Source organism: Microtus pennsylvanicus, chromosome 1 (assembly GCF_037038515.1).
Source record: "Microtus pennsylvanicus isolate mMicPen1 chromosome 1, mMicPen1.hap1, whole genome shotgun sequence".
Lineage (NCBI taxonomy): Eukaryota > Metazoa > Chordata > Mammalia > Rodentia > Cricetidae > Microtus > Microtus pennsylvanicus.
Window position 1 is genome coordinate 204951605 of NC_134579.1, and position 72089 is coordinate 205023693.

The window sequence follows — 72089 nt, forward strand, 5'->3', positions numbered from 1 at the left end:
GGCCCTGTGGCTGGTCCTCCCTCCCAGCAGATCGCGGTCCTCCTTGCACACAGGCGCAGGGAGCGTTCTCGTGAAGGGAGGGGTGAGGGCACTGTGGTCCTGGGCTCCCACTCCTGCTGTCCCTTCCCCTCACTCACCCGCAGCTGCACCCTTGGGGACCGTGGGCAACAGAATCAGGAAAGACAGAGACCGAATAAAGCCGTGCTTTCAGCAACTCGTGTCTTCAGCTCGTTCTCCGACAAAAGTTATGCAGATATTTACCCACCCCTCCCCTGCGGTGAGGTTTCCACGCCCACAGCAACAAAGTGTCTTTTGGCCCTTCCAGTAAGTGGTACTGTAGCTTTAACAGTTTCCCTTGCTTCTCTAGATTCACACTCTCTCTGTCTCTCTCTAGACCATTCCTCTGGGTTCCCTGGGACCTCTAGTCTGCTCTTCCTCATTTCCTCTTTCTCAAGTTTCTCCGCAATTCCAGACTCATTTGCCCCTCCGGGTTCCTTGCCCATCACCCCCTCAAAGTCTTTGCACCCCAAGTTCCTGTCTCCCTGCTTCTCAAGGTGGCCCCTACTCCTACCCTTCTAGTCACTCTCCCTTCCCCCTCCATTTCCTTCCTTACACTCTCTCCCTGTTGGAGACAGTAGCTGTCTTGTGGGGAAGGAAGTCTGAGCTTTCCTCCTTACCTCTGTGACACTGGCAACTAAGACCTTCAGGAGAGTTCTGCAGTTAAAAAACTTCTCCCAATTAAAAGCAGCTTCTGGGGTTTGGAGAGAGGACCCAGAGGGTGAGAACACCAGCTGCTGTTTGGGGACCCAGGCTGGATCCCCAGCATTCACACAGCAGCTCACAGCCTGGGGAACTGGGGTTCCAGGGGATCCTACAAGGGCACTGCACACACATGAGCCAGAGAGGCACGCACACACATAAAGCGCTCATACACATGAGATAAAAATGATTATCCCCCATGTTTTAGAAGTGGCTTTTATATATAAAAAGTCCAGAACTTTGGTAGAAAAATTTTGAATTTCCTGTCACCTTCTTTTAGTGTTTTTTTTTTTTTGTGCAGGTGAACCCTTTGCTCCTATGCTTGTAAAGGTGTGTGTGTGTGTGTGTGTGTGTGTGTGTGTGTGTGGTAGTAGTAGTAGTAGCTACTGTAAATACAAGATTGACCTTGGCTGTGAATTCACAGGTTCCATCCATCTTACTTTAGGACAATGTCTTTCACTGGCCTAAGCTCTCTGAGTTGGCTATGGTGTCTGGTCATTGAATCCCAGAAAGCTCACATCTCCCCAGACCTTATCTAAAATAGCTTTGAATTCATTCATTCATTCATTCATTCATTCATTCATAAAAGTTAAATACAGCTATCTAATAGGAAGTAAGTGTGGGGAGAAACCAGGAAATAAAAGAAAATTCAGGAGATGGGAGAGGGGGTATAAGGCAGAGATGAAGAAGGGCAGCAGAACATGAATATATGAAAAGGGAATGGGAGTTACTGGGAGAGGAGGGTGCAGTAGGGCAGGGGTGGGGGAGGCTGTAGTGGTATCTGTAGTGCACTGTGTGTTTTTATGTCAGTGTTGCTCCCTGCTGTGTTTATCTATAGTAAGCACTGTAAGTTAAAACACAGAGGAAAAAACTGTAAGGGGATTTGACAGTGGTTAACCATTATTGGCCTGACTGGCTTAGCAGATAGGGAGAAAGGTTCAGATGCTCTGTGTCTATGGGAGTGTTTCCAGAGTGGACAGTGAATCACAGCAAGACCCTCCATCAGCAGGGGTGACCCAGCCCAGGTCAGCACAAAGCGGAAGTGTCTCTATTACTGCTACAACCACGGGTATTCTTAGTGACAAAGCCATGGAATCTATAGCTGCAGCTGCTAGCTTTCACTGTCAGATTTCAACTGCTGGGGCACCCAGCCTGCTGGACTGAACATTACTGAGTTCTCTGACTCTCCAATGTCCCCAGGACAATCTGTCAACCTGAAGTGCCATCAAGGAAATGGCTTGGAGTTCATGGCAGTGTCTAATTGGAGAAGCACCTTTCTTGGGCAGGAGCCAGCCTGACCCACGTGCAGCAAGGAAAATAGATTCCATTTCATTGTGCCCCCTGGCATGGTCCTGCGGCCTGGGAGAGAGCAGCCTGTGGTCCTAGGCTATCAGAAGGCCCATCAGACCTCAGGAAGACATGGTGAGGTGAGCTCTTTCCCACTAGGTTATTATGTGAATGATGACAGTCAGACAAGATGTCCAGAAGTGAGACAAATCCAGAAGGGACATGGTGGTCATACATGTTGAGATCTGACTAACAGGGAGAGACAAGGACTGACAGAATATCTCCAGTTGCCCTGATGGTTTTAGAAATCTTATCCTAGAAGTGAAGGAGGTTTCCCCTCTTTCTTAGCAAGCATCTCTGACTCAGGAGCTTCCTCATTCCCAGGGACTGCAGGGCACAATGAGCACAAACACCAGGAACTCCCCCTTGTCATCTCCAGCTGACCCAGGAGGCACAGGCAGCACAGGGCCATTCCTGGTTGTTTAGCTCACAGCTTTGGCATCACTTGGAGGGAGTGCTCAGGGAAATGGGGCCAGTACCGGGAAACAGGATGCTACCTAATCTGGGGTCAGATGAGTACAGAGGCCAAATGTGGTCTCCAGTTGTCCCCTAATCCCTTGAGCTGCTTCCATGCTGAAGCTGGGACAGAGTGTTTGATGTAGATAGGGAGTGACTTGCCAAACTGTAAATATTGTTATGTGCTCTGTAAATAAAAGCTATGCAATGCCTGCTGAAATGAACCCCATTATCTGCTACTGTCTGCCCAGGAGTTAGCCTAGGGGGGCCTGGAAGGCTAGGGCAGAAGCTTGCTTATGCCCCACTGGGAGCATTGTATGTGTTTAAACTTTGTCCAGTATCCTCTACTTTAGGTTCTATGGGTGAGAGTGTATGGATTTCCTGGGTGTGTCTTCAGGCAAGGGCATGCAGTGCCAGCTGTTTGAGGAGGTGATAATCCTTTTCCTGGATGGGAGGGTGGGAGAAGAGGATGTAAGGATGGTGAACTGGGTGCTGGTTCAGTGTATGAAGTAGTCAGTGAAGTTGTGTGTGGTGACCTCTGCCCACACCTCTGAGAAGGCTGATGGAGGGAACTGGAGCAAGCTGGCAACCTGGTTTATACAGTGAGAAAAATGAGGAGAAGGAGGAGGGAACTGGGGTGGTGTGACTCCTGTCCCTGGGACAGCTATGGTTTTAGAGATTCAGTGACTTCTGGTGAGCCACAGAGAACTTCCTTTTCCTCTACTGCGGTCTCGTCATCCTGTTGTATTTGTTCAGAAACTTCTCAGCTTTCTGAAAGCCTCTGAGAGAAAGAGTGTGGGGTGAAGTAGAGAGCAAACCCCAGGGTCTAGACTGTATGGTTATCCAGAAGGAGCCTGAGGGGATGGGAGATGGGGGTTGAGACCCAGGATCATCAGCTCAGATAGGAGCACCCTTCCTCCCTGATGCTGTGCCCCTCTCTCCCCTCAAGTCCTGTTGTTGAATCCATCAAACTCATGGGAGCTTAAGCCAGTGGGAACAGAGCCAGGGTGCAATTAATGAGCTTGGTCGCTGTGGCCAAGGCCATGGATTCTCTTCTCTAAACCCATCCTCAGATGTGAAGGGCAGTGTAGTAGACGCCAGCTTCCTGCTGATGACATTCATGAAAATTTCAGAATCAGAGCTGTGACTAAAGGCAATTTGGGGTTTGTCTGTCATACCTCTTCTCTTTTTTCTTAGAGGTTTTGTGGTTACATCAGCTTCTAGAAGAGTCTAAGGAAGCTCAGGTCCTTTCTCTGACACAGACTACGACCCTTAGGGAGAAGCTGAGCAGTCTGGGCTGCAGGGTTCTGGTGTCCCCAGGCCTCTCACTCCATGTGGTCCCTTTCCACACAAATCCAGTGCAGCACTGGAGAACCAAGGCAGCTGAAGCGAACACAGACAGGAATAATGGGCTAATATAAGATGTAAGAAAGAGTTAATAAGAACCCTGAATTAATAGGCAAATCAGTTTATAATTAATGTAGCCCTCTGTGTATTTATTTGGGGCTAAACGGCTGTGGGACTGCATGGAACAGATACCCCAGTCAACACCTCAATGCTCTATTCTCTCCTCTTAAGACATCCTTACCCTCTCTTGACCTTGGGCAGAATGTGCTACTGGCTCCTGGACTGTTCTTTACCTTACCTTCATCCCTATCTTGATCCCCTGTCTAGGGCCTTACCCTGTTAACTCTCTCCTCTTTCTCGAACCTCAGCTCCACCACACCTCCCAATGCCTTAGATTCCTTCTTCTCCTCCCCCTTCCCTTGCTACACTTTCTACTCCAACCACAACAACACCCTTTTCAGCATCTAATGTGATGATCATGTGGTTTTACACTTCAATTTGTTTATATGGTGGATTACATTGACAGATTTTTTTGTATGTTGAACCAACCTTGCATCTTCGGGCTGAAGCCTACTTAATCAGGATGAATTATTATTTTTCATGTGTTCTTGGATTTAGTTTGCCAGTATTTTATTGAGTATTTTTGTGTCAACATTCATGAGGGAGAGTGGTCTGTAATTTTCTTTGTTGCATTTTTGTGTGGTTTGGGTATGAGGGTAATTGTGGGCTCATAAAAAGAATTTGGCATTGTTCCTTATGTTTCTATTGTGTGGAACAATTTAAGGAGTGTTGGTATTAGTTCTTCTTTGAAATTCTGATAGGATTCTGTGCTGAAACCAGCTGTCCCTGGGCTTTTGTTGTTGTTGGGAGGTATTTTAACAACTTCTTCTATTTCCTTAGGGGTTATAGGTCTATTTAAATTGTCTGTCTGTCTTGACTTAATTTTGATATGTGGTACCTATCAAAAAAATGTCTGTTTCTTTCACCAGCTGTTTTTATGGAAGCAGGAACAGTGAATTATGAAGGTAATTTAAAGAAAACATCCCTGACTCCCAAACAAGTACCAATTAAAAATAAAAATAATGATAATAATATTATGTGATGATGATAAATGTCTGAGAAAGAATTATCTATAATAGATGAAGGCTGAAGTCACAAAAAAAATCCCATGCCAGTTCAGAATTATGAATAATAAAGGGTTGTTTATCTAGGGAAGACTTACAGATCACTGCCCTAGATAACAGTTCTCTGCATGAATAGGAACAGAGTCTAACAACCTGAAGTCAGAACTGGAAGCAAGAGAGAGAGAACAGGCTTTATAGCTGCATTTATAGTATAAGAGACCATGCTCAAGTGGGCTAGTATCTTAAATACTATTGGCTGAAGGAGCAGAATGTGCTCCCATAGCACCTCCCCCTTTTGTTTAAATAAGAGAGTTCCAAACCCAATACAAAACTATATATGCCAGGAACAGATATCAAGTATAAGATTAGAATTATAACCAGCATAAACAATATTAGCCTAGCAACATATGCAAAAATGTTTTAATAAACAGCCTATCCAAAGGAGTCTAAATCTTGTATTGGAAATGGCTTGGCTAGATCATAAGAACTTGGTAACTATGACTATCTAATCTTCAACCCATCCAAGTCTCTGGATTTTTTAATTTTCCTGGTGAGACATGACCTCCACAGTGACTAGGAATGACTGAACTGCTTTTGGCTTGGGGGCCTGTAAGAGGCCCCTCAAGGAGTTTCCTGATGGTATCAGGTTTCCTTGTCTGTCTTTTGTTGATCTACATTCATTGGTCCAATGTCAGCCTTTGCCATACTTTCTATATATACCTGAAGACCGATTCCTCCTAATTTTGCCATTCTCAGAGGAGATAGGAATTCCTTGTCTACAATCCCTTCTCAGATGTCTTATTTACCACAATTAAAACATTTGGCATTTTGATGTCTCCTCATTCCTTTGGAAAATGCTTCTCCTACCCAAATTCATTATTATAGTCAAATGTCCCAATGTTCATTGTATGGAGGATCCATTCATCCATAGATGCTGATCTAACCTTTAAAGGCCCAAGTATCTTTTTGCATTCTATGTTGGCATTTTTGAAAGCCAGAAATTCAATAAGTACTCATCGAGCTTCTTGGCCTGTTACTTCTATTTATACAGCCTTAGTTAATTTTTATAAAAAGTCAGTAAAGAGTTCTCTCTGGCCCAGTTTAACTCTGGTATATGATTCAATTCATTTCTCTGATTCTTTAATCCTGTCCCAAGCATTTAAGGTTGCTTTGTGACATAGGGACAAGATTTATTCATCATAAAGGGCTTAATCCTGTGGGTCAGCATAAATACCTTCACTAAGAATTTGATCTTGAGAAGTCATAAAGCCTTTTTCTTTTCCCTGTTGTTCCAAAATTTTGGCTTCATCTCTAAAATAACATCTAAATATCAGTGCCAGCCCATCATCCAGGACTGCTGAAACTAACTAAATCCAGTCATGTGTTGTGCTTTGATGCTAGAAGTCCAAGTCCTTATCATCTCCCTAACAAATGTGGAATGTAAGCTGTAAGTTACAACATCTTGCTTAATTTCTTTTAGATCATTCATTCCTAGAGATATCCATATACCTTCTTTGGATTCTTTCAGGCCTTTAGAACTTGATATTTTGTCAGAATAGATTACAGGGTAGGAAGCTAAAACCCTGGGTAAGTCATCTCTGACAGCTACTGGCGATGTTGAATCCTGTCTTTGTGCCTTATTTCCCTGTTCATCAGCTCCAATAATTTCCTCAATTATTTCAAATCTTTTTACTATTGTCTTTTGTAAAGCCTGAATCTCCTAACTTGTATATATTTCTAGTGATTTTATTGAGGCACCTAGCCTTTGGTCCTCATTCTGGACGTGTGATTCCAAGGTCTGAAGTTTCTCCTTTAAAGACAACATCTCATCCTTTGACATTACTTGGAGAGCATGCAGGTTGCCATCCTGGAGAGAAACTCTCTCTACTAACTTATCATAACTTTTTTGATTGTCAAGTTCAACAGTATGAATTTTTTCAGATAATTGCTCAGTACCCTTAGATATGGATTCAGTTTTGTCTATCAAATTAGTGTTACCCTTTTTAATAGTATTAATTTTTTTCAGGTAATTTTTGATTTTTGATGGTATTGATCCTGTCAACTAGGTGTTCATTATTAATCTGTAAAGACTGTATCATTCCTAAAAGTGCCACATTCTTTCTTAATGGTAGAATATGAAGGAAGAAACTGAGTTCTAATACCCAATAAATTAAAGTATCACCATAACCAAATAAGCCTCTTATAATATAATCCATAGTATTAGCAAAAAAGTTACTAAAAGTTTCAATACCAACATAGTCTGCCATATTGATTTATTAATTTCCTGTTATATGATCTGGTAAAATGTAATCTTTATTGTCCAGCAGATGTCATGGTTGCAGAGTTGTGGTGGTGACAGGAATGGTCCTGAGCTGCTTTAATTTTCTGCCTTGGTACGGTTAAATACTGAGAAATATGCTTTGCTTGACAAATTAAAAACAAATCAATTCCATACATGGAGCAAGAAACCCAGAACTCATGGGCAGGGAGCAGAAACTGGAAGCTGCACAAGTCACCATGTGGTGAGGAACTTCATCAGAAAACCATGTCAGGGAACACAGCAGTCGTGTGTATACTTGGGCACTGTGGCAGAGGTTCTACAAAAAAACCACTTAGGTAAAAACAAGCCAAGCAGGTAGGATTGGGAGAATTTCTGGGCCATGGACTGGCTAGGCCTTTAGGTTGTCCACCTGATAGGTGTGGAGTCCAAATCCACATGGGCACCAGATGAAGATGGACACTTAAAAAAAATCTCACACTAGCTCAGAATTGAGAATAAAAGACAGTTATTTATTTAGGGGTAGACTCACAAATCAGAATCCTCTGTTTGAATGGAGATAAGAAACTGAATCCTACAGCTGGAAAAGAGGCCAGATGCATGCTTTCCATTGGCATAAATATTATAAGAGGCCGCACCCCAGTGGTGGGTAACTACTGGTTGTAGGATGTCCTACAGCACATTCTTGTGGTATTTGGTGAGTTAGTACAGTTGACTTTGGTTTCTGCCCATCAGTGACAACACAGAAAAAGGAGTGTGGTCACACAGATAATTAAATCCCACTCAACTGTCAATAATACATCCTCTTAAATAGAAATCACCACCTTTCCAATTACATCTAACATGGCGGGAACTACGGGAGGCTGAGTGCAGTGGGCAGTCCTATCTGTGAGCAAATATCTCTTACAAACTATTCATAAGTGCTTAGCAGATACAAGGCAAGAGTCTCTCTCCAAGCATGGCAGGAAGTCATGCATGTAAGGGATTAGGAAGCTTGTTTCATTCAGTTGTTGGCTACTCTTGGTATCTGAGCCGAAGCTATGTATTGGGCTGGCAGATAGACTACCAACAGACTTCAATTTGGGGTCTGGGAATACGGCTCAGTTGGTATAGGACTTGCTATGCAAGCATGAGAACCTCATTTCAATTCCCAAAGCCCAGGCAAAAGCTGGTCGTGGGTGGGTGTGACTGTAATTTCAGGGGTCCAGGAGGTACAAGCAGGAGAATCAGTGGAGCCTAAGGGCTGCAGACCCAGCTCCAGGTCAGTAAGAGACCTTGTCACATGGGCAGTAGGGTGGATTTCTTTTGTCAACTCTGTTGTGTTTATGGGGGCATACAAAATACACAGATGCATAACACACACACACACACACACACACACACACACACTAAAGCTGAAGAAATCAGACTGCAATCAAAGATTGCTCTAACAATTTCTGTTTATCCTGGTGTAGGGTATACACAGCAGGTAATAGATACCTTCTATGACATTAAGGAACTTAATGTCATCCTCAGAAAGCAAAGAGATATTAATCAATGTCTTGAGGGAACCTTTTCTTAGGTTATGAGGAGGCAACACCCCATTACAGTTTTCCTTGAGTCATATTTGCATCCTTGGTTGCTGAATTCTCTGTCACCTCTGGGGAATTTTACTGTTTTAAACCTCCTGTGATTGCATACTTATGCTGACACTTCTGACCTCCTGCACCTCAACAATAGTCATATCCTACATTACTGTGGAGTGAGGGTTCAAGGATAAGAAGATACATTCATTATTCAAGTGGATAGAGAAGCTCTGTGGTGAACAGTGGCATGGGTCTGTCCATTGTGTCCACTCTTCTACATCCTTACCAGACTAATACTACCAAAGACAGGAGTGAGAGCCCAGGCTGCTCTTTAACATCTTGGGTACCAAAGTTCTCCATAATCATGCCAAAATAAAGACTAGGAAGCTGACTCCCACGATGATACTCATTGCAATACATGGAGACTGGGTGGTAGAAGAAAGTGAGGTGGCAGATGGAAGCTGGGTGGTATCTAGGGTCTTTGATGTTGAGCCCATAAAAACATTAGAAAAATTATGGACAAAGCTGAAAACACACCTCTAGGAGCTACTTCTTTCTCTAGGCAGCCCTAGGGACTCCTGCATGATATCTATTTTACCAGATCTTACAATGAGAGAGGACAAGGATGTGTGTGTAAGATGTCCTTACAGAGTTTATTTCATTACCAAAGAAAGCAAATAGCTATCAAACAATGTGATGTATTTATTGTGGGTAGAACTTTCTGAATGTAAGGTCAGTTGCTGATGTTTAATTGTGCCAGAGAAAGATCGTGAAGTCTTTCAATTGATGTGGAGCTAATAGAAGGACAGCTATAAGTAAGGAAGAAAGGGTTAACATTTATAGGGATGCCTACAGACTTGGGGATCATTATCAGGCCATGTAGTCTCTGGCCATTGGTTAATCAGAAATGACAAACATTGGCAGGTGAGATGGGGGCAAGAGATCCCTGTGGTCATAACTGACTCCCCAGGCAGGAAGAAGATCAAGAAATGACTTAGTCTATCAAATCTTCCATTGTTCACACATGCTGATGTCTACTTAGGGAAGTCAACAAAATTATCAAGAGAATTGTGATACCTTTCCCACCCTGTGGAGGTTTCCTTGTGATAACCCACCTAAGTTCTTACTTGACATTTCCTTCCAGTGCTTTAAGAATTCCTTTAGACAAGTGCTACAGTGACCTAATGCCTTTCCATGAAGGCCCATCTCTAAGTGTCCTCCCACCCTCTAATGCTGTAGGCAAAGGTTGGTAACCAAGCCCATTTAACACTCAGGTGTTTGGGGAACATTTTAATAGTAAACTTAAAAAAATGCAATTTTCTGGTAATTTGACTAGAAACAAATGTGTACCAATATGTTTCTGTAAGATGATAAAGTCCTGCAGGCAGTGTGGTTTATAATCAATGATGGGCTGCAACACATAATTGTGATCCCAGGAGACTATGTTTGAAGGGACACTTGGGACCTCAAGTCCTTCCTTTCTCTCACTTTGCTTTCCAGATATCTTAAGGGGAGCAGCTTGACTCCATGACAAACAGTGTCATCTAGGGGCCAAACATGCAACCACTGAAATCATGAGATAAAGTAAATCTCCCCCCAACACACAAGCTGTTATTTCCATGTGTATTCTGTCACAGTGATAGGAAGCCAACACAACCTCTTCCTGTAAAATCATAGAAACCATGTCTGAACATTGCTAGTTGTTTGCCCTGTATTGACGAACAGACTTAGAAGCACATGGATAGATATAGTATGTGGTCATATATTACTTGAAACAGAGATTTTAAAATGTGTTTGTTTATGGCTTTATGGAATAACTTATTTGTAAATCCCTCAAACAGCTATAGAACAATTTCTGTTGCTTGCTGTCTTCCAATGTAGAAAACAAGTACTATTAAATTGCACTCTTGAAAAAAAAAAGAATTCCTTTAGGTAGTGTGGGGAATCTTACATAGAGAGAGTTGGTAGATGTGCTAGTTTCTGTTACTCTTTCATTTATCTATGATACCTCTGGTTTCATCATGTATCACTCCCCAAGTCTTGTTCTTTGGATTAAAATAGAATACTGTCCATCCATGGTGAACTTCCAGGAGGCATATGTGAGTTGTCCTTGTTTATATTAAGATTCCATGGTGACCTGGAAGGTATGATGACCTGGAAATGACACACAAAACCATTATCTTCTACCCTTTGTGGACCCTCCAAGGTCAAGCCTTTCTCTACACACTTATGAGCCTGGATTCCTTCCTCCCTGGCTTCCTATTTCTTACCCGTAGTGTACTTAGTACTTCTACGTTGTAGAATATTCAGTTGTTTTATACAAATCCTCCACAGTCCAATTCCCACAAATTCTCTGCCCTGATTCTTCTTTCCATACCTCTTCCTTCCTTCCTTCCTTCCTTCCTTTCTTTCTTTCTTTCTTTCTTTCTTTCTTTCTTTCTTTCTTTCTTTCTCTTTTTTCTTCTTTCTTCCTTTCTTATTTTTTTTGCTTCTTTTTTTAATTTATTTATTTATTAAGGATTTCTGCCTCCTCCCCGCAACCGCTTCCCATTTCCCTCCCCCTCCCCCGATCAAGTCCCCCTCCCTCATCTGCTCGAAGAGCAATCAGGGTTCCCTGACCTGTGGGAAGCCCAAGGACTGCCCACCTCTGTCGAAGTCTCATAAGGTGAGCATCCAAACTACCTAGGCTCCCACAAAGCCAGTACGTGCAGTAGGATCAAAAAACCCACTGCGATTGTTCTTGAGATCTCAGTATTCCTCATTGTCCGCTATGTTCAGCTAGTCCGGGTTTATCCCATGCTTTTTTAGACCTAGGCCAGCTGGCCTTGGTGAGTTCCCGATAGAACATCCCCATTGTCTCAGTGTGCGGGTGCACCCCTCGCGGTCCTGAGTTCCTTGCTCGTGCTTCGTCTCATTCTGCTCCTGATTTGGACCTTGAGATTTCTGTCCGGTGCTCCCATGTGGGTCTCTGTCTCTGTCTCCTTTCATCGCCTGATGAAGGTTAATATTCATGGGGATGCCTATGTGTTTGTCTTTGGATTCACCTTCTTATTTAGCTTCTCTAGGAACATGAATTATAAGCTCAATGTCCTTTATTTATGGCTAGAAACCAAATATGAGTGAGTACATCCCATGTTCCTCACTTCCTTTCTTATTTTTATTTTTTGGTTTGTTTTAATTTTTTGAGACAGGGTCTATCAGTGTAACCCTGCCTGTCCTATAACCTTCTGTGTAGACCCGACTGGTCTGAATTTCAGAGATCTGCCTGTCTCTGGCTCTGGAGTATTGGAATTAAAGGCATGTGCCACCACCACTCAACATGTCCTTCTTGTTTCTTACTGAAAACCTCTATCTGTATATCCTGCCTTATTCTTACCCATGGTCTTGTCTGTCTCTTGTTCCATGTTAAGTATCTGCTTCCTCATATCTTCTCCAATGTCTTTCTGATGTTGGGTGAAATCTTTACATGCTTTGGTGTTATATATCACCTTTCCAAGGTCACCCAAAGGCATGAATTTACTGTTATTATACTAAATGATAGGTTCTCTATTCACTGAGCACTGCCCTTCAAATCAAGGTGTGGAACGAACCTTGATAGTGAAGTTGAAACAAATATAGTGTGTATCTGTGAGAAAAAAACACAAGCTGGTAAGGTCCAAAAAGAGAGAGCAGAGGATCGGAGGACTCATGTTCTGTAAACCTAGACTCTTGCGTGGGTACACTGGTTGGGAACAATAGATCCTGAGTTCTGGATAACCTTCAGCTGTGTTAGCCTGGCAAGATTATCTGGTGCTACCATGGATCCCTTGGATGCTCACAGTGTCACCAAGAGGACCTGCCTGACAAACCCTTGAAGTGTCTTTGCCTAATAAATACCTAGGTAGAAAATAAACCAAATAGTATCTGTGCTGATGAGGATTCAAATCTGGTGGATGAGAGAATGCCTTTTACAGAAAGAAAGAGGTATCAAGGATGCATGGTAAATTCATCACAGGTCCTAAGTGTTCAGAAGAGGCTTCCTGGGGAAAGGCTGCAAATCACCTAGATGGAGAGAGGCTGCCATAGTCACATTACCTGGTACCTATCTTGATGCCTTTGATATGAACCCTGGATTTTTAGGGTCCTTTCTAGTTCAATCACAGCTTTAAGAGTTATTCATGTGGCTATAGCCTATAGGAACTCACAATTTCCCTGTCCTGCCTAGCCAAATCTAAGAATAATAGGAGTAGAGGAAGGAAAATTCCAACTCAAAGAATCAGAACATATTTCCAACAAAATCATAGAAGAAAGCTTTCCTAACTTAAAGAAGGAGATGCCTATATAGGTACAAGAAGTATACAGAACACCAAATAGAGTGTGGTGTGGGAGGTTCTTCTGTTCATGTCTTGCTTTCATTGGTTAATGAGTAAAGAAACTGCTTTGGGTCTGATAGGGCAGAACTTAGGTAGGTGGAGAAGACAGAAATGAATTCTGGGAAGAAGAGCAGAGTGAGAGATGCCATGGATCTCCTGCCTGAGACAGATGCTCAGCCAAAGTGATTATATAAACATAGATATATAAACATCGATAGAATTTTATGGAGCACCATATTTTATTTCCACTGCTTTGCTCAGCTCCACTCTTGTAATAGACATTACAAGATATCCTGGAACTGAAGTTAAATCATTCATCTGGCTTTGCAGCCACTTCCTTTAGAATGGTCCAGCACTGACTCTTCTGTACGCTATGTGTGGTAGTTGAGGTCTGTGGTGGTTTTGATTTTACTCTTTCTGAGTGTTAGAATCTTGCCGGTAAGCCACAGTCATGTGGCGATACACAGATTAATTAAAATGGGTTAAATTAAGATGTAAGAATTAGCCAATAAGAAACTAGAGCTAATGGGCCAATCAGTGTTTTAATGAATACAGAGTCTGTATGGTTATTTCGAATGTAAGTTAGTCAGGCGGCCAAGACAAACTAAGGGCCCTCCCCGCCACCGCTCCTTGTAACAAGAGTAGACCAGAAAAGAAAGTCCCCCTTACATATGAAAATCAAAACACTAAACTTACAGAACAGAGAAAGAATGTTAAAACCTGCAAGGGAAAAAGACCAATTAACATATAAAGGCAAACTTATTAGAATTACACCTGGCTTCACAATGGAGACCCTAAAAGCCAAAAGAGTCTAGATAGATGTGCTGCAGACTCTAAGAGACCACAGATGCCAGCCCAGATTACTATACCCAATAAAATTTTTAATCATCATAGACAGATAAAATAAGACACTCCACGATAAATTTAAACAATATCTATTTACCAATCTAGCACATCTGAAGATACTAGATGGAAAACTCTAACCCAAGGAAGTTAACTATAACAATGAGAAAGCATAGGAAATAAATAATGCCACACCAGAAATCCAAAAGAAGGAATACACACACACACACACACATCACTGCCACCACTATTACTACCAGCACCACAACTAATAACAACAACAAAATAACAGGAATCAACAATCATAGGTAACTAATATCTCCAATACCAAAGATGTCAATTCCCCAATTAAAAGCCACAAATTAATTTAATGGATGTGAAAACAGGATTCATCCTTCTGCTTACCCAAGAAATATATGTCAACATCAAGCAAAGACCTTAACTCAGGGTAAATGGTTGGAAAAGATATTCTAAGAAAATGAACTTAAAATGTTAGGTGGTATAGCTATTTTAATATCTAACAAAATAGATTTCAAACCAAAACTAATTAAAAGAGATAGACACTAAATTATTATCAAAGGAAAAATCTACTAAGATAACATTTCAATTCTTAACATCTACCCCCCAAACATAAAGGCACTCAAGTTTGTAAAAGATATACTACTACAGTTTAAATCACAAATTGACCTTCACACACTGAGGAGACTCCAATACCACACTCTTACTAATGGACAGACAAAAACTAAACATAGAGATGTTGGAGCTAACAGACGCTATCAAACAAATGGACCTACCAGAAATTACAGAACATTTCATTCTAACACAAAGGAATAAACCTTCTTTACTGCACCTCTTAAAATTTTTACCAAAATTGACCATGTACTCAGATACAAATCAAATCTCAAAAGATGTAAGAAAATTGAAATAACTCCCGCATCCTATCAGAACACCACAGATTAAAGCTAGTTATCATCAAAAACAGAAACAAGAAAAAACTTGGAAACCCAGTTACAAAACCAAACTGCTCTCTACTGAATGAAAAATGGGCCAAGACAGAAATAAGAAAGAATTTAAAGACTTCCTAAAATCACACCCAAATGTACAGGACAAAATAAAAGCACTGCTAAGAGAAAAGTTCATAGCACTAAAGGCCTACATAAAGAAAGTGTGGAGATCCCAAAACAGCAACTTAATGGTACACTGGAAATCTCTAGAACAAAAAGAAGCAAATGCACCCAAGAAGAGTAGGCTGCAAGAAACAGTCAAACTGTGGCTGCAATCAATAAAGTAAAAACAAAGAGAACAATATAAAGAATCAATGAAAGAAAGAGTTGACTCTTTGAGAAAATCAACAAGATAGACAAACCTTATACAACTAATGAAAATTTAGACAAGGAATTTCCAAATTAAGAAAATTAGAAATGAAAAGGAGGACATAGCAACAGACACCAAAAAATCCAGAAAATGATAAGGCATACTTTAAAAAACTGTGCTCCACCAAGTTGGAAAATCTAAAAGAGTGGTACCTTCTCTATAGGTACCACTTACCAAAGTTAAATCAAGATCACAAAAACAATTTAAATAGATCTACAACCCCTCGTGAAATAGAAATAATCACTAAAAGTCTCCCAAACAGACAAGCAAAAATGTCCATGGCCATATTATTTTAGCTCAGAATTCTCCCAGACTTTTCAAGAAGGGTTAGAGCAATAATCTTCAAATTATTCCACAAAATAGAAACAAAAGGATCATTGCCCACTTTATTTTATTCTGATACTCAAACCACATAAAGACCCAGCAAAGAAAATCACAGACCAATGCCCCTTATGAACATAGATGCAAAAATACCCAATAAAATATCTGCAAACTGAATTTAAGAACCCAATAAAAATATCATCAACCACAATCAAGTAGGCTTCATCCTAGAGATGCAGGAATGGTTCAATATACAAAAATAAACAAACGCAATCCACTGTATAAACAAAGTGAAATAAAATGTCATGTAATTGATCATCTCATTAGATGTAGGAAAAGCCTTTGACAAAATCCAGCACCCCTTCATGATAAGTCCTGGACAGTTTAGAAATATAAGGGAGTTAGCTAAACATAATAATAGCAATATATGGCATACCTATTGCCAGCATCAAATTAAATAGAGAGGAACTCAAAGCAATTCCCCTAAAATCAGAAACAAGATAAGGCTGTTCGCTCACTAAATACCTAGTCAATATAGTACTCGAAGTCTTAGCTAGAACAATAGGACAATCAAAGGAGATCAATGGGATACAAATTGGAAAAGAAGAAGTCAAAGTATCATTATTTGCAGATGATGTGATATTATACATAAGTGACCCTAAAAGTTCTATCAGAGAATTCATACAGTTGATAAACACTTTCAGCAAAGTAGCTGGACACAAAATTAACTCACAAAAATCAGTAAACCTCTTAAATAAAAATGACAAACAGACTCAGAAAGAACGCAATGAAACAACAGGTTTCACAAAGCCTCAAATAATATAATCCTAGTTAACTCTAATAAAGCAAATGAAAGACTGAAGCAAGAAGAACAGGGACTACATGGGTCTTCAGGTCTGCATCAGGTCACTATAGCTTTTAGCTTAGCATTTTTATGGGAATCCGGACTGTGAGAATGAGTGGGTCTCTGACTTTTGTACCTGCCCTTAAAACTCTTTTCCTCCTGTTGAATTGCTGTGTCCAACTTCACTGTGATGGTTTTTGCTTCATCTTTTATATTGTATTTTGTCATGTTTAACTGTTATCTCTTAGAAGCCTGTTCTTTTGGGTAGTAGGGGAGGAACTAGGAGAGGTAGAGAGAGGAGAACCTAAAATCAGAGGAAAGTGTATGAGAAAAGAATCTATTTTCAATATGAGGGAAAAAGAAGAAAACACTTTAAAGGGGATGTTAAACCTCTTTGCTAAGCTTCTCTGTGCTGCTTGCCTTCTATACTAGTACCTGGCTATCTCTCTAATAATCGTTGTGTGACAAGAATTTTCCAGGGGAGATCACATATGCACACAAGTGTGTGAGCACGCACAGACACACACACATACACACACTTGCCTGTTGTTCCATTGATCCATGACAATCTATACTACCGAAGCATCTATGCTTAGTTAAGGGATTGTGTATGAAAGTTCCTAATCGGAGAATCATGATATGGACCCTTAGGATCAGAAGCAAACTCATGACACAGGACAGCAGAGGAACATGTATCTTCTTTTATTTTAATATTTGAAATTGGTGTACATGTCTGTATGTCTGTGTGTGAGTATGCCCCCATGCATGTGGGCACCCGCTGAGGTCAGAGCCTCATTACTCTTAGAGATAGAGTTGTAGGCAGTTGTGTTTTTGCTGCCCAGGGTGCTGGGAACTCTGTGTCCATGGAAGAGCAGCAAGAACTCTTGACCACTGATCCAACTCCTGTTCCTAGCATGCAACATCCAAAGTGGCTCTTGGCATTGTAATGAACCCTGGGACACGATTATGAGAAATCAGTGACCACAGAGCCTCAGGGGACTCTCTCTCCCACCATGTAGGCAGGACCTTAGGGAGGCAGGTCCAGTATGCATAGAGGAGTCTCAGAAAGAATTCGTGACAGTGGCATAGTTGGTGTGTCATGTGGAGAGTCGGGGCTTCCATAGTAGGAAGAGACAATTGTCTGACACAGCCTTCCTTGTTCCCTTGGACAGTACATTTAAAAAAAAAACCCTTCCTGTGGCTGTGGCTGGGTGGAGGTGGCACAATCAGGCAGTGGAGGCACACACCTTTAATCCCAACACATGAGAAGCAGAGGCAGAAAGATCTTCGAGGCCAGCCAGGTCTACAGGGTGAGTTTCAGGACAGCCAGGGCTGTTATACAAAGAAACTCTGTCTTAAAAAAGTAAAAACCAAAACAAACCCAAAAAAGCTTCCTGTAGACGATGTGTCATAGATTAGATCCTAACTAATCTGCCACCTCAGCCTAACTCATGTCCCCATGGGTTATGTGACAAAGAACCCAATGGGGAGCAGAGGAGGGAGGAGTGAGTCACAAACTTTAATCCCTCCTCCTGTCACCTCCAGGTCACCAGAAGCCACAGCAGCACATTGTTGATTCTGAAACAGGAACCTCTGAAGTCGCTTGGGGAAGGTGCTGTGGGACATGAGCACCAATATTGTGATAGTGCATATGGTTTAATCTGGGGTCAGAAGAATAGGTCAGAGGCTAACTCTGGTCTCCTGCTCATTGATTCAATATTTGATGTAGACGCAGCTATTGTATGGCTTGCCAATTTGGAAATATTTAGTACCTGACATTTACAGAAAACCTGATTGCTGCCTAAATGAATACCATTATCTGATGCTGCCTGCCCAGGAGGTGGACTAGATGGGCCTGGGGTGCAAGGGCAGAAGCCTCCATGTGCTCCTACTCCGCACCATTTAACTGACCTACACAGTGGAAATGGAGCCCCACCCTCTGCTTTGGGTTGTGTGGTGAGAAGGGGTGGGTTTGCTGGAGGAGAGTATCCTCAGTCAAGGGTGTGTGAGTGTTGACAGCTAGTGAATGAGGGGCTTAAACCTGTTCTCAGTGGATTAGTGAGGCAAGGCATGGAAGGGATGTGAGCTGAGGGTCACTCAACAATAAACCAAGTGAGTGGGCTGTAAACCTTGGTTTGGTGGGACAGGCCCTTATTTCCTGCATTTGAGTTCAAGTTTGTGGTTCAAGGCCAGCTTGGAATACAGAGGGAAGGCAAGGCTAGCCTGGGCTATGGGGTTAACTCTTCCATCAAAGACAAATTTGGTTCGGAGAGGGGTGAGATGAGTGGAGCAGCTGCTGGTTGCATGTGCTGTGATCTTCTGTTAAAGCACACTGAGAAGTTCAAAAGCAAAGAGCACAGAGAATGCCTGAGAGCTAGTCTGGGGACAGAGGGGAAGGGCTGGGGTGAGGGCAAGAAGGAATTTGAGACCTGGGCTCTTCTGAAAATAGTCTTGAGCTGAGAAAACCCAGTCTTCCCACACTACGCCCTTGTGATGCCCCTGTGATTCCCTTTCCAGTCTGATTCTGGAACTCACTGGCTAATCTGTGCCATCCCCCACCCCTACCCCGATGTCGGAATCCAGAAACTCACTAGCCCTTAACACAGACAAACTATGTGCTCCTCAACCCACTTAAACTCCACTTAGGCACTGTTCCCATGGAATCCCGGAACTCACCATCCAGTCCTGCACACAAACAGACAGCCAGCAGAGTGAGAAACAGGATCAGGTGGCAGTAAATGAGCTTGGTGGCTGCCTCCAGCTCCATGGTTTCTTCCCTAGACTCTAGTGCGATGCAATGCGAACTCTCTGAATTGCTGTGATGAAATGAGCTGTCTGCAAAGTCAGGAAAGGCTCAGTCACTCTCTTCTGATGGCCCCGCCCAAAGGAAGTTTTCAAAACTTGACAGTGAATTCCAGGTAATTTCTCTTCTTTGGGTCAGTCAAATCCAGTTCCTAGTTCCCCTTTCTCTGAATCCTTTTCTCCAGGGTCCCTGAGGGATGGTCCCTACTCCCTCGTGGATTGCAATGTGGCCTCTCCCTTAATTCAAGTCAGGAGTGCTGGGTTATAGGGATGGGTTAGCAGGAGTGACTAGGGTGGGGTGGGGTGGGAACCTAGAAGCAGGGGCTCCAGGCTTCTAAGTTCATAACATCCAGATTCCTCAAGGAGCTCACTCAGCAGCCATGTCCTGGGGGACCCTCTGCAGTAAACCTGAACAGAAGGCAAAGAAAGAAACCCCACATGGGCTTCAACCAGAAATGGAAGTAACCCTGGCCAAACACGGTGTGCATTTGTGGGGTTTTCCAGCACCCCTCCCCCTGCACCCCATGTTCATGCCTCTTGCCTCTGGCCTACGAATCCTTTCTACTCCTCTCTGGCTGCAGCAATCCGTCTTCCTGCCCCCTCCCTGCCCCCATCTCCTCTCTCTCCCTAACTGCAGCTCCTCCTTCAAACTCCTTATATTAGTCAGGATTCTCTAGAGAAACAGAGGTTAGAGAAGGAATCTCTCTGTATTTAAAGGAAATTTATTGGAAATTTATGAATAAATCTCTATTTAAGGAGATTTATTGGAAAAGATTTATTCAGCTAATCCAACAATGGCTGGCTGTGAATGCCAAGTCCTAGAACCCAGCAGTTGCTCAGTTCCCAAGGCTGGTCTTCAGTGTGTGCTGGATTCCTGTAGAACCAGGCTCTAGTGCCAGTAAAGAAACTGATGTGCTGGCAAGGTGAGGGCGAGCAGGCAAAGAGCCAAAGCTTCCTCTTCTATGTCCTTCGGTAAACTTCCGGCATAAGGTAGATCCTAGAGAAAGGAGTATCTTTGTGCCTCAAAAACTGAATTAAAGGCATGCATCTTCTTGTTTCAAAGGTCCTGACCAACAGTAGACTCACCCACTTGAAACCAAGCAAAACATCACTTACAGGTGTGCCCTCCATTACTGAATTGTAGTTCATTCCAGATATGGCGAAGCAGACAGAAAATGGCCACCACACCCCTCTGGACTTTTCTTTCTGTATATCCTTTAGAACATGTAACAGGTTTGTTCCCCTCTGAAATCAGGGTTGTCAGCTTTCCTAACTGCAGGCTGTGCTTTTCTAGTCAATTCTGTGGCCTCCGTGGTCTTGCATAGGGAAGCTTAAAGTCACTACTGGGTTTCCACCTAGTACCACCACTTGGGGTACACCTAGTTTTGAGGCAGGGTCTCCCTCTGAAGTTGGGAAGTTACGGATTTGGCTACACTGGCCAGCCTCCAAGACCAAGATCATCCTATGTCCAGGATCACAGGCACAAACCATCTCTTCTGGAAGTTTTGTGTTTGTTCTGGAGAAAGAAATGCAGGTCCTCTTGCTTACATGGCTAGGATTTTGAAAATGAAAGCAACTTCTTAGCTGCTCATGGTGGCACCTGGCTTTCATCCCAGCCCTTGGGAAGTAGAGGCAGGCAGCAGATCTCTGTTGATTTAAAGGCCAGGCAGAGTTACATGATGAGAAACTTTCTTTAAAAATAAACAACAACAGCGAAGAACACTTTCATAGAAAACATTACCATTAGCAGGCAGAAACTGCGAAACTGTGGACACTTGGTACTTCTGCCTATTTTCCTGTGGGGGTGGTGAAGGCAGGGCTGGGTGCTCATGGACAGGGGCAGTGCCCACAAACTCTGTGCTTGTGTCTGTGCACGGGGTGCCAGAGAACTATCAAGGTTCTAGTTCTCGAACTGGTTTCCATCTTTTGTTTGGGGAGTTCACTGACTCAGGGATTACCAAGTAGGAAGGCTAGGCTGGCTCACCTGTGAGTCTCAAGAATCCACTGTCTCTGCTGCAGCACTTCTGAGATGGCCAGCATGCTCTACCACCCATCTCTCTACAACTTAGGTCCTAGGGCTCAAACTCTGGTCTTGATGCCTGCAGGACAAGCACTGTATGACTCAGCTATCGCTCCACACTGCTACATTCTTTTACGTTGCATTTGTTTAACTCTCGGAAGCTCTGTTACTTTGCCCATTTAAAAACCTGATTGGCCTCTAATAAAGAGCTTGCAGAACCCTGTCTTCCACAATGGACTACCTGAATTCCCAGTGTCCCTCTGCCTTAAGTTCAGTATATCTCCCTTCTCAAAGGACTCCACAAGATTTAGAGTAGGACTTTACAGAGATTGCAGAGGGTGATTGTGGAGCTCCTACAAAAGAAGCTTCTGGCAAAGCTGATGCCATTCTTGCCCGCAGCCAACAGTGGAGTTGAAGAACACAGGATGTGAATCAGGAGGGGTGGGCTAACATCTCTGCTGTTCTTTGGGGGTGACTTCCCATTTGTGTCTCAGGTTGCTCAGCTGGGACTTTCCTAACCCTTCCCTTTCCCTGCAGTCTCCTATTTCTGCAGTTCCTTAGACTCTGCTCTTACTCGGGTCTTTAGGAGTCTGGCTTCACTTGAAGGTCTTGACTGAGAACAGGTCCAGTAGAGTCAGCAGTGAGGACTGAGAGTGCAAACCTGGATTCGGGATCCAAGGCTGAACTGCACATGGCACGTCCCAGTGCTCAGGAGTGTCATGTCCTTAGAGACCTCACAGGTCCCTCCTAACACAGCTGCTGCTAAATCTAGCACAGCAGGACAGGATGAGGATGCAGGCAGCCACCTAGAGACACTCAAATTACTGTCTTCCAAGCACAGTGCCTGCCCTTCAACCTGAGACAGTGAGTTTGAAGTCACATGCCACCTCTAGAATGACAGCAAACACCTTTTCTGTGCGTTGCTATTGCTGTTCTTACTGTTTGGTTCTTTAAGGTTTCTGCCACGCAGTTCCCAAATAAATCACATGGAGACTTACTTTTACTTGTGAATTCCAACCAAGCTTGGCTTATTACTAGCATATTTACTTAACTTAAATGATCCCCTCTACCTTTTGCCTTTGGGCTTTTACCTTTCTCCATTTCTGTATACCCCTTTTCACCTTTTACTCCATGGCTTGCTATGTAGCTGGGTGGCTGGAACCTTGAGTCCTCTTCTCCACTTTTTCTTATTGTGTGATCTTTCTTCCCATATTTCTCATCATATTTTTTCTCTCTGCCTTCCAGCCCTTTCTATTTCTCTTTTTGCCAAATATAGCATGAATAATAAATATCCAGGGACAGATGCAGGGTTCAGCCTCAAGATCAGAAAAGTAAAACAGCCAGCTACTGGCTCTTACCTCTACCTTAGACTGAAATGTGTAAGATCCTGAAGACTCTACACACTCCACTCCACTGAGTTCCTGTTTTTTTCCTTTAATACTCCTCTCTCTGCCTAGCTATATTGCTCCTGCCTCCACCTTCCTAGTGCTGGGATTAAAGGCATATGATTTGAAGTGCTGGAATAACCTTTGTATGAGCTCTGTTTCTCTTTTAGACAGATTCAATCTTGTGCAGCCCAGGACAGCCTTGAATATACAGAGAAACCTCAACCTCTGTCTCCAGAATCCTAGGTTTAAAGGTATGTGCCATCATTCACTGACCTGTATGGCTTACTAGTATGCCTGCTTTGCTCTCTGATCTTCAGGCAACCTTTATTTATTAAAACATAAATAACATATCACTGTGCACACATATGTATATATGCGTGTATATATATACATGTGTGTTGTGTGTGTGAATGGCATGCATGTATATGTATGTATATGCACACATTTGCATGTATGTGATGTATAGTTTATGGAATGGCTATCATGTGTGTGTGTATGTTCAAGTATGTGATATATGTGTGTAGGTCATGGAATGGCTGTAAAAGAATTAAGGAATCCACATACAGAGGCTTCACTCAGCACAGAGGCAGAGATTGGTTCAGATGCAGCTGTCCGGATAAGATATCAAGGAGCCAGCTGGAGAGCTGCAGACTAACAGGGCTTAGCCAGGTTCAGGGTTGATTGGAGCTGCAGGGGGCGAAGTCAGGACTATGGGATGGGGAGGGGAGGGGAGGGACAGAGTCAGGATGACTGGACTACATGGGTAGGAACAGAAGCATGTGATAGCACTGAGCTGAAGCACAGGGGACAATCAGTTCTCTGCTTGTTTGTCTCTTGGTACATGTATGGGAGTTTGTGGTGAGGTTGGTGGTGAGCATCAGCATTGTCGTGTTAGGTTGTGTTGTGCATATTATTTTAACTATGTGAAGATGTGTTACATTTGTTTATGCTTCATTTGTTTAATTATATAAATATGTGTTGATGTTTTCCTTTCCTGCCTAAGGTAAGGTCTAATAAATAGGTGAGTGATCAATAGCTTGGCAAAAGAGGGATAGGTGAGATGGTAGACAGAAAGAATATCTAGGAGGAGAAATGTAGGCTCAGAAAAAGGAGAGAAGAGAAGTAGAAAGAATGAGAGGTACTCACCAAAGGTCAAAATCCAGGAAGCTAGCTAGTCATGGAGACAACCAGAAAGTAAGATATACAGGAAGAAAGAAAGGCAAAAGTCCCCAAGACAATACATAGATGAAGAGAAACAAGCTAATTTAATTTATAAGAGATAGCAAGAAACAACCAGAAGATATGATCAAGTATTCATAGCTAACAATAAGGTCTCCGTGTCATGATTTGGGAGCTCGTGGTATCTGCCCCCCCCCAAAAGCCTGTTACAGGTGTGCTCTGCTTGTGAGACCAGATGAAGGTGTTGATCCTCCTTCAATTTAAGATATTTGAAAATATGTCAGGTCTGATTTTTTTTAGATGTCTTTTTTTTAAAAGATTTATTTATTTATTGTGGGGAGCCATTCCCACATACTCCATTGCAAAATGGCGCTGACCATCAGCACCACCACTGTAATCAAGCCGGTGCGCATGTGCACGGTAAATGACAGTTTACTTTGTCAAGCCAGTGCGCATGCACATGGTAACTTTCCATCCCTTGCTCTTTGCCTCTCCCGTGGCGTCATAGGGTTTGACAGGCTGCAGCCAGTCAGAGTTTGACACGTCAGAGGCCAGGACTGTTAAGCTATATAAGGGCCGGGTTTTCGACCCTTGAGGTCTTTGCTCTGTAAGCTTATGCTCTCCCTCTCAAGACGCATAAAGCTTTTCTGCAGAAGGATCCTGAATGTGCCGCGTCGTTCTTGCTGGCGAGACGGTAGCGCGGGACAATTTATTTATTTATTTATTTATTTATTTATTTATTTATTTATTTATTTATTATATACAGTCCCTGGCCTGCATGTATGCCTGCAGACCAGAAGAGGGCACGAGATCTCATTATAGATGGTTGTGAGCCACCATGTGGTTGCTGTGAATTGAATTCAGGACCTCTAAAAGAGCAGCCAGTGCCCTTAACCTCTGAGCCATCTCTCCAGCCATTATATTTATCTTACTCAGATTTTCTGTTCCTGGGATGAAACACCATAACAAAAAGCTTGTTGGGGAGGAAAGAATTTGTTTGGTTTGCACTTTTACATTGTAATTCATCAGAGAAGGAAACTAAAACAGAAACTCAAAAAGGGCAGGAACCTGGATGCAGGGCTGATGCAGAGGCCATGGGAGAACGCAGCTTATTGACTTGCTCTTTATGACTTGCTCTGTTGCTTTCTTATAGAGCCCAGGACCACTAGCTCAGGGATCACTCCACCCACAATGGCCACCCACAATGGGATGGGATGGGCCCTCTGCTATCAAAGACTGATTAAGAAAATGCCCTACAGCCAAATCATATAGAAACATTATCTCAACTGAGGTTCCCTCCTTTTATATAACTCTAGTGTGTGTCAAGTTGACATGAAAATATCCAGCACAGATATGGTTTTGTTATGTTCTCATTTTCATGTGTCTAATTGATGTTGACATAACTTTAAGTGATGTTGTTTCACTTTTAGAAATAAGGCGTTTATCTGGCTTTGCCTTTGGGTGGTGCTGGACGGAAGGCATGTCTATGTTATGGAGATGCCCAGGAATCAATTTGTTGCTTATAAAATGGATACACCTTGGGCAAGACCCAGTCTGAAAGCCATCATTTCACACAATAAGGAGTAACCTAGAGCAGGGTACAGCGAGGTCTCCCCAAGGTCATAGTCTATGAATGGGAAAGGGAACAGGAACCAAGCAAGATGGAGTCGCTGTTGACAATGCCTGTTCCCTGATGAAGTGATAGAGAAGGCAAGGAGACAGTCAACTTTAGTATTTCACATCACGTTTAGTTAGAAGTGAAATGGCAGATTACCAACACCATCAGAAGGTTTCTTTTCTGGCTGTGATTGTTCCAGAGAAGTACCAGAGGCAGCTGTTGATGACTGCAGATCAGATTACAGAGGATGCTGAGGAGCAGCATGGAAAGCACCTAGTGATGAAAAGGGGTGTCAGTTACAGGGGGCTCCTGCACATCTGCATCCTACTCCATCTCAGGAGGACTCTTCTCCCCGCTTCACAGACTGCAGCTCAGCTTCCCAGGGCTTTTTTTCCCCTCTTTTGATGCATTTATTTCAAACCTACCATTTTCTCCTTCAAATGAAAATAAGGGTTTGAAATATATTTAAAGAGACCAAATAAAACCAATGCAGGTGAAAAGTCAACCAAATAGCTATGTTTCTGGTTCTGATGGCCTTTTACTTTACTTTTAATGTGTTTTTATGGTTCTTTTGAGTAAAGGTTTTACTTTGTGATCCAAGCTTGCTTGGAACTTCCTGTGTACCCCAGGCTTTTACCTCAGCTTCTCAAGTCCTATGATTACAAGTGTGTGCACAGTATCTAGAGTCCATAGCATTATAAAAGTGTTATCTTGAAATAATTATACCTACTCAAAAATAAAACAGCTAAATAAAGCACAGAGCTTTGTGTTAACTGATATTAGATATAAATCTTTTTACTTACGCTTATAGGGAATTTTTTGAAATAATAAATGAAAATCGGAGTCTTGCTCTAGACTGCATATGGCAAAATCTAATCACGACAGTGTTGAAAATGATCTTAGCTTTCGTTTTTTAAACAGGTCATTTCAGTTCCAAAGGACACAAATATTAACATCGTAGTTCCGTGTGCACTGAAGCCTAGCAAAATACATTGATCAAATGAGACTAGGTTCTTTTTTGTTTTGATTGATTGACTGTTTACTTTGTCAGGATCTCACCATGCAATTGAGGCTGGCCTTGAACTTGATGATTCTTTTGCCTCAGTCTCCTGAGTGCTATAATTCTAGGTATGTACTACTGTGCCACCTCTTAAATAATATTTGTCTATTCTGTTCATCTTAAGTACTATCATAAACCTATAGCTACTAATACACAGAGTATGGCGCAGGCACAATATTTGTTGCTTTTCTCCAATAAGCATTTTATCTGGACATAAGCCCATGCAATAACAATTATGATGATAATAGTGATGATAATAATAATAAATGATAATAATAATTCCTAATCGTCCTCTTTCTTACACTGAGATCATGTCTCTTCTTGTAGACTGAACTGGCTTCAAACTCACTACACAATCAAAAATGGCCTTTTATTCCTGATCCTCCTGCCTCCACTTCCCAAGTGCTGGGATTCTAGCTATATGCCCCTATGTCCATCAGACACTCTACCACAAATTTAATATAAATTGCGCTAATAGTGTTTTGGTAAAAACATATGGTGTTACAATGGAAACACTAGAGCAAGGAACAGAGTCTTGTAGGTCCTTAAATGGCTACCATCAGATGTAAATTCTAAATAATTTACATTCTGGAAAGCTTTTATATGCTCCCTCCTCTACTTCCTTCCTCACTCCTGCTACTTATACAATCATGTTCTTAGGTAAAGAAAACTGAACTTTAAATGTTTAAGGACAGAACAGGTAAATTGAGTTGAGAAATATCTTTATTAAGTATCTTTTGGGCATCTTAATACTGAACAGAACTGTGGAGCAGTGTCCCTGTGGTCACCCTGCTATGCCATAGCACACCACAACTTGTGGCCACTCCTTGTTCTGGGGTTAGTGAGATGGCTCTGAGGCTAAAGAGCTGATGTTTACAAACGTGGTAACCTGAGCTGACTCCCTGGAACAACAAGTAAAGATGAAAGAACTGACTCCCCAAGTTCTTGTTCTTATGCTGTGAAATGAATAGATTCAAAACATGAGAACTTTACTAGGGCAATTGCAATGCCCAGGACGGATACTAGGAGAGGATTTCATGCATCTATGTGAGCTACTTATCGGCTCTAAGTTCAATGGACCTCACCAGGTGCCAATGGCCTGCCTGTTCCTCACCTCCTATAGTGTTTCACTTCTTCTCAGCTATGTAAACACCATAATGACTGGGTCAGTGACTCTTAAGATGATAAATCTTTCCTTATATGGAAACTGAGTGGTATCTGGAAACTGTATAACCTCTTGGGTTTGTGATTCTGATCTTGGGGCAGTACTTTCCATTTCTGTTTACAGCTATATTTCATTGCATCCTTTCTGCTGGGCAGGTCCCTGGCACGTACTACTCTCCATGTTATTCCACATGTGTCTTCAAAATGTTCTTGTGTCGTGGTATTTAGTGAGTCACCACAGTCAGCTTGTGCTTCCTGCCTCTCAGTATCAATGAAAAGGTTTGATCGCAGAGTCAAATCCCACTAAACCACTATGAAAACGTTCCTAACTCACTTTCTCTTTAAATAAAAATATCAGCAGTCATGCATGGGGGGAAATAAGACAGAAAGAATAAAATTGAGAGTCCTAATTAATTGTGTGAAAATAACCTTGCAAATGTTTCTGGAATGAGTACATGGCAAGTGTCATGGTGGTGGCACATGCAAGTGAGGCATTTGCAAGCTTGTTTCATTTAGTATACTTAGTGTCTGAGCAGAACACTAAGTATATGGAACTTTCAGCTAGACTAGTCTAAATGTCACTGTTGGGGGAAGGTAAGATTGCTCAATGGGTAAGGACCTTGCTATGGAAGCATGAAGACCAGAATTCACATCCCCCATAGCCAGTGGAACACTTGTTCCAAGTCTTCAGCAGACTAACCCTACCAAGAACCAGAGTGAGACCCCAACCTGCATCTTACCTTCTTGGGTACAACATCTCGTCACAAATATCCCAACTAATAAGAAGGCAATGACTGTCATGGAGATAAATACTTTCTCATACTGAAGCTTGTTGGAATCCATGGTAGGTGGAAACTGGATGACAGGTGGAAGCTGGGTGATATCTGGGGCCCTTGATGTTGATCCTTTAAAAAAAATTAGGAAAATTCTGTATTAAGATAAAAACACACCTTGCATCAGCATGTTCTCTTCCCAGACGGCCCAAAGGCCTCATGTAATAACTTTATAATTCCCGAGTAGAGAGAGTGGTAGAGCTGTGTGGATGATGCCCTTGCAGGGTTTATTTTATTACCAAAGAATGAAAAGATCCATTAATCCATCAAACAATATGACATATTTACTGTATGTAAAACTTTCTGGATGTTAGGGCAATTGCTGGCATTTAATTGTGCCAGAGAAAGATAGTGAAGCCTTTCAAAGTGATGGGGAGCTGGAGGAAAGGCAGCTATAAGTGAGGCAGAAAAGACTGGGAGTTTCTGCAGTCATACAGTGATACTTAAGGACTTGCGACCCATTAGCAGGCCATGTAGTGCCTGGGTCATTGGTTAAGAGTTAATGAGAAACATTGGGAGGTCAGATGGGAAGAGAGATCCTTCTGCTAATCAATGGCTTCCCAGGAAGGAAGATCATCAAGAAATCACTCACTCAGTCTATCAAATCTTCCACTATGCACACATGCTGACATCCACATAGGGAAGTCATTAGACTTTTCAAGAGAACTGCCATAGGGCTGGTTCAACATACGAAAATCTATCAATGTAATCCACCATATAAATAAACTGAAAGAAAAAAAAACCATATGATCATTTCATTACATGCTGAAAAAGCATTCGACAAAATTCAACACCCCTTTATGATAAAGGTCTTGGAGAAAATAGGGATACAAGGATCCTACCTAAATATAATAAAAGCTATTTACAGCAAGCCAACAGCTAACATTAAATTGAACGGAGAAAAACTCAAAGCCATCCCACTAAAATCAGGAACACGACAAGGCTGTCCACTCTCTCAATACCTCTTCAATATAGTGCTTGAAGTTCTAGCAATAGCAATAAGACAACACAAGGAGATCAAGGGGATTTGTATTGGAAAGGAAGAAGTTAAGCTTTCATTATTTGCTGATGATATGATAGTATACATAAGTGACCCCAAAAATTCTACCAAAGAACTCCTACAGCTGATAAACACCTTTAGTAATGTGGCAGGATACAAGATCAACTCCAAAAAAATCAGTTGCCTTCCTATACACTAAGGATAAGGAAGCAGAGAGGGAAATCAGAGAAGCATCACCTTTCACGATAGCCACAAATAGCATAAAATATCTTGGGGTAACCTTGACCAAGGAAGTGAAAGACCTATTTGACAAGAACTTTAAGTCTTTGAAGAAAGAAATTGAAGAAGACACCAGAAAATGGAAGGACCTCCCTTGCTCTTGGATTGGGAGGATCAACATAGTAAAAATGGCAATTCTACCAAAAGCAAACTATAGGTTCAATGCAATCCCCATCAAAATCCCATCAAAATTCTTCACAGATCTGGAGAAGACAATAATCAACTTTATATGGAAGAACAAAAAACCCAGGATAGCCAGAACAATCTTATACAATAAAGGATTGTCTGGAAGCATTACCATCCCTGACTTCAAACTCTATTATAGAGCTACAGTATTGAAAACAGCCTGGTATTGGCGTAAAAACAGAGAAGTCGACCAATGGAATCGAATAGAAGACCCTGACTTTAACCCACAAACCTAAGAACACCTGATTTTCGATAAAGGAGCTAAAAGTATACAATGGAAAAAAGACAGCATTTTCAACAAATTGTGCTGGCAAAACTGGATGTCAATCTGTAAAAGAATGAAAATAGATCCATATCTATCACCATGCACAAAACTCAAGTCCAAATGGATTAAAGACCTCAATATCAGTCCGAACACACTGAACCTGATAGAAGAGGAAGTGGGAAGTACTCTACAGCACATGGGCACAGGAGACCACTTCCTACGTATAACCCCAGCAGCACAGACACTAAGGGCATCATTGAATAAATGGGACCTCCTGAGGCTGAGAAGCTTCTGTAAAGCAAAGGACACTGTCACTAAGACAAAAAGGCAACCCACTTACTAGGAGAAGATTTTCACCAACCCCGCAACTGACAAAGGTCTGATCTCCAAAATATATAAAGAAATCAAGAAACTAGACCGTAAAAGGCTAATCAATCCAATTATAAAATGGGGCACTGAGCTGAACAGAGAATTCTCAACAGAAGAACTTCAAATGGCCAAAAGACACTTAAGGTCATGCTCAACTTCCCTAGCGATCAGGGAAATGCAAATCAAGACAACTTTAAGATACCATCTTACACCTGTCAGAATGGCTAAAATAAAAAACACCAATGATAGCCTTTGCTGGAGAGGTTGTGGAGAAAGGGGTACACTCACCCATTGCTGGTGGGAATGCAAACTTGTGCAACCACTCTGGAAAGCAGTGTTTCGGTTTCTCAGGAAATTCGGGATCAACCTACCCCTGGATCCAGCAATACCACTCTTGGGAATATACCCAAGAGAGGCCCTATCATACAGCAAAAGTATATGCTCAACTATGTTCATGGCAGCATTGTTTGTAATAGCCAGAACCTGGAAACAACCTAGATGCCCTTCAACGGAAGAATGGATGAAGAAAGTATGGAATATATACATATTAGAGTATTACTCAGCAGTAAAAAACAAGGACTTCTTGAATTTTGCATACAAATGGATGGAAATAGAAAACACTATCCTGAGTGAGGTAAGCCAGACCCAAAAAGAGGAACATGGGATGTACTCACTCATATTTGGTTTCTAGCCATAAATAAAGGACATTGAGCTTATAATGCATGTTCCTAGAGAAGCTAAATAAGAAGGTGAACCCAAAGACAAACACATAGGCATCCTCATGAATATTAACCTTCATCAGGCGATGAAAGGAGACAGAGACAGAGGAGCACGGGACAGAAATCTCAAGGTCCAAATCAGGAGCAGAAGGAGACGGAGCACGAGCAAGGACCTCAGGACCGCGAGGGGTGCACCCACACACTGAGACAATGGGGATGTTCTATCGGGAACTCACCAAGGCCAGCTGGCCTGGGTCTGAAAAAGCATGGGATAAATCCGGACTAGCTGAACATAGAGGACAATGAGGAATACTGAGAACTCAAGAACAATCGCAGTGGGTTTTTGATCCTACTGCACCTACTGGCTTTGGGGGAGCCTAGGCAGTTTGGATGCTCACCTTAGGAGACCTGGATAGAGGTGGGCGGTCCTTGGGCTTCCCACAGGTCAGGGAACCCTGATTGCTCTTCGAGCAGATGAGGGAGGGTGACTTGATCGGGGGAGGGGGAGGGAAATGGGAGGCGGTTGCGGGGAGGAGGCAGAAATCCTTAATAAATTAATTAATTAAAAAAAAAGAGAGAGAACTGCCATGCCTTTCCTGCCCTGTGGAGGTTTTCTTGTGACAATTCACCTAACTACTTACTTGGCATTTCTTCCCAGTGCTCTAAGAATTCCTTGAGGCATTGACGGGAATCTCCCATGGCGAGTGTTGCTAGATCTTGTGCTAGTTCTGTGTTTTTTGCCCAATTCTCTATGATACCTGTGGAATTAACGTGAATCACTTCCCATTTCTTGGTCTTTGAATTAAAGTGATTAAAGCGGAAGTAGGTCTCTCCATCAATGGTAAACTCCCAGGAGGTATCAATGTGTTGTTCTTGTTTATATTGCGATTCCATGGTGACCTGCAAGGTGTGATGATCTGCAAATGACACACAAAACCATCATCTCCCTATTTATAGAGCCACCATCCCCCCCCCCAAGGTCAAGTCAAGTTTTTCTTCACATGATTCAGATAACTGTATTCTTTCCTGACTGGCTTGTCATTTCTTACCCATTGGGTACCAAGTATTTCAAGCCTGGAACAGTAATTCCATGCAAATACAACCATAACCCCATCCCTACACGGGCTCTAGCCTTCATGTTTCTTAATGATACCCTCTGTCTTTGCAAACTGTCCTATACTTACCCCTGGTGAGGACTGCTTCTTGTTCTATAGTAAGTAGTTGCTTCCTCAACTCTTCTCCGGTGTATTTTAGTTTTTGGGACAAATCTGCACATTTTTTAGGAGCATTTACCTCCATTTCTAGATTACTCAAATCCATGGCTTTGTTGTCACTATACCGATAAAAAGGCACTCCATCCACTGAGCAGTGTACTTGACACCAGTGCTCTCCATCTTTGGTCTGAGACTTGATAGTGAAGTTGCAACTAAAACTGTGAGTATCTGTGAAAGAAACATGCAAGTGAGCTACAAAGTGGGGGCAGAAAGTCATAGGAACCATTGTTCTCTGACACCCAGAATCCCTCCAGCAGGCAAAAGGGCAGGAAGAGAAGTATCTAGTAAAGATGTCCACCAGCTTCTGAATCCTTACTTCTGGGCCATCTTTGACTGTCTGAGGGTGGTAGGACCCCTCAGATATATACCCTGTCACCAGAGGAATTTATCTCACAAGTACTTTTAGTGACTTTAATCAAGTGTTGAGTAATAAAATCTGTCAGATAGTATCTGTTCCTAGGACTGAAAATACTGAACACACAGGGAAAGGAGGCATCATAGAACATGTTGTAAATTTAGTATGGAGCCTGGGAATTCAGGAAAAGCCTCCTGGAGTTTTGTTGCGAATTGGCATGGGAGGGGAGCTGTCACCTGTGAGCACAGTACTCATGTGTGTACCCACTAGGCCACTTTACACAACGATGTTGGGCATCAGAGGCCAGAATCTCCCATGTAAAACTGTACTCTTAACTCATTCTCAATAAGAGATCTCTGTTTGTGACCTGCTCGAAGCCCCAATCTCTCTCCCCTTCCTCAGGCAGTAGTTTCCTGCCTAACCTTATCCTGTCCAGCTATTGGCCAGTCAGCTCATTTATTAAACAAATCACAGTGTAATTTACACAGTGTAAAGTTTCCCAGTACACTATGGCCCACTTATGGTCTCCCTGACTTTCATTAACAGCAACAGAAGACACAGTGTCCTATAGCTGTTCTGTTCAGAGACTGGTGTGGGAAGTCATTCTGTATATGTGCTGCTTTTATTGGTTAATGAATAAAGAAACTGGCTTGGCTTGATAGGGCAGAGTAGAGCTAGGTGGGGTAAACTAAACTGAATTCTGGAAGAAAGAAGGTGGAGTCAAGGAGACGTCATACAGCTGCTGCTGGGGACAGATGCAGCAGAATCTTGCCGGTAGGCCAAAGGCCTCTTGGTAAAATATAAAATAATGGAAATGAGTTAATTCTAGATATAAGAGTTAGCTAGACATGCACTTAAGTGATTGGCCAAGGAGTGATTTAATTAACACAGTTTCTGAGTGATAATTTCAGGTCTGGGAAGCTGGAAACACATAAGCAGCCTCCTACAACAGAAGACTTCATAAACAAGCAAACAGGCAAGACCTAATGAGGATATACATATGTACTCTCTTGTGTGTGTGTGTGTGTGAGCACTGAAGTCTAAATTTAAAAATTGTTAAAAGAATTTATAGAAATTTGTAATAAATTACACTAAGAAATGAAAAGGATGATGTTAAAAAAAATCTCTCACAGGGTAGTGGTAGTCCAATGCCTCTAATCCTAGTCCCCAGGAGGCAGATGACAGCAGATCTTTGTGAGAATATTCCAGTCTGTGGAATATTCCTTTACACTGTGTAAATAATGCTCTGATTGGTTTAATAAAGGAACTTGCTGGCAAATAGCTGGACAGGATAAGGTTAGGTGGGGAAATAAGTCTAAGGATGCTGGGAAGAAGGGCACTTTCAGAGAGAGTCACCAATTAGATACAGAGACAGAAGATAAACATGCCAGGATAATAAATGTACTTCCATGCGGTAGAGCATAGATAGGAAATATAGGTTAATTTGAAATGTATTATCAAGTTAATAAGCCTGAGCTATTGGCCTAGCAATTATAAGTAATAATAAGACTCTCTGTGGTTATTTAGGAACTGACTGTTAGACAGAGGAGCTCCACCTACAAATGGCATTCCAATGTGGTACACTTATATCCACATAAGAACTGAGAAAGCTTAAAAGGGGTTATAAATTCACAAAAATGGACAAACTCGGCTTCCTAATCTCATGTCCCTCATGATGACTACAGTATAGAGAACCATCTTCTGGCAGCTTCCATTATGGCATGAACTAAGTCACATGGTATAGTCCCACTGTCTCTTATACTGGCCATGGTTCAGAGAGATATCTCCCAGCTGCTGCCTGCAGGCTTGAGCAACCAATGTGAGACATGCCAGAGACTTAGTTCTGTGGTAGGTTTGGGGGTTTGCTCATGAAAACAAAAAGGATTTTAGATACTCTGTAAAGACCGATCCAGATGGAAAAAAAAAACCCTCTAAATGTGTTACAGTGTGTTTAAAAATATACAAAGACTTGGGAGAAAAAAGAAAAGGGATATAGAAGTCATATATATATTTATTTATTTATACATACATATGATTGTATATATGTGTTTGTGTATACATATGTATGTGTATACATATTTTTTAAAAATAAAGTCCTTAAAAGAGAAATAAAGTAATATATAAAAGAAACACATAAAGAGTAAAATAATATTTTAAAAATGCACACAAAGATGGAAAATACACAAAAAGTCTGTATCCTGTATGCTATTGTGTTGTTTTTAACTTTTCGACTGCTAATAAATGAGCAATAACTGCTAAGAGACATTGGATTAAGCAAACTGCTAGATTAAATCAATCCATATATTTTAAAAATATCTTGACTTCTAAATTTAAACCAAAAGGTACGCTGCTTTGAGGAAGAGGTTATGCTTTTATTTTCACAGAAAATTAGAAGCTGTAGATTAATTCTGGGTTGAAGACACTCAGCTTTGATTGGGAGAGTTCCCCCCTTAAATCCTGGTTAAAGACATAAAAAAAATAAACTTAGAAGAATTACCAGGCACATAACATATTTTACCTGCTCAAACATAAAAAAACCATCTTTGACTAATTTGGGTACAACACAGTCTATATTTGTATTAATACAGATATGTACATGATCTTTAGAAGTTTATATATTTTCACAACAAGGAGATCAGACACCAATAAGAATGGATGGCCCAGATGATCCAACATCTCATAACACCTCTGTTACAGTCTTCTCAGAATTTTACACCTAAAGCATTTTCAAGGCTTCTGGTTGAGATGATCCATCTCCACAGACTACTCAAGCCAAGACTATTCCAATTTTCTCAGGGTTACCCCCAAAATACCAGCACCCACAAACCACAGGAAATAGCCTAGGCAAAGATGCCCACATTCCCAAAATACTGGCTATGGATGTTTGTTATCATTCAAGAGGCCTTGGTTGCAAATTGTTATTGGCCATAGTCAAAAATAAAAAAGTAAGAAATGAAGTTAAATATAGAAATGATGGGATAAGAGGGTAAATTATTGAATCTACTTTAATCTAAGAAACAACTATTAATCTCAAATATTTTACATTGGTATAGATTTAGTTTTGGATACAAATGCTATTTCTATTATAGTGTATGTATTTTTCTACTCTTGTTTGGGGAATTGTACTTATGCAGCTCATTTAAAAATATAATGTATAGTTAAGAAATAAAAGTTATAAGTCATCTATAATAAACAAATTTATACTCATATTAGGTATGTTTATAAGGTTAAACAAATATATTTAGATAGATGGATGGTCTTCAAACACTTCAAACACCTACAGAATGTGGTATTTAAAATATTTTAATAACATAAGCCTTTTCTTTTTTTTTCTTTTTTTCTTTTTGGTTTTTCTAGACAGGGTTTTTCTGTAGCTTTGGTGCCTGTCCCGGAACTAGCTCTTGTAGACCAGGCTGGCCTCGAACTCCCAGAGATCTGCCTGCCTCTGCCTCCTGAGTGCTGGGATTAAAGGCGTGTGCCACCACCGCCCGGCCATAAGGCTTTTCTTAACAGTGAGACTTGTCTGCTCCTGACAGCATCCATTTACTTCAATAGAAAATGATGTGCAAAAATAAATAAATAAATAATAAATAATAAAAAAGAAAGAAAATGATGTGCATTGAAAAACTCCATATGGAGTTTGTTTTCTTTATGGCAAAAGCTAGACATTTGGGAAAAAACTGCCCTTGCCTCAATTATTGACAGTAAACTGTCCAAACTGAACCAGCAAAACATAAAGAATGCAATTGCCATTCTTTGCCAAAAAAAAAAAAAGTTTGTCAGGTAGGTAGGTATACTAGGCCTGTAGGCTAAAGATGGATGTCCCAATGTTATAGAAGAACTTTGGATGACTGTATAGACAGCCAGATGTTCCTGTTATCAGATAACCTTTCATTCTTCCGGGGTCTTTGAGAGAGTTAATTAGACTTAAATTTTCCTTAGTTATGATAAAAGATAAATCAGGTATAAAACTTTAGATTCATAAAGGTAAGATAGATAATAGAATATTTTCTCTAATTTTGTCAAATACAAATGGACTAGATATTATAACTTTAATTCTTACTTAAAAACTGTTCTGTTCTATATAATTTTACTATGATAAAATTAAAACCTTCCCTTTTAATTAAACAAAAAGGAGGAAATGTGGAATATTCTTTTGCACTGTGTAAGCTATTCTGTTACTGGCCAATAGCTGGACAAGGTAAAGTTAGATGGGAAAACCAGACTAAGGATACTGGGAAGAAGAAAAGTAGAGTCAGAGAGTCACAAGCCAGATACAGAGGGAGCAGGGGATGAATATGCCATGTTAATCAAGAGACTGCTATGTGGCAGAGCACAGATAAGAAATATGGGTTAACTTAAAATGTAAGAGTTAGTAATAAGGCTGAGCTATTGGGATAGCATGTACAATTAATAATAAGACTCTCTGTGGTTATTTGGAGACTGACTGATGAGACAGAAAAACTCTTTCTATACGAGCCTGGTCTACAGAGTGTGTTCCAAGACAGTCAAGGCTACATAAAAAATCCATTCTAGAAAAAACAAACAAAACCAAACAAGCATATAAAAAAAAACCTCTACCCTCAGCCTCCCCAAACATTTTACTGAGGTTGACTACTGGAGGGTGGGAAACCTGCTTTGGGTTCTGTGGGTGAGAGGGCACAGGCTTGCTATAATATGGCCTCTGGCCCTAAGAGGAAAAATTGAAGCCCTTTTAGGGATAAAATATTGTATGAGTCTTTAAAGGGCAGAGTCTGGAAGTGAGCTAGATTTTTTTCATAAATCAAGTTAGAAATGAAACTTGATTTGGTGAGAAGCCTGCAATTAGTGTCCTTAAGGAGGTTGAATAAAGGGACTGCTAAAAATTAAAGCCAGCTTGAGGTACATAATGTGATCCTGCTACATAATAGATAGATGATAGAGATAGATAGATAGATAGATAGATAGATAGATAGATAGATAGATAGATAGATAGATATGGTCTGATAGGTCCTTCTGTCTATGTGTTGCTTTTATTGGTTAATGAATAAAGAAACTGACTTAGCCTGTTGATGGAGCAGAACTTAGGTAAATGGGGAAAACATGGACTTCCAGGTTTTTACTACCAACAAAAGAAAATATGTAGTGTCATACACAGGAGCATTATGTAGATTGTGCAAAGGAACGGGATAGCAGTGGTGACACACACACACACACATTTATATATATATGCGCTCCACTGTTTGTGTGAGTACTAAGATATAAAGTTGAAAGTTTTGATAGAATAAAATTTATCAAGCATGCAATATAATTACCCAATTAAAAAAATAGGAAAGGAGATGCAAACAAAAAAAAACCAACAAAAAAACAGGTTCCCTCTGTCTCTTTAGGTACCTCTACGGTGTGAACAAGATTGCTGGGAAATCTGTTCCTTTTTTGACCAGCTTCCTCAATCTTTCTTCTACCTGCCTCTTCAACAGTCTACCGCTTTGATTTCCACCTCTTTGATTCCCCCTCAAAATCTACTTTTCATTGTTCTATATCCTCAATATTTTCTAACTCATTCATCTTAAAAATGACATAGATTCTTTCTCACTTCAATAAAAGATTTGATAGACAAGAGCACAAACCTTCTTCAGCCTCAGAACTATTGTTCTGGTTATGAACAAAAGTTAAACAAAGCCTAAACATTAAAGTAGATAATGATTAAAAGGGCAACAGTATCTCCAAGAAAAATCCAGTTAGGAGCTGGGTTAATGATGGGCTGTACATTGATGAAGCAGGCTCAAGGAATTCTGAAGGAGGACCAATGAAATTAACACTGGCAGTTTTGGAGTACCTGTACTTAGGGGAAGTTGGGGCCAGAGCACCATGGAAACAGTGGTTGTATTCTCAAAGTGGTAGCCAGTTTTATAGGTTAAGCATATACAGAATTTCTCCCAGATAATCATCTGGGAGGCTATTCAAGATCTCTGGCCTAGAGGAATATCTCTCTCTCTCTCTCTCTCTCTCTCTCTCTCTCTCTCTCTCTCTCTCTCTCTCTCTCTCTCTCTTTCACTCTCTCTCTCTCTCTCTCTTCCCCCTTAACATCAGTTCAGTTCTGTTAATACTACCTGGCTATCCCTTTTAAAATTTAGTGAGAAATTTCTCTACCGTGTTTGACAAATGCTGTTCACATTGCCTTTGTCAAGAATATTGTCCAAAATACTCTCTTCTCTTTCTAAAATTAGAAGAAAAATACACACATTTACAGCATTATTAGACTTCTACCTGTATCAGACAGCTCAGAATGGCTCCTTGGACTCCTGGGGATGTCTCTAAGCTCAGTTTTTCAATTTAGTACTTCTGCAGTGGCTGGGCTTTTCCATGGATGTGACAGCTGTGAGGAGTGAAACCTTGTTGGTGCTTTCTTGGTGGTATCCACACGCTAATAAGAATAAGTGAACCAGAACATCCTTTTGCTTAGCTTTAAAAGCTGGGACTCTGCTTGAATGTGAGTATGTATAGAATGTTTGAGTGGGATGGAATTTGTGGTCATACAGGGAAGCCTTCCCCCTAGACAGTTAGGTACAGGTCAGAAAGAAAATAAGTGACAAGCTCTATTTGTAGTCTTGCTCTCTGAGGCAGGACACCAACAAGGGTGTTTCCCTTGGCATTTGGAAGCTTAGAGTCCCTGAAGGAGCCCAAGAAGATACACTTGTAACATGTGTGCCAGGTGGCTCTCTATTTATTAAGGAACTTCAGTTTGGAAGCATTCTTACCCCTTGACCTGAAGGAAGGGTCTTAGGCTACTACCATGAGAACATGTGAGGAGGACGGGCAGGTCTGAGTGACATTCAGCTAATGACTAATTCTCACCCATAAAGTCATAAATCCTTCAAGAGGATTTATCCAACAGTCATGACCCAATTTTTGGGTCCCACTCTGAACATTGTTCTATTGGGGAATAAGCTTTTAAGATTAGACTTTCCAGGTGACGTTTTTACATCTAAACCATCATGATATGCCAACCAAAGTGCAAAGCACTAGGGCCAACTGATAATGGACAGAAGCATCTAAGATAACAAATAAGCCATTTCTTTTAGGAATATAAGTTTCTCAGGTTTATGCCATAGAGCTGAAATGCTATTAGCCCTTTTGTTGGGGCTTTAGTGAATGACAGAACCTTTAAGAGGTAGGAAATATTTACATGGCTTTGCATATCTTTAAAAAGGATTCGGGTACCGTTCCTCCTTCTTGTATTCTCTTACCATTCCAGCCACTGGGAGAGTGCCGTTTTCCCTGCCACATTCCCACCACGATGTCTCATCATAAACCCTAAGCAATGATGCCAAATGATGATGGGTCAGGACCTCCAACTCCACAAATGAAACTAATTTCTCCATAAGATATTTAGTTCTGGTGTTTGTTTAAAGACAGGTACCTGACTAATGGGATTTCTAACTCTTTCTGCATCCACTTCTTTTGAAACTATATTCAAGATTTGTAAATTAATTACACTAGGTATGCATAGTCTTTTCAAAAGATTTATTTTCACTTTTAATTATGAGTGTATATGTGTGTGTGTAGGTTTGTGCAGAGTCCAGATGAGTGTTGGATTCCCTAAAATCACAGGCAGTTGTGAGTTGTCCAAAATGGGTGTGCGAACTGAATGTGGGATTTTGGAAGACTGGCAATGCTCTTAACTGCTGAACTACCTCTTCAGCCTCAATATGTATATTCTTCAATTTATATTTTGTTATTTTAGGATCCTGATAAATATCACCAATTAACCTTTAGAAAAGCAGTAGTTTCTTTTCTACTACTGGTAAATTTTTTGTCCTCTTCTGCCAAAGCTAAGTCTTCATGAAAAGCATGTAGCTAATACTGTAATTAGGTGAAATGATATTATAACTTGTATTGTTTTTCACAGCAGGTCTGTATATGGGGAGCTTTCTTTACAAAAAGTTTATGGAAAAGTACATTGATATTTTTATTGATTGTTTTTTAAATATGGTCATTACAACATTGTGACTTTTTGTAGACAAGGTACATATGAGAGAGAACCTATCCTGTTTCTTTTTTAAAATTAGGTGTCCATACAATGACATCTAAATCTTATTGAAAAGGCATAATTTTCAAAATCTATTTTGATTTTTAATCCCCTTATAAGAAAAATTAGCACTGGTATTAATTAGTCATAAAACATCCCTAATATTAGTCTATGTTACAAGTGACTAGACTGAGTGTCAATAGTAACAATGTCAGTGAAAAGAATTTAAGATATAATCAAATTATGACTATTTACCTGTTATGACTATTATATTAAGATATAATCAAATTATAACTATTATCAAATTATGAAAATTGGCCTTGTACATATTTTCAGACTGTGTGGTTATATGGAAAATTGATATGTAAAGAGGTTTGTGGGTTTAATTTCTCTTTTAGGATCACTTTGGTAAAACTTAATCTTGTTTTGTAGTTACAGAGTTTACTCTCAATGTGAATGTATAAAGAGTATTTTCATATCCTATCTCTCTACCTTTCTAGACAATAAACGGTATGAAGAGATTTCATGGAGAACTTTCTCAAGGAGTCATAATCCTCCATTGTACATCTTCCTGACTTACTTTTCCTAGGTCTGTTCTCTGTCTTTTTCCCTCTGTCTCTCTGTCTCTGTCTCTGTCTCTCTGACTCTCTCTCTCTCTCTCTCTCTCTCTCTCTCTCTCTCTCTCTCTCCTCCCTCTCTAGGCTGATACTGCCCTCAGGAGCCCATGGCCCACTCTCCTTGTATGCTTGCTCTCTTTACAACAGCATGTGGTATAGAGTGAGTTCTGCTTTTCTTTTCTCTTTCTAAATTATCTTCACTCAGTCTAGCAATATTTCTTCAGATCAAGATCTGTTCATCTTTTGCCAGTCTCTCCATCATGGTATAGACTTCCTCCATACTGTGTCCTGAAAGGTCTGGCTGTAGAAGAATACCCCTCTAAAAACATCCAAGTTTCGTCTATCTGGTTTTTCCTTGAAAGAGAAATCTTAGGAATAATGTGAAAATTCAGCAAAACCTAGCCTAGGCTCTGGCTGCCTCCTCCAGAAGACCAGGATTCTAATCTCAGCACCTACATGGTAGTTCACAATTAGTCTCTGCCAGCACCAGACATGTATGTAATGCAAAGATAGATATACATGCAGCCAAACCACCCACACACATAAAATTAAAAATAACTTAGCCTTAGAAGTAGTACTTCAGCATCTCTGTTGTATCTAAAGTCTACTACACAAGTCATCCTAGTTCAGTGTAGTTAAAGACCATATAAGGACATGAGCCCAAGGAAGAAAGAGTCATTGTCATCCTTGCTTAGGGTTAGAAAGTGAAATCAGCCTCTGAACAAACAAACAAAGGGGCAGTGTGTGGATATGGACTGTGAGACCGTAGGTGTTCTGATCTGCTGTTAATGTTCAAGGGCAAAGAGCCCAGGGAATGCCTGAGGGATTGTAAGGAATGGAGAAGATAGTTCGTATAATGCCCAACGCCTGGGTGCAGGAGACTGTCCTTGCTAACTTCCTAGAGCGATCACAAGGTGTGCCCTCACAGCCGGTCACAGCTCTCTGTTTAGTGATTTCTATCTGCCTTCTTGACGTCCCATTTCCTCTAGCCCCCGTGTCCCACTGATTTCTGTTACTCGTGGGCTCCTCCACGTACCTTAGACTGACTGAAGAGGGCCAGGAGCAGTTCCACAGGGAAGACTAGTATTCCTTGCCGCCACCCTAACTCCCAGTGCCCCTTCCCCCATTCAAATCCCAGGAACTCACCGGAGGGGAGAGGTGTGCCTTGACGGCTCAGCCGGAAGAGGAGACACAAAATCAGAGCATAATGACTGAGATTGTTTACTGCAGTCCAGGCCATGGATCCTTATTCCATTCCAGGCTGACAGGAGTCATGGTTTGAGCTTTGGAGAGAGAGGAGTGGAAGCATAAGTAATTTGTAGAGATGCCTGCAGATTTCTCCACAAACCAGGGCTGTGAGTTCCTCTTTGTCATGCCTGCTATTTCAGTGCCTAGCCCCACCTTTTCCTCGAACTCCTGGGGGGGGGGCACTCCAGGGTCCCTGGGGCTCTGCTTGCTTCTTTGTGGAACTCAGTGATTCTTTTCTATCCAATACCATCAGTGAACAGAGGTCGTGACTATGAGCTGACTGGCAGGGGTCTCCTGTGTCCCCAGGTCCTCCCAGGCCCCGAGAAGTCGCTTCCCAGAACTTACCGGCACCTGCTCCAAAAATGTCACCAGCGGAAGTGGAAGGCTAAAAGCTGGTGCCGTGGCTGGGGTCATTTATAGCCTGAGAATCAGGTGAGTACACGTAGGTGATGACTGGACAGGATGGCTCCCTGCCCAGTCTGAGGAGGGCAGAGATTTTGTTTCCTCCTTGGTTACCAAGACAACTTTCCGAACCTCCTCCTCCAACCTGTACATTCTTCACCCTCAGAAGAAAGACAAGTCCTACTTGTTTATTTCTATTTTTAAAAGTCCCTAGGTCTCCTCTCAGATTCTGGCCTCTCTGAAACAGACACGCAGGTACATACTGTAAGCACCGCTCTGCACTTCTGGTAACTCCGAAGTCTAAGACTTCCAGGAAGTGTGTGTGGAGTGCAGAGGTTTCCTTGCATACCATTCTTCAGGTCCCAGGGATCCGCCTATCTCCTTCTCCAGCACTCACTTCCAAGTGCACAGCACCTACCTGGTGACTTATAATTTAATTTAATTTTTGGAAGGTGAGTTCTAGAACCAAGCTCAGGTCCTCATGCTTGCAAGGCAAACACTTCAATAACTAAGCTGTCGGCACTCCAGCCTAGAGTGTCTTCTTAAGATTTCCTCTTCAGTGATTTTTACAACCATAGTGTCCCTCCAGCTATTCATGCATCCACCGAGCTAACAGTTCAATGCCGGTTAAACAACCTCAAGTGAGTGTTTGAGTGTGGTGTTGAGTAGGAGTGAAACAATCATACCTACAGATGGAGTCTGAGAAGTCTCAGGTTTGGGGGTGGCCTTGTTGTATGGTTTTTCTCATCACCATTCAGGGATTTTCAATCCTACCAAGTCACCATGGACAGGAGAGTGTTGCAGCTCTAATTAGTATAAATTTGTGTCTGCGATGTCACAGGAAGGTGAGAATAATTACTTAGTCACTTGTATAAATGAAACCCACCAGGTCATTTGCATAATCTCCTTAACCCCATTCATTCCAATGAGAAAGTTTCATCCTTTGATATGTTAGGATTGAGCAGGGAAAATTTTTAAAATGCTATATGCATTTTAACTGCTTAAATTTCTGAAAGCCATACCTGTAGCCCATATTCATTAAAATCATCTCTGGGGCTGAGTCCATGACCATCTGGAGGCTGGTGTGAGTCTGGCAGCCAGAGGAAAGACAGGAGTGCCCAGGTCCACCCTGCTCTCAGAGGGCTCTCAGGCCCTCATTCCAGGTCTTATCTAATGCATTCCTGTTCTTGTTCTCCCAGGGACCTGCCTGTTTCCCCAGCCTAAGGCTCAGACTGCCAAGTCCTCCCTGGGTGGAAACACTGCTTCCTACTGTTGCCACCACCCTCAGGAGGCCCCCAGAGAGCTCTGCTGAGGTGAAGCCAGAGTCTTGACTTCACCACAGAAAAGAATTGCAGGATGAGTGAGTTTGGAGCAGAATCAGAGTTAATTAAAGGAGATTCAGAACACGAGAGTCAGAAGAAAGAGGCTCCTGGGAGCAAAGTCATATGTGAGGATATGGGCGTGGTCTTCTGAAAAAACGAAGCCACTAGTGTTGCCTAGTATACACTTCACAGGTGACTAAGGGACTTTTTTTTTTTTAAATGTGTTCAATATATGTTTTTTGGGTTCACTGATGGAAACCAAGCTGGTGAGTAAAAGCCTAGATCAAGGAAGGGCAGGGCAAGAGCTTTTCTAAAAATGTAAACTGAGTAAAAATACTGCGAAATGAATCAGGCCGCACTGGAAGATCCCATGAGCTTGGGCTCTCAGCTTGGCTCACTGCCAGCTTAACATTTTAATTTGAAAGCATCTCTGTATGAAGGAAATATTGTCCCTATGTCAGCAACCTTCACAGGAAGTTGTGATTGTGCTGGGTTCCCAACTCAACTGGAGAGAAGCCCCAAACACATTCATCCTCCTTCCAGAGACTTTTAGGGTTTTTTTTTTCTCTTTCTCTCTATGCTGTGTCCTCCAGAGCTGTCCCTGCTCAGGAATGAACCCAAGGCCATGCCACAGTCTTATGGATAGGAATGTCTTCCCCACAGACAGACCACCAAGCAGCCTTTAGTCCTGATCACCTCACACTTGAGATGTGGGGCCATGAGTTTCCATCCCAGCCTCCAAATTGTGCTCCTGAATCAAGATACATGCAGAACTCTCTGGGCTTGGATCTAAGGCGTTCAGAGTGGAACTGTTCTGGGTCCCTGAGTAGAACAGGGCCCAGGGCTCACATTTCAGGCCTCCTCACTCTCCCAGAGCCTGAGGATTGGGGATTTGAAGTTGGTGGCTGCTGATCCCCCCTTTGTAGCGACTGTGGGGAGAGGATGTGGGCACTTTGAGAACTTTGGGAGGATGGGGAGTCTAGTCTGCTTTTTTCAACTAATGGGGAAATATGGTTCAGTGGATGGGCACACAGTAGGTCTCGGGGTCCTTTTTAGTCTTCATCTCAGGCTAAGATCTCCCCAAAATCCAGAGGCCACTAAGCCCTCTACTCCTTATATTTCTTCTGTTTCCAGTGTAGTGGCAGACACAGGACACACTTGTCATCCTTTGGAGGATGACAGTGGTGACCACAGTTGTGAACTGAATGGTTCTGTATCTTAGCTATCGTGAATACTGCAGCAGTAAACATGGTGTGCAAACATCTGTGCAGGACTTAGAGAATGTGTATATATGCTCAGAGTGGTGTATCTGGGCCATAGTTTCAGTTGCTTGAGAACCCTACATCCTGATTTCCATAGTGACCGAGTCAGTTATCATCCAACAGCCCCTAATAGGGTTCCTTCTTCCTCACAGCCTGCTCGGGCTTGTTATTGTTATTGTTCATTTTCTCAATGACAACTGATTTGATCAGAGTGGGTGGTACTGTCAAGTAATTAATTTGCATTTCCCTGAAGGCTGAGGATGCTGAATGCCTTTTCAGATGTTTATTGCTCTATTGTGGTTTTTTCTTTTTAGAGTTGTCTGTTCAGTCCATTGTTCCATCTATTGATTAGATGTGTGTGTGTGTGTGTGTGTGTGTGTGTGTGTGTGTGTGTGTGTGTGTGTGGTTTCTGTAACTCTGTACACATTCAGACTTCAACCCCTTGTCTGTGGTGTAGCTGACAAGAACCCCTGTTCTGTGGCTTTCTCTACAACTGCTGGTTGTGTCCTTTGCTGGGGGAAACTGTACATGGTACACCTTAGGGGACAGTCCTTATGTCTTGTGGTATATGAGACCTTTCTCATTAGCTTCTTGTCTATACCTGTATCCTGTTCTGCTTAAGTTTTTCCTTTGGCAATTTCTAAGTTTCAGGTGTTATCATAAGGTCTTTGGTCCATTTCTAATTGATTTCTATGCAGTGTGGGAGATTCTGTCCTTTGTCTTAATGTATAGAGTCCCTTTGTCAACCCATGTGTTCATAGAACACAGGTAAGCACACCTGTTCAGGTGGAAGCCCTGCTGGCGCCATATACCCAGGGAGTCTGGGATGATTAGGTGGAAGCTACACCTCTCTCTCTGCCCAGACCCTGCCCACTCAGGAAGCCCTCCAAGGAGATGCCCCTCCCCTCAGAAAGCCCACCAAATGCCAGTCTCTCCCAGGGGCTGCTCAAAACCATGCGTTCCAGGCTACTTAAGAGGTTGCAAGGCACCTGCAGCATTCTCCCAAGTCCTCTCCCTGCCTTCTGGAGAGACACCCTGGAGACGCTTTGCTCTGCTCAGATTAAACCTGGATTTATTCATTTGACTTGACTGACTTATTACATCGGTGGCAGAGGATACCCCATAACCAGGGTATCACGTTCTTAAAAATAAGTTTTCAAAACTATTAATATATAAAAAGAAATTTTTTCCATTTTATTTGTAAGCAACAGATGTAACCCTTTATTAAACTTTTTCCCAAAGTTTTGTATGTATGTGGAGAGGCAACCCTATGTAAAAACATATTACAAATTTCTCATTGTAACTGTTTATAAGCATACAGTAGCCATTATTTACTATTTATGTCTGCGATAAAACAGCTTGTCCTGGTTGATATACCACACACTAGTTACCCTTCTAGTTGTTGTCACAGACTACCAGACAAAAGCAATTTATGGAGGTGGGGTTGATTTTTCCTCCCACATCAAGAGTACATCCACCAGCCTGGGTAGTCATGGGGCAAGAATCAGGGATGGCTGCTGACATCACACACACAGCCAGGAAGTGGAGAGAGAGATGAACACCAGTGTCTGACTCTCTACTTTTTATCCAGTCTGGGACTCCAGCCCAGGAGATGGTGCTTCAGACATTTAGGGTGGATCTTCTCACCTAATCTACTCCGGAGAAGACTTGCCTAGAGACGCAGTCTTTTAGAGGATTCTCCAACTTGCCTGCAAAGATGAACCATCACATACTAAGTACCTCCTTAATTATGAACCTATTTGTTTTCATGTTAAGAGTGGCTTAAAAACTATGTTTTGCTAGATTAGTGTTTTAAAGGTTCACCCTAAGAGTTTAAGTTATTTAATTGATGAATTTCATAATTTACATCTATTGTAATCACTAAAATACTCATCCCCGACACCATATTGTCTCCTTATTGTGCACTTGGGGGTTTATCTCCATATCTCTGGGCTGTTTTTATGCTGAATTTTCTTCTTCTTGAAATGTTATATTCTGTTTTCCTTCTCATGATGGCTGTGACTGACCTATGACCCATACCAATGTTGATTCACATTTATTATTATTTTGTTTTACGTTTAGTAAAAGAGTATAAAGCATATTTTCATACTTTTTGTGTGCTGTCTCCAGACCCGGTTCCTGAAGGGTTTTGAATTCTATAACTTAGCTAACTGTCATCTTATTTTCTGTTGTTTAGAGTCATCCTCCTCTCTCCCGTTTTGCTGCACAATTAAAACTGAATATTCGCTCGGCTCTTGCCACACCTTTTCTTTCATATTGGAGTACTTTCTACAGAGCTTTATTTTCAACTTAGATCTATTTGGGGCAAATTTATTTTAGGCATTCAATGTTTAGGCATTCAATATATATTCAATATATATTTGTGTATATATCATACAAGATGTATTTTTCTAAATTGCATTTGTCCTCTTGAGACAAAATACAAACACCTGCCTTGGCCTTACAAGTTCTGGGATTACAGGAGTGCGCCCCTGTGTTAGTTAGGGTTCCTATCGCCGTGAAGAGATACCATAGCCACAGCAACTCTTATAAAGTGAAACGTTTAATTGGGTGGCTTATGCTTTCAGAGGCTTTAGTCCATTATCATTATGGGGCAGGCAGACAGGGTGCTGCAGAAGTAGCTGAGAGTCTTACATCTGCAGGCAAAATAAGCAGTGGTCTGAACACTGGGCCTGACTTGAGCATTTATGAGACCTCCATAGTGACACACTTCCTCCAACAAGGCCACACCTACATCAATAAAGCAACACCTCTTAATGGTGCTACTCTCTTTGGGGGGCCTTTTCTCTCAAACCACCACAGCCACCATAGCCAACATCAAAATATTTTAAATTCATTTTAGCAGGTAAATTCTAAAGCTGCTCTCTCAAGTGCCTGTCCATTAGTTATTTAACTACACCTAGATACTTTTCAAGAGGCACCTCACAGTTATCATTATAGAATAAGGCAGTTAATCACAAAATAGAAAGATTTCCCAGATTATCTGAGCAGGCCCATACTGCTCTATTAAAAATCAGAGAAGTTTCTCTGGTTGGGGGTAGGAAGGCTGAGGCAGAAGTTAGAGTAGTTGTAGACACAAGAAGGAGTTCTTGTTCTGTGGCTGCTTCTGTGGCATAGGGACAGGAGAGGAACCTGGAGAAGTTAAAGGTACCCAGATTCCAGCCAGCGGGATGGCAGGGACCTCATTTCTGAAAGTCCCAGGACCAGGATCTTCCTGATAACCCGGATGCGTGGGAGAGACACACATACTTTCCCATGTGTCCAAGCAACAGCCTAACTGCTGTTGATTTTGGCCTTGTGAGACCTACATTGGCATCATTATCTGAGCCAACAGATATCTGACTTACAAAACTGTGATGTGATTGTTAAATAGACAATAGACTCACCTGGGAAGAGTCTCAGTGAGGCAGTGTCTAGATGCAATTGACTTTTGCTCTTATCTGTGGGAGATTTTCTTGCTTGGGTTAATTGACATGGGAAGTTCAGCCCTGGGCTTGGGTCCTGAACTCTGTAAGTATAGAGAAGGGAGTACAAGTAGACCCACACGCATGCATGCATTCTATTTCTGCTCTTGCCTGTTCATGTGACCACCTGCATCAAGTTCCTGCCTTGACATCCCTGAAATAATAAAATCATGGACCATAATCTGGTTTAGGGGCTAAAATAAACCCTTCCTGCCTAGGCTGATTTTGTGTGTCAATCTGACACAAGCTGGAGTCATCAGAGGAAGGAGCCTCAGTTGAGGGAATGCCTCCGTGAGATCAGCTGTAAGGCACTTTCTCATTTAGTCATCAATGGGGAAGCACCCAGCCCACGGTTGGTGATACCATCCCTGGGCTGCTGGTCCTGAGTTCTATAAGAAGGTGGGTTGAGTAAGCCATGGGAAGCAAGCCAGTAAGCAGTTCCCCCCCACGGCCTCCACATTAGCTCCTGCCCCCAGGATCCTGCCCTGTTTGAGTTCCAGTCCTGACTTCCTTCAGTGATGAACAACAATGCTAAAGTGTAAGCCTAATAAACCCTTTCCTTCCCAACTTGCTTTTTTGGTCATGGTGTTTCATCACAGCAACAGGAACCCTAACTAAGACACTCCCTAAGTTTTTGTTTTTTTCTTTTTGCCAAGGTGTTTTATTACAGGGACAGAAAGGAATGCAGGACATATGAGACAATAAACACACATTGATTTAGGCAGCATACCAGTCAGATTCCCATTGCTGTGATAAATCACCGTGACTGCTTGGGGAAGGAAAGGGTTTATTTCATCTTATAGCTCACAGCCCATCAGGAAGGGAACTCAGGACAGGAACGCAAGGCAGGACCTGGAGGCAGGAACTAAAGCAGAAGCCATGGAAGAATCCCACTTCCTAGCGTGCTCCCTGTGACTTGCTAGGTCTGCTTTTTTAAACCACTCTGGACTACCTGTCAAGAGTTGCCACTGTCATAGCTGGATGCTTCCCCCCTTACCAGTTGCTAATCAAGAAAATTCCCTATAGATTGTCTGCAGGTCAATCCTGCAACTCCTACCAGGCTGGACCTTGATTGGTCTGTGTGAAGGAGGAATAGATCAGTGAATGAGTATATTCCACCTTCTCTAAATTTTACTTGTGAATTTACACGTGAAGTTGGACCTATGTAAGACTTATTTCACCGACCAGTTGTAAAGCTAGTGTAGTCACAACAGGCAAAGGATTGGCAAGGAGGGTAAAAACTTTCCTGCTGTGACAGTAGTTGACATTAGCAGTGAGTAACGAGGTAATCAATTTTAAATGCTCCATAAACGTGTTTATTGGCCATTTCATAAGTCCAAAGATCATGCATACAAGAATCCATATAAAGAACTGAACTTACCACTAAACTAAATTACTATAGTGACAGTAGTTCAAGTAAAATAGAAGAGCTGGATAAAATGGAATGGTCCTGCCTACTATGATTTATTTTCCAGGTTTTAGATGTATGCTCTGAGAGAAATGATGTGAATAGTACTTGTTCTTCTCTAATACAAATCCCTAGTCTCTGGAGCACATGGTCATAAAATCTGTTTCAACTTTTGAACAGAATTTTTTAGGATTATAAATACATTATTTTTACTATCTCTCTTCTGCCTCTAAGCCATCCCATAGACCCTTTGTTGTGTTCTAATTCTCATGGCTTCTTTTTGTTTAACAACAATTACTGTTTGAATGTGACCTGTGTTTAGTTGAAGGATCTCCCAGCTATGAAGTAAATGGTTGGCTACACTGAACCTTGAGTGTGTTTTGGAATATATACACAAAGGACTCTGTGCCTTGGAAGAGGACCAGGAAGTGTTCTGAGAGAACGGAAGGTTTTACTAAACTACAAATTTTCCATATTAGGATCTTGTCAGATCATAGTGTGGAAGGACAAACCTGGATGATTTTTGCTTTCTAAGACATTTGATCTCTGCTCACCCAACAGGGTAACTACTAATGACTTGAAGACCACCTGGGTAGTCCTAGCTAATAAGGGACTCTAGTTAATTAGGAGTACCAATAGGAAGTAGTTTACAGGTTCTTTCCAGTAGTCTCTTGTTTTGCTCTAGAGAGTTGTAAGGAGAACCACAAGCCATGCCATGGTGAGTGTAGGTGCCACTGTCTCCAGACGAGGAAGAGCAGGTTGGCTGAGCTGTCAGAGCAGCATGGACAGGGATGAGCCATGAGCCAGACAGGTCCTGTTGTTTTTGTAGTTACCTGGGTAGTGGTTCTTGGCCCATGAGCTTTGTTGAGTATTGATTCCCTGGGGAGGAGGAGGCTCTGCCATCCTGGCATGGGAGACTATGAGCTTGTAATATCGTTTTAATCAGTGTGGTAAAGCCTTTGCATGGCACAGTCATCTTCCAAGAAATGAAAGAGGCCATACTGGAAAAAAATCCCTATGAAGATAATCAATGTGTTTAAAGCCTTTGCCTTTCATAGTAATCTCTGAAAACTTAAGAGAACCCATACTGTAGAGAAATATTATGTATATAATTAGTGTGGTAAAAGTTTTGTTTATCATATTCATCTTCAAAGACATGAACTAACAAATGCTGGAGCTTTAGTCATAGCCAGACTTCTCAACAGTCAGGATTTCTTTCTCCTCATAGCTGTAGATATCAGGATACTTTCCCTCCACAGCTTCAGTTATAACCAGACTTTTCAACAGTCAGGATTACTTTCTCCTCGTAGCTTTAGGTATCCAGGATATCTTTTCTCCACAGCTTCAGAAATAGCTTGACTTAATAACAGTCAGGGTAGCTTTCCTACAGATGTAGATATCCAGGATTGTAGTTGAAGACTGCTCAGGCAGTTTCTGTAGACCCAAAAAAATCAACCAGAAAATATACTAATGATAATAATGTTTGGCATTACTATCAGCTGAAGTTCCTCTTCTTAGACTACTCTATCTGCGTCAAGTTGACAAACATCTAACCAGGACAGGCTTACTGTAATCACAGGTCTACTGTAATTTGCATGACCATTTATGAGAACTAATACAGATTCTTATTCAAGAAAGGACCTGACCAACTAATAAATTATTTCCATTGTAGAAAGACTACTCCATTGTACTCTTGCTGTTGGAGAACCTGGTTTTAGGCTTTAAAAATAGTTGGACTGAGGCTATAATTCAGTGATAGAGCCTTGTTTAGCATCCACAAGTCCCTGAGTTCAATCCTTGGTTCCGTAAACACAAACCAACAACTTGGGGCTGCAATCCAGAAAGTTGTGGTGTGGTGGTTTGAATAAGAATGCCCATTGCTAGGTCATAGATTTGAATGCTTGATCACCAGGGAGTGACACCATTCCAAAGGATTTGGAAGAAGTATGTCACTAGGGAAGGGATTTGAGGTTTAAGAAGCCCAAGCCATGCCCAGTAGAATTCTCTTCCTGTTGCCTACAGATTCAGACGTAGAACTCACAGTTCCTTCTCTAGGACCATGTCTGCCTATGTGCCGCCATGCTTCCTACCATGATGACAACAGACTAAACCTCCAAACTGTAAGCCTGTTCAAGTTAAACGCTTTCCTTTATGAGTTTTTGTGGTCATGGTTTTTTCACAGCAATAGAACAGTGACTAAGATGTGCGGTTACATCTCTATTCATTGATTTTTTTTTGCTTTTTTTATTGAAAAAAAAATTCCACCTCCTCCCAGCCTCCTATTTCCTTCTCCCTCCTTCCACTCCTCTCTCCCTCCCCCCAAATCCTCTCCCTCTCCAGTCTGAAGAGCAGCCAGGGTTCCCTGCCCTGTGGAAAGTCCAAGGTCCTCCCCACTCCATCCAGGTCCAAAAAGGTAAGCATCCAAACTGACTAGGCTCCCACAAAGCCAGAACATGAAGTAGGATCAAAACCCAGTGCCATCGTCCTTGGCTTCTCATCAGCCCTCATTGTCCGCCATGTTCAGAGAGTCCGGTTTTATCCCCTGCTTTTTCAGTCCCAGTCCAGTCGCTTCTTCACTGCCAGTTACAGTCTCATAGAGGGAGAGAAAGGTTTAACCACCTTCCCCCATTTTTCATACCTGGCACTTGTAGGTGTAGATGATTTTTTTCTTCAATTCAGCTACTACTCATCTCTTGTTGCCCTATGTTTTATATAACTTGGACTTACTGAGATTACAATATGCAGACGATACTTTAAAGGTATTTTATTTGAAGGAGCATCATTAGAAACATGGAGCTAGGTGTGGTAGCACAGTTCTTTAATCCCAGCCCTGGAAGGGGTGGCTAAGACAGAAAGATCCTGAGTTCAAAACCAGCCGGGGCTACATAGTGAGATCCTGTCATGTTCCGATAAATTAATAAATAAAATAATTTTACCATGATAAATGGCAGCAGGGCATGGTGGTGCACGCTTTTAATCCTAGCACTGGAGAGGCAGACGCAAGTGGATCTCAGTGAGTTCAAGGCCAGCCTGGTCTACAAAATGCGTTTCAGGAAAGTCAGGGCTATATAGAGAGATCCTGTCTCAAAAAAAACAAAAACAATAAATGGATAATTTGGAAGGCAAAGCAGATGAATGACATTCCTTCAGCTATAAGTTACCAACCAACCCATGAATGCTGTAGAGAATCCTATTTCCAAGTTGTACTGTCTCTCGGTACGCAGCAGGAAAACTGTATTTTTGGTGGACACGCTTTAGCTCTTAGACAAAATGAATGCTATAACTGCACCAAGGTCCTGTGAACTTCTTATCCTTTGCAGATTTCATGAAGTCAGCTCCTGTGATCCTATATTGTAATTATGGTAGATAAACAAACCATCCAGTCCCTTTCGTACATTGGAGAGACGTATTAGTTTTAGACTTTAAAAACAATCGAGCTGAGGCTATGGCTCAGTGGTGGGGAGCACTTGAGGAGCACGCACGGGTTCCTGGGTTCAATCTCTTGCTCCATAAACACAAGCAAACAAAGACAATCATCATTTCTGCAGAGCAGCCCCCTTTCCAAACTGCTCTCAGCTGAACTGATCAGATGTTATGAGACATTTTTGTGATTCTAGCAGAAGCTTAATGAATAATTTTAAATAGATTTGAATACTTAATATGCCTAATCCATGTGAATTATAGTAACACTTTGCCTTTCGGGGGAAGTCACTGATTTTGACACTAATACATAGAACGGCATGTTAGGAACACATGCAGAGTCAGGAGACTTGTGCCTTTAAAAGCACAAATGAGCAGAGAAAACCTTTCTAACCAGAGACACCTCACGGGACGGCTGGCTGTTTACTCGCCACGGAGGAGCATTTTTCTGCTCAGAAACGGCATAATGGAGTTTTCAGCTCTAGCTGGCAGACGCCACGTGACCTAGCAACAGCAGAGGAAGAAAGCCGGGAGAGATTTCTGCTAGAGATAAACTTACTTCAAATCTTTTCTTCCTACAACATTTCGATGAAGATGTCCATTCCTTCTGGCAAACTAATAAGTGAATAACAATGACAAACAACGTCTGCTTCTCTTTCCTTATCACCCAGTGTGGGCTGGATGATAATTTTACATAGAGTGGATTCCTGTTCACCCGAGAGGGTATGAACATAAGACTAAAAGCTAACACTGTACTTTTGAATGCAGTTACTTTGCCTGAGTAGCAGGCATGTAGTAATTGTTTCACTTGACCTGTATTTAACTAAGCAGTTGATGATTTTTATCTTCCTTTCTTTTATGTTTTTGTAAATTATGAAGTATTTTTTTAATTTTTTCTCTCTGACAATGGTGAATGCTTTAAAATGGCTTTTCTAGAAAGTGCCACCCATTCTCATCATTGTCAAGGTATTTCATAGTTCTTTGTGTTGGTGATCCTCGTCTCAAAGGAGTACTCTTGCCTTCTGTTCAGTTATGGCTTGCAGAACATTCTTATCTCACACTACTTGAATTCTCTCTCTCATTTCCACCCCCAGTCCCTGCTGCCACGACCAGAGAATGCTGTCTGTGTGACAGTCACTATCCGGGGGGTTGTCTACTATGAAAACACTGAACAACAAAAATGGTCACTTCTTGTTCTGGCTTCATTTCGGTTATTGTGATAAAATATCCTGACAAAAAGCAACTTAAGGGAGAAGGGAGTTTAATTCAGCTCTAATTGCAGGTTATGATCCATCATAGGAAAATCAAAGTGTCAGGAACTTAAAACAGCTGGTGACATACATCTACAGACCCTGACTAGGGGATGACGCTGCCCATGAGGGGGTGGGTTTTCCAACACCAATTAACAATCAAGACAACCCTTCACAGACATGCCCACATGTAGATGGAGATTTTCTCTCCCACCCTCCAGTTCCCAAATAACTACTTGGAGGTTAAGCTTGTTAGTAGCTAACTCTTACACTTAAATTAGCACATATTTTTTATTTATTCTCTGCCATGTAGCTCATGGCTTGTTACCTCATTTCTGCACATCCTGTTTCTTCTGTGACTGACTGGTGGCTCTTCTCTGACTCCCGTTTCATCCCGGGATCCCAGTATGATTGTTCCACCTAGCTTTAGCCTGCCTTGCTATAGACCAATCAGCTTCTTTATTAATCAATGAGAGTAATACATATTCACAGTGTACAGAAGGGTTACTCCACAGCACCCAAAGGCCAACCTGAAGTAGGCAGCTCCTAAATTATCACTTTCTTCTTAGGTATGGAGGTCAACACGTTTAATCCTAGCACATGGGAGGCAGAGACAAGCCTCTGTGAGTTTGAGGCCAGTCTGAACTACATAGCAAGTTTTGGGGACAACTGAATAACAGAAAGCAAAAGAAAACTTGCTTCCCCAGTATTCAGTCCTGTGTGTAAAAGTACATTAATTGCCGTTTATGAGTGACGAGGAAAATGATAGCGACCATTATCAGGTGAGGGGAGACAGGAGGGAATTTTGGCTAAAGATAGACCAAGACGAAAAGGATAAAGATAGACAATCGGATTACCTACAATGTCCCATCTCTGAAGAGTTCAATACAGAGAACTGGAAAACCAGGCCAGTGTCTCTCTTCTTCTTCCTCCTCATCCTTTTTTGAAAGAGGGAAATGAAAAAGCAAAGGGCAAGAAAGGAGAGCAAAAAGTGATAAAAAGGGAAGGGGTCTGGAGAGATAGCTCAATGGTTAAGAGCATGGACTGCTCTTCCAGAAGATCCGGGTTCTATTCAGGATGGTCTGTAATTCTAGTTCTAGGGCACCCAATACCTTGGTAAACACCAATGCACATAATTCAAAAAAAGTGATGTAGGATGAGAACAGAGCAGGGCCTGCCAAACTGACAGTGGATATTAAATGAAGAAGCAACAGATTTGAAGGAGGAGGAGGGTTGGTGGACCTGTTTATTGAATCCAGTCTCAGGTCTCTTGGTATTCCTTGCCTGGCTTCTAGAAGTTTCTCTAGTGCCTGAGAATTCCTCTACAATGGACAACTATCTTCTCCCCTGGGTTTATTTTGGGAGACTGGTCCAGTCCATGGGTGGTGCTGCACCAGCGGAGTCTTAGAGGCTGGTCACATCTGGTTGTTCCTGGAGAATTTTGGTTGTAATTACTCATCCTGCCCATGGGAGGGTCCTTCCCCCTGTCTAGAGGAAGGCTTGGCACCTGTGGTGGTGGGGGGGGAGTCCCTCTGTAGAAACTGGTTCCAACAAGATATTCAAGTTTCTGAGTGCTGCTTGGTCCTGATTCTAAGCTTCTTTCCCATAGCCCAGCGATATTCAGGTTACCAATTCCAGTGTGTGGTCTGCCCTGTGATTCCTGCTTTCAGTTTCCCAAGAGAGTTGGTCACAGAGGGTCTTGGGCTGCTGAGCCAATGATGCAGTGGAACCATTTAGTAATGGCATCTGGCTTCCAGGGAGTGAAGTACTAAACACACAGCACCAAGGACAGAGGATTTCCCTAGCATCTGTCTCCTCTTTGCATGCTACTACTCTCTAGGGTCCCGCACTGTTTTCCAGGTCTTTAGAATGTCTGTTATTGAAAATTAAGTGCAGGCTTTCTAAGCCTCTGCTTTTTGCAGTCTGTGGTAAGAGTTCCATCTTAGTGGGAACAGGGGGCTACCTCAAATGAACCAGTCTCTTGGAGCCCAGCTCTGAATTTTTTTCCTGTTTTGTCAATTCTTCTCTCTCTCTCCCCCTCTATTGCTCTCTCTTTTTCTCCCCTTCCCTTCCTTCCTTTCTTCGTTTGGTTTATTTGTTTTTTGTTTGTTTGTTATGTTTTTGAGACAGGGTTTCTCTGTTTAGCCTTGGCTGTCCTGGAACTTGTTCTGTAGACCAGGCTGGCCTCCACCTCATAGACATCCCCCTGTCTCTGCCCCATGAAGCACTGGTATTAAAGGCATACACCACCACCACTCAGTCCCACTTTTCTAATGAAAGTAGAGATATTTGGGCACCATTCTATTTTCTGGTAACTGTTTTCCATTTTTCAACGGATTATTTCATAGCAACTCAGGGCGTCTTCTGCTGTTTTACCGTCTACCCTCCCTACCACTTCTGCATAGTTATAGGAAACCACCCAGAAGGTTAGGAAACCACTGTGATTAAGGAGTCGCCACAGCCAGAAGCCACAGCTGCTGCCGCTGGTCTGGACTCGTGCCTATGAACGGATATTAAAGGACTCTGCCCTTGAAGGATACTGGTGCCCTCAAAGCTGTGGTCACAGCCTGGCACGACTGTGTTCCTGTGGGAAACGCACATGTCTCCATAACCAGGCATGCCAGCTCGGGCAGCAGATGCCTGGCCTTGCTCCAGTTCTGCCACATTTGATTGATTGATGGAATCTGAATCTTACCCAGGAGTTTGATGGCAAAGGAGTCAGGAAAAGGCAGTTTTGGGTTCACTGTTTTTATAATACAGGAAGAGACAGCAGAAAGGAGACGACATGGATGCTACGCACCTATTTGCCTCGCCTTCCCTGGGTGTATGCAATCAGAATGCCATTGGTTATAGTCTCAAAAGTGTGTAACTAATACTGTGTCTCACTTATTGACTTATCATGTGTACATGTATGGCCACATATCTGCAGCTGTTTACCTGCATACATGATCACTGCACAGGCAGCAAGATTAATAGTGATTTCCAGCATGTCCTCTAGAGTCAGTTTGTGATCAAAATCTCTGTTCATGTGAAATGGGCAGGCGTTTTCTCAACTTCTGTCTCAAAGACTAGCCCTCCCTCCCCCCTAAAGTGGGTGTCGCAACAGCACCTACCCCAGGACACTCTTGGGAAACCCGCGTAAGATGGTGCATGAAACAGAATCACCATAGTGCTTGGCTCATGGTAGCTACTTAGTGGATTATAGATATTTTTGTTTTGTGGCCTCTGATGATCAAGGCGGTAGCTCTGATGTATTATACTATCTTGTAAGTCATGCTGTTTTACTGGTCTTGGTGTAGTACAATGAATAAAAACTCAGAGACAGATATTAGGGTTCAACCTGAAGACCAGAAAAACAAAGCAGCCAACTACTGGCTCTTACCTTGATCTCAGTCCTGATGTAGGTGGGTCTACTATCTATCTGTTGCTTTCATTGGTTAATTAATAAAGAAACTGCTTGGCCTTTGATAGGACAGTAGCTTAGATAGGTGGAGTAGACAGAACAGAATTCTGGAAGGAAGAAGGCAGTGAGCCAGACACCATGCCTCTCCTCTCCAGGCAGTTGCCATAGCTCTCCTCTTCGAGATGGATGCAGGTTAAGAATATTCCCGGTAAGATACCATATCGTGGTACTACACTCATTAGAATTGGACTAATCAAGATTTGAGAGTTAGCCAGTAAGAGGCTAGAGCTAATGGGCCAAGCAGTGTTTAAAAGAATACAGTTTCCATGTCATTATTTTGGGTAAAGCTAGCCGGGTGGCGGGAAGTGTCCCATTGGTCCATCTACACAGTCCAAAAACTGGTATTCCTGCCTCCAGGAAACCTCAGCATGAGACTGAGAGATGTCTCCTCCCATTTTATAATCCTTTCTAGTTCTGGGATTAAGAACATGCACCACTACCATCTGGTTCCTGTTGCAAACTAGTGTGGCTACTGGGATTAAAGATGTGTGTCTTTGCTGTCTGGTCTGTAAGGCTGGCCAGTTTAATTGTTTTAATTTTCTGATTTTCAGGCAAGCTTTATTCATTAAAATACAAGTTGTTATAGTTTTCATCTCTTTAAGAGGCAAGACATGCCCACTCCCGGTGGCCCCTACCTCCTCCCGCCATCTTAGATTTTCTCTGTCCCCTCTTGGCCTGTGTGTGTGTCTCTTGGGCCCTTCTCATCTCTCTCCTCTTCTTCTCTTCTCTTTCTTCCCCCACACTGTCTCTCTTTCCTCTAAGTAATAAATATTCAATTCTATTCTGTATGATATGTCTGCCCATGTCCCTTCTACCTGCTGCCTGGTCAGCCGCTGGCTGCTGGGAAACTGCACGGGGAAGGACCAGCCCGCCAGGGATTTTGCAACCCCTCTGGGGTCCAGCAGCTGTCTCTGCCTGGGACTAGTTGCTCTGCGGGCCTGCCGGGGATCTTGCAGCATTTTTAAAACAAATGAAATGACACTACAGTCTGTTTCTTGGTTTTGTTTTCTTTTTCCAGGTTAGTTTCTAATCTGTAAAATGGATTGAATTCCTAAGCTTATAATATCCCAAGTATTTTCCTGGAGAAAACAAAGCACTAGAGGCACTAGAGTTGTTTACTTAGATGTGTGTGTGTGTGTGTGTGTGTGTGTGTGTGTGTGTGTGTGTGTGTGCAACTTTGCATGCATGTATGTGTTCATGAAGGACAAAGGTTAATTTTGGGTGTTGTTCCTAAGGTGCTATCCACTTTTTCTATTTATTTTAATTTGTGTGTATGTGTGCACATGTCACAGATGTGTGGAGGCCAGAAGAAGGCATCCATCTATCCTGCAGCTTTAGCTGGGATCAAAGGCAGTAGGGAGCCACCCCATATGGGTGTTGGGAACTGAGCTAAAACAAGAGTAAGTGCTCTCAACTTCTGAGCCATCTCTCCAGTCCCTTAGCCACCAGTTTTGTCTCTCACTGGGCTGGGGCTCACCAATTAGGTTAGACTGGCTGGCCACCGAGCTCCAGGAATCTGCCCATCTCTGAGTCCCTGGCACTGGCATTCCAAGTACTACTACCATACTGAAACTTGGGTTAGGGATTAAACTCAGGTTCTCATAATTACAAAGCAAACACTTTATAGACTGAATTATCTCATAGCTCATTACTTAACACTTTGTGATAGCATAAATAATGGTCTCCATGCATTTAGATGGGAAATTAAGCAACCCTTATCTAAAATTACAAAGCCTAGATCAATGTAAATACTGACATCATGCCACAGGTGGAAAACTCTATAGGGTGTAGCCAATATGAAGACATACCAAAATTAATATGTTAATTGATGATTAAAACATTCAAATTTATTAATTTATTTCATGTGTGCATATCTGCATACACACATGTACACTTGCTTGTGCCACTGTACAATGTGTGGCAGGCAGAAGACAAGCTGGGAAATGTTGTAATATGAACGGCGGCGGGGCTGCGTCCCCCAACACCCCAGCCGCCGGCTCGGCTAGCTTATGCCCCGAAATAATTACACAGACACTGTATTCAATTAAACACTGCTTTGGCCCCTTCCTATATAGCCTCTTCTAGGCTAATTCTCACATATGAATTTAGCCCATTTCTAATCATCTGTGTAGCGCCCCTAGGTGCGCTTACCGGGAAGATTCTAGCCTAAGTCCATCCTGGGTCGGAGCTTCATAGCGTGCGTCTTCCCTGGAGCAGGTAGCATGGCGTCTCTCTCTGAGGTGTCTGCTCTGGAGAGGAGAGCTGTCGAGTCTGCCCTCACTTCCTCTTCCTCCCGGCATTCTGTTCTGTTTACTCCTCCCACCTATCTCCTAACCAATGAGAGCCAAGCAGCTTCTTTTATTTTAACCAATGACCTTCCTCCATCAGGGAAAGTCATTTTTCTCCTTCTACCATGTGAGTCCTGGGAGTGAACTACCTGCTGAGTTGTGCTGCCAGCTCGGGTTAATTGTTTTTTTTTAAAGACCAAGGTCATACAGCTCATAATAGCCTTTAACTTACTATGTAGTCAAAGATAATCAACTCCTGAGCTTCCTGCCCTCACCTCCTTGATGCCAAGATGATAGGTGTGGCTGGCACCACATCTTGTTTGAACTGTGCTGGTGATTGTGCCAAGGACTTCATTCATGCTAGGCAACCACTCTACCAACTGACATACATCCTCAGCTCCACCAAAATCTTTCATAGCTGACCAACAGCTACTCTGGGCTTTGGGGATCCCAGTGTAGTCTGGAGCCTTTCTCAGGATGGGCTTTTAAACATAAAAGATCCCATCCTGGTTTGACATACTTCAGTCTACTGAAGCAGTAGAACAGAAGCCTACTAACAAGGTTAGTACATTTAGAGACTTAGTCAGAACTGCAGACTGTGATGGATTAGGCCTTTGCTTTCATTCTGGCAGGTGATACTGTCTACATGCTGAGTTTTATGGCCTGACTTGTAACTCCCATCAATTGTGCTAGGGTCTGGGGGTCACTTATAATTAGGTAAAGTAATTAATAGTGTTTAAGAATTTTGTATTTGAAACTATGGTCCTTAATACCTTTAATTTTCTCTAAGTAAATATTCTAGAACCTAAACATGTGTTAGCGTGGTGACTATTAAGTCTAAAATGGAAACTCCAGCTCCCAAAATCCAAAGAAGCAGTCCTAATATCCAGAAAAGGGTTCAACTTGGACTTTAGGATGATTTCTGGTGGTTAGATAAAAACCAGCATTCCTCGGGAACTTGTGAAGTCAGCTCCATCAGAAGGCATCTGTCTTAGTCAATGTTCTAATTGCTGTGAGGAGACAGGATGACTACAGGAATTCTTATAAAGAAAATCATTTAATTGTGGCTTGCTTATATTTGGAGGTTGAGTCTATTATCAACATGGTGGCATGCAGGCAGACATGGTGCAGAAGGGGCTGAGAGTTCTACATCCAGATCCTCAGGGAGCAGGATAAAGAGAAAGTCACTGGGCCTGGCTTCAGCCCTTGAAACCTCAAGCCTACCCCTAGGAACACACTTCCTCTAACAAGATCACACCTACTCCAATGAGGCCACTCCTCCTGATTCTAAGTAGTTCCATTCTCCAATGACTAAGCACTCAAAATATGAGCCTATGGGAGCCATTCTTATTCCAAGCACCAGGAGTCAGTTCTATCAGTGGCAGAAGGGATAAAATGGGTACCTGAGGTGTCTGTGAGCATAACAAAGCACAGGTTGGTCTCCAGGCTCCCTTAGCATCACAAGTAGCTGTGAGACATTTAGAAGTCCATCTTAGCATCCTAAGCCTCTCACTTCCTCCCCTAACCTAAGCCCCTCTATGTCATGAACTTTCCTACTCCAGCTACTCATTTCTCCTTATAACCCTGTTATTTTCCACAGGCTGGCTCTCTCTTCCTCCCTCCTCTCCCTCCCTCTCTCTTTTTCTCTCTCTCTCTCCATCTCTCTATTCCACCCCACTCTGCTCTTGCTTCTCTCATGACCAGATCCAGTCTGTTGTCCATGTTCTTTCTCCCTCTGCTCTGGACTCTCCCAGATGCCCCTGGTTGTTCTCTTTCTCATATCTACCATAAAAAACTTCTCCTTAACCATTACCTGGACCATCATATCATCTGTTTATATAGTGATATAATTCCCTACCAGAATCAATTTAGAGAACAAAGGATTTATTGTGACCCAGGGCTTGAGGCAGACAAGGTATAGTGACAGGGTTTTTGTGTGGGCAGAGGAATTCCTGTGTGGGAAGAGAAGGCCAAAAATAAGGCTGGGCTATGAACCTCAAGACCTGCCTGCTTCCTCCAGCAAGGCTCCAGTTCCCAAGGGCTCTAGTACCTCTCTAAACAGCAATGACAGTTGGGGATCACATGAGCAGGGGACTTTCTACATTTCATACCAAAGCAAACTGCACCCCTGAAACATTATATATCCAGTATGTCAGGCAAGAGTTGATGAATCTATATTAATAGTAGATTTTCTTAAGCCTTACATTCTGCCTACGGATAGGATAAAGCTCGTTCTGTGATTCATGTCAAGCAGGACACAGAAGGCACCAGGGGGCACTTGAGGTGAAGACTGAAGAGGAGGGGAAGTTACTGTGGTCTGTCTTCTCAGGGTTAAAACAAGGCTGAACCCAAGGCACAAAATAGTAGGATGTTAGTCTTCCATGAAACCAAGTGTAATGGTTGTTGAATTCAGTCTTCAGGCACCCACATGTGCATGCCTCGGGAGAGTGATTGTGTGTGGTTTTATTACCATCCTCTGGAGTTCCATCATAAAGAGGTCACATTAACGAAGCAAAAACACAATAAAGATTAACAATGTTTATGGTTTGGCATGGATTCTTATGCAGTAGAAAGTGGCATTACTTTCCATTGTGTGAGGTCAAGAAGAAAAATATCCATGTTTGTACGCTATGAGGATTATAAACTTTCACAGCGCTTAGGAGAAGGTGCACTCGATTAATAAATGAACCATGAAATTACAGCCACAGCCACAGCCACATGTAACTTCAGCTTCAAGGAAAAACTGCTCAAATGCTCAAAGGCAGGTATCAGGGCAATAACAAATGTTAGTGATGAATAAAAGATGAATGGGTGATTGTTGAGAGATGGCTTAAGTTACAATTACTATACTCAATTGAACCATTTTATCTCTCCAATCTGTTTTATTAAATGTGGATTTTTTTTCGTACAATATATTCTGATCACAGTTTCCCCTCCCCCACTCCTCCCAGATCTTCGGCACCACCGGACTCATCCAAGCTGACACCCTTCCGTCTCCCTCTCATTAGACAATAAGCAGGCAGCTAAGAATAATAAGGAACATAAATAAAAACAAACAAATCTGAACAGGACAAAACAAACAGAAAAAAGAAACAGCCCAACAAGCACATACAGATGCACACACACACACACACGGGGGGGGGGAGAGAGAAGGATGGAGAGAGAGAGAGAGAGAGAGAGAGAGAGAGAGAGAGAGAGAGAGAGAGAGAGAGAGAGAACCCACAGGAATAAAATCAGAAACCATAATGTATAAGCAAAAAAAACTGTATTTTTTTAAAAGACAAACTCAGAAAACTTTCAAAAACACCACTGAGTTCATTTTGTCTTGGCCATCTCCTGCTGGGCATGGGGCTTTGTGTACCCTGTGAGACTCCATTAGAGAAAACGAATTTTTCCTTTTTGGGTGGTTCTCAGTTGGAGGTAGCTTCTGGGTTAGGGATGGGGGCTTGTGTCTGCTTCCCCTCTCAGCACCGGGAACCTGTGTGGTTTAGCCCTGTGCAGGCCTGTGCATGCTGCCTCCATCTCTGTGAGTGCATGTGTGTGTCAGTCTGTCGTGTGTAGAAGTCTTGTTTCCTCGGTGTTCTCAGTTCCCACTGGTTCTCACAGTCTTTCCGTTCCCTCTTCTGCTGAGTTCTCTGAGCCCTGAGGGGAGGAGTTTGATGGAGAAATCCTATTCAGGACTGAGTGCTCCAGGGTCTCTCACTCTCTGCACATTGTCCGTTTGTGGGTCTCTGTATTTGTTCCTCTCTGCTGCCCGAGGAAGCTTCTCTGATGCTGGCTGAGCATGACACTGATCTACCAGTATAGTTGAGTGCTTTCAGAGTCATTCAGTTGATATTTTCTTTTAGGAGACAGTAATATATGGTTTCCTTCTACGTCTATTACCTACCTAGCCTCAGGTGCTGGGCCAGTGAGCAGTGTTGGGCATGGGTTCCCCATCACAGAATGGGAGGAGTGGGCCTTAATTCCAGTCAGATTGTTGTTGGTCAATTCCACATCTCTGGTGCCACTACCACACCCCTGTACTTTGCATTCCTTTTCGTTGGCTAACACAGCTTTGTTTGCCACCTGTCTGATCTTTCTGGAAACTCTTGAGCTAGCTGCCAAGGGTGGAAAGCCGGCCCCAGATGAAACTCGAAACTCACACAATGTAACTATTACTATATTATTGTTCCTGGGTGCTGGATGTGGTAACATGTGTCTGTAATCCCAACCCTCTGTGAGGTAGAGGTAAGAAGGATCAGGAATTCCAGGACAGTTTCAGTTTATTAATAAATTCAAGGTGAGCCTGGGGTGTGTGAAGCCCTTTCTCAAAAATAACAACAACAACAACAAAAACAGGTAGGCATTGCCAAAGCTAAGTGTGGCCTCAGACCCTTCATGGTGCCTGAGTTTTCATCCTTCGCTGAGTGGCAAGTAGGTAGGAGACCATAGTGGGCTGGTGCATTGGCACAGGAAGTCAATTTTAGTAAAAAGAAAAAAGTATGGGATAAATTAACTAATTCATATTTATATGAAAACTAATCTAGCTGTAATGTGGAGTAAAATGACTATTCAGACAAAAGCTAAAAAATCAAAGAAATTTCTCTCTTGCAAAGGGTTTTTTTGAGGTGTGATTCTTGGTTTATTTATTTATTTTTTTTTTTAGAGTAGAAACTGTGCTCCGTCAAGCATTCTGTCAGTCTTGGCGCACTAGAGAAACAGAGACCATGTCCAGTCTCATTTGAAATCTAAAGGAGAAAAAGCACAGACAGAAAACTTGATTTCTATATGGTCTGGATCCATGGGCCTTCTTTGGTTTAATTTTAGATGCTTCTTAACCAATTAGAAAAGTCAGGGAAGTTGACTTTAGTGGCCCAAGGAAGAACCTAGGATGACCTATGACCCTAGACTCTTCTGTATAACCAATTAACCCATGACCCAAGCAAGACAGTTAGTCTCTGTCCCTCAACAATGCAGAGGTGCATTTTTAGTATTAGTTATTTGTTATTATATGTGTGTATGTTGTGTGTGTGGTGTGGGACATGTATGTGTGTGAGTATGTGCATGTGTGTGTATGTGTGCATGTGTGCATATGAATGTCATGGCAAGTGTACAGAGAGTAGAGTCAGTTCTTTCTACCTTTATGTCGGTCCCAGGGATTGAACTTACTTGTCAGGCATGTACAGCAGATGTTTTACCTACTGAGCGATTTCACCAGCCCAGACAAATGTATTAAAAAGAAGTAACTATCAATAGCTATCATGCTTGTCTCACGAGTTGTTAGAGACCAAACAAGAATTGTGAAACGAATCTCTATGGGGTGGTTAGGAGGATAGGGACAGAGACTGGGATCTAACAGCTGAAAGCCCTTGAATGACTGCGAGGCTGGCATATGATGAACAAATTTACTTTCAAGCTTGTGGGGTTTTTGCTTTAGCAACCCGGCCTGCGGTTAGAGCTTTATCAGATGACTTCAACAGTCAAGCTTTTCTTTCCTCCCTGGCTGCTGGTTCCCTCCTAATTCTGGTTGTTAGATGCTAGAGAAACACATTCTCCTTGTTGCCAGGTGGGCTGGGCAAGAACAGGAAGGAACCTTCTGGAATGTACCTGATACCGTCTGGAAACTTGGGCCTGCCAGTGTGAGCGACCCGAGTGGGACCCGAGTGTTAGTGCTGTGCCAGCCATTTGCCCCCTAAGGCTCTCAGAAACCTAAGTCATTGAGATGACATGGGGAACAGTGGGCCTGTGCCTTCCCCCAGTTTTTGGATGACCGTACTGAAGCTTAGAGAAGCTAACACTTTCTCCTGTGTGGTCTATCTGAGCAGTGTTTTTCCTCCAAACCCCATGTATGAATCATTCTTTGGTCATTGTGCTGGCTAGTTTCTGTTGACTTGAAACAATCATAGACTTATATGTGAAGAGCGAATATTAATTAAGGAATTGCTTCTATCAGATTTTCCTGTGGGCATGTCTACGAGGAGTTATCTTGATAACTGATTGATATGAGAGGGCCCAGCTTATTGTGGGTAATGCTATCCGGGGTCAGATGAACCAGGGTTGTATGGGAAAGCTGGCTGAGCTGAGGATGAACAGCAAATCAGTAAGCAGACTCCTCCATGGTGTCTGCCTCTGTTTCTGTTTCAGCTGCTGCCCTGATGTCCCTTGATGGACTCTGGTCAGGATGGATCAAATAATCCTTTTATGGCCAAGCTTTGGTCATGGGCACACAGCAAACTACAATAGTCACCTCCCTCAAGAGGTCTCCAGCGCAGAGACCCTCCCTTCTGAGTGTTTCTGTGGGCTACATGAGATTCTTCACCTCCAGAGCTGGCGCTACTGATGAAGGCATCCTCTGATAGACTGAAAAGACCATGCGGGAAGGGGCTATTGGCTTTACCCCCGTGTGGTCACACATTTGGAATGTCACAGAATCTTTGAATAGCAGGGTGAGCAAATATATGAGCGAACGGGCAACGATACTTAAAATACTTAAAAATAGCAAGCTCTCAGATGCCAGTGAGTGAGTCACCTTGCCTTGTGGTTCCCTACAGATTCTTATCAAGCTATCAAGAGTCTCCTCCCAGCTAGGTAGGCAAGCACCAAATATCACTGAGACGAGGGGGATTTAAAAGGGAATTTCTCCAGATCCTGCTGGTTCTTGCCCAGTCAGTCCTATTGAAGTCACAATTGACCCTCAGTCCGGGAAACTCTGGACCAGTGTCTTGTGAAGACAGCACAATTTGAGTAGGAACCAATGAGCTAAAGCCAGCTTATCTCTTGGTAATTGTTTCAGTTCTCCCACAGCCAATTGCATACTAATGAGTCCTGAGTGCCCTTTACAAAGTCAGCAAAGGCTCCGCAAGCTGTGTGACCTTTGAGAATATTTTAGTGGACCCTGCAGCCGTCTCTTCTGGGGTGGACTCCCCTCGGAAGGCTCATACATGCTCTCCTGCTGAGGCTTGGTTTTTCAGGTCAATTGGGGTGGTTTGTTTCTCACTCACTATCACAGACCAGGCGAGAACAGCATTTAACTGGCTCTGTAACCTTAGCTGATGACAGGAAAGCCTGCTCTAGGGTGGTGGTTCTCAGCCTCCCCAATGCCGTGACCCTTTAATACAGTTCCTCATGCTGTGAGGACCCCCAACTGTAAAATTATTTTTGTTGCTGTCTCGTAGCTGTAATTCTGCTACTGTTATAAATTGTAATATATATACACACACACACATATATAATTTTGGAGACAGAGGTTTGCCTAAGGGGTCCCGAGTCACAGGCTAAGAACGACTGTGCTAGGGTAAGTCACTATAATGCTTTCAAGTTGTGGGCTTCTTTTCAATGCAAACTTCGGATGTACCAGAGGTCAGAGGTCAGTTTACCACCTGTGTCATGGTTTCTGTGCTAGGAGGAGAGACTGGTGACCAACAGCTAAATGGCTGGGCTGCAAGTTCACCTCTTCCAGCTGGAAGATTATGAAGAACCAATTTAAAATATACACAGCCAGGTTACCCACAGTGCCTCTTAGGTGTGGTTGGGACACAATTTGTTGAGACTCGAACTTCTCATATAACCAGCATCCACTCTATCCCAGGGATGGGCCTGAGTGCTGGTAGATTCGTTTCACAAGCTCTTAGTAGGCACTGCTGCACGCCAGGCTCTGTGGTCAGTGACTTCTCCTGACCCATCCTGTACCTGACCTATGAGAGCAGATGGACCCCACGGTTCCAAATATCTGTGATTACTGCTTGTCTTAGAGACACTATTGTTGTGATGAAACTCTGTGACCAGAAGCAAACTGGGGAGGAAAGGGTTTATTTGGCTTTTACATCTGTTCATTATGGAAGGAAGTCGGGACAGGAACCCAAACACAACAGGAGCTGACGCAGAGACCATGGAGAGGAGCAGCTTATTGCCTTGCCCACCCTGCTTTTTTGTAGAAATCAGGACCAGGTTTATAAAAACCAGCCTGGCGTGGCCCTGCCCACAATGGGCTAGGCCCTTCCACACCAATCACTCATTAAGAAAATCCCTACAGCCTTGCTAGAACCTGATCTTACAGAGGTGTTTTCTCAGCTGAGACTCCCTCCTCCGCAATTGCTCTAGCCTGTGTCAAGCTGGTATAAGACCAGCCAGCACAGCGCTACCATGGGCAAGTGCAATGCTGAGGGTGGAGGCAGCTTAAGATATCACAGCCTCAAAGACTGCTCTGATTCTGAGCTCCAGGTTTAATCTGCATCACCTCCTGCTAGCCAGGGCCCCACAAGGGTGGTGATACAGCCGCTATGCTTGAGGTTGTCCCACATCAACCACAGGGGACAACAGACCTAATAGCTCAGGCACATCTGTGAAATGGATGGAGACTGTAGAAGCTTTCGTAGAAATGCATCTGACACGAGTATTTGCAAATGAGGCGGTTTTGCCAAGTGAAGAAGTGAATGAGTGATTCTACAGATAAACGTATGTGATTAGATCTAAGTCCCACCTAGCTGGCACAGTGACATCCCTCGTTTGTATAAGTAATTCCAACAGCAGCATGAGCTTAGGCCCACACTTGACTTCTAAGTAGATGTCTTTTCTGAAGTGTGTGTGACGCTTTCCTCCCCTGGGAAGCCCACCTGAGGTGGGCAGCAGAGAGTCAGATCAGGATGGGACAACAGAATCAGTCTTGCCTTTATTCCTTTGTTTTGACAGGAAATTCACTGTTCTCTACTGTCTGCTGCAGGGTGAACACATCTCCATGTAGACTGGAGACTTTATCCCCAGTGCAGCAGGGTTGGTGAGTGGGGTGACCTTCAGGTGTTTACAATGTTAGTATGCTGTCTTCGGGATGGATTCAGGCTGGTTAGCAAAGGCATGAGCCTGTGAGTTCAAGCTCTCCTTAGTCATCCTGTCCTCTACCACATGGGCCTTTATGAACTTAGGTTTATACCATAGAACTATAGGAAATTAATCTCCATTCTTTATACATTGCTCATTTTCTAGAGCTGGTGAGATGGCTCAGTGGGTAAAGTTGTGTGTCCCCAATACTGATGACTTCAGTTTGGTCCCCAGGTGGAAGGGGAGAATCTTCAACTTTACCAAGTTGTCCTTAAGCCTCTACACTCAGGTCGTGTCATAAGCACGGCCCCTCCCATATACACACATCTTCCCACAATATCTAAATAACTAAATAAATCTGGTTGTCTTGGTGCATATCTTTAATTCCAGGTAGGGAGGCAAAGGCAGGCAGAACTGTGTGAGCTCCAGGCCAATTGGGGCTATATAGTGAGATACTGTCTCAAAGGAAAACCAGCTTTACTTATTTCCAAGTGTTCCCTTATGGAGCACAAAATGAAGTTACCAGCAGGGGAGACCGCCACCCCTTTGGTGAGCACCTCTGTCTCACCCTCCTCCTTCCTAATAGGGATGACTCTGTTAGCCACAGTGTTGACTGCTTGTAGGCTAAGTCAGGACTCTCAGCTCATGATCTACTTCTAACCTGAGCCACACCTTCTGGTAGCAACCTACTTAAAGGACATGGAAGAAGGAAGTTTTGACCCTTTTCTTGCTTGCCCACATCCTCTAGCAAGTCCAACCTGTCAATGGAATTAGAGCCTACTTCTTTGGGATTCTGGTGTCTACTGAAGACCAGCTGAGATATCCAGCCTCATGGACGGAAGAACTACTAGGTTCTTGGACTTGCCATTGGTAGACAGCCATTGTTGAACTAGCTGGACCACAGCCTGTAAACCACTCTAATCAGATTTCCTTTCTCTATCTCTCTCTGTTATATGTTCAGTCTGTTCTTCTAGAGAACGCTGAGCATGGGAGATGCTTCCGAAAAAGCAGGCTGTGTGAGGCTGAGGCCTTCTTCCAGAAGCTTATTTACAGTAAATAAGAACATTAGTAACAGAAAGCACTGAGTGCTGGGGAACACTTGTACCTGCATAAATCACCTCCTGCCTCAGAGGAAAAAAGCCTGCAGTAGGAGGGAGTCAGTGGGAAGGCTGGTGTGGAGATGGGGCAGGGATGCTGTGGCATTGGGAACTCCTGGGAGCACAGCCTGTTTGGGAGAGGGTCAGTATCCACATAGTGTAGGAAGGTGAAGCAGGAAGGGGAGGTTGGCACTGAGCCATGCACAAACTAAACACTAGATTTAAGTGTCTCCATAATGACGGGGAGAAGGTAGCAAGGTGGGATTTAAGCTTATGCTCCATCTGACCCAAGACCCGATTTATCTCCTTGGATGTCTGTGTAAACAGTTCAGTGAAATACTCCATAATTGGGAAGCACGTGGCAGACTTTTAGGAAACCTTTATTGTCAATTCAGTTTGTAATTCACAACTTCCCTGAATTTCTAATGCAAAACGCCCACAGCGAATTGGTTTGTGCAAGAGATGCCTGTGGGGGAGGCTTTGCTCACCAGACAGCAGGAGTTTTCCATGGGTAGAAAAGTTGGCACACAGCCCTTGCAAAATGACTCTTCATTAATCAGTGAGCTTAAGCTTCAGGCTTGGTTTCTGTTCTTTTTGTTTAAGGGCATGCATGTGTGTGTGTGTGTATATGTAAGTTTGATGTGTGTGTGTGCATGTTTGTGTGTGTGTGTGTGCATGTTTGTGTGTGTGTAAGTTGAGGAAGGAGAAAGCCTGAAATCCTACTGTTCTCCATAGTAATCAGAATGGAACAGTAAGAGGGGAGCCTCAAAATCCACGGTCCTAAGTACATGGCACTCGGGGTACATGACTTCGTGGGGCTCCTGGGTTATACTCCCAGGAAGAACTAGCCAGGACCCCACTCCCCATTTTTAGGATCCTTTCCAATGGCGGGCAGCTTC

General features: G+C 42.5%; 2 protein-coding genes across 2 annotated transcripts in view; both read right to left on the bottom strand.

The window, feature by feature from the left end:
* LOC142832643 (UL16-binding protein 1-like) overlaps positions 1-462 on the bottom strand; it is an 11211-nt gene extending 10749 nt beyond the window's left edge. Inside the window, exon 1 of the mRNA XM_075943329.1 lies at positions 1-462. This exon is cut by the window's left edge and continues 294 nt beyond it. The gene's annotated coding sequence lies outside the window, so the exon portion shown is untranslated.
* A 24306-nt stretch (positions 463-24768) lies between these two features.
* Positions 24769-43376, bottom strand: LOC142842587 (retinoic acid early-inducible protein 1-epsilon-like). Its single transcript, XM_075959291.1, has 6 exons — positions 43343-43376; positions 42896-43032; positions 32677-32934; positions 32134-32409; positions 28582-28746; positions 24769-25890 (listed from the first exon to the last, which is right to left on the bottom strand). Exons 2-6 carry the CDS (start codon positions 42987-42989, stop codon positions 25856-25858), a joined length of 828 nt encoding a protein of 275 aa, XP_075815406.1. The 5' UTR covers positions 42990-43032; positions 43343-43376; the 3' UTR covers positions 24769-25855.
* Positions 43377-72089: the final 28713 nt, after the last annotated feature.

Coding starts and splice junctions, on each gene's coding strand:
- LOC142842587 (XM_075959291.1), bottom strand. CDS start 42,989: ATGGCCTGGACTGCAGTAAACAATCTCAGTCATTATGCTCTGATTTTG. Junction 32,935..42,895: donor AGGCACACCTCTCCCCTCCG/GTGAGTTCCTGG, acceptor TTTCTTTCACAG/ATACTCACAGTTTTAGTTGC. Junction 25,891..28,581: donor GAGATGTTGTACCCAAGAAG/GTAAGATGCAGG, acceptor TTTCATCACTAG/GTGCTTTCCATGCTGCTCCT.